Source organism: Cynocephalus volans, chromosome 1, assembly GCF_027409185.1.
Source record: "Cynocephalus volans isolate mCynVol1 chromosome 1, mCynVol1.pri, whole genome shotgun sequence".
NCBI classification, from domain to species: Eukaryota; Metazoa; Chordata; class Mammalia; order Dermoptera; family Cynocephalidae; genus Cynocephalus; species Cynocephalus volans.
In genome coordinates, this window is record NC_084460.1 from 255,722,635 (window position 1) to 255,783,582 (window position 60,948).

Consider the following 60,948-nt stretch of genomic DNA (forward strand, 5'->3'; position numbering starts at 1 on the left):
GACCTTAAAGACACTTAAGAATTTTTCCATTTCAGAGTCTTCTGCCCCTTAAAGACCACTCCTTTTCCAAAGGACACAGCAACATTAGATATTAAAGTCTTTTCTTTAATTCTTGTATTTTGTGGATAAATAGAGTTCATAGGCAGAGCTTTCTCTTTATGATAGAAATGCAAATATCCAAATATTACAGGTAAATATTAAGGGTTAACAAAAACAAAAGAATGATATTCCAAATTTCCATTAACGAGAAGCATTAGTAAACTATAATGGAAAGAACTCTGGACTGGTTTTATTTTGTTATTCTCTTTCTAGCCTCTTAAGTTAAAAGCTTAGTTAATTAACTTTCAGTTTTTTTGTGTGTTCTAATAGATGCCACTTAAAGATATAAATTTTCCTCTGAATATTGCTTTCTCTGCAGTTTTGGCAAGTTAGTGCTCCCATCACTTATTTTTTTTTTTCTCTCATCATTTATTTCCAATAGTGCTATGTTCTATTTTTATTATACACTTTAACCTCAGTTATTTAGGGGAATTTTTAAAAATTTTTCAAATAGATAATTTTCTTTGTTGTTCTTTAGGCAATTTCTTGTTTTTAATTTCTAATTTTTTGAACTGTGGTCAGTAAATATGACCTATTTGATTTATGCTTTTGGGAATTTGTTTAAACAGCCTTTATGGTCTAAATGACAGTCTGTTTTTGTGAATATTTCATGTGTGTTTGGGGAAAAAAAGTATGCTGTTAAATATATATCTAAATTATATCAATCTGGCTAATTGTTTTATTGAAACATACCATGCCTTTACTTTTTTGTCTACTCGATCAGTTGATTTACAATTGTCCATTTCACCTTTCATTGCTACCAGTCTTTTTTCATGTAGTTTGAAGCTATGTTGCTGAATCATAAAATGTTCATGACTCATATCTTCTTTATGGAATGTATCTTTTAACAAGTGCTTCTTTGTCTCTTTAAAAGACATTTTCCCTGAATTATACTGATTTAAGTATTGCTAAACCTATCTTCCTTTTATAGTATCTGTTATATTTTTTCCTCCCTTTATTTTTAAAACTTCTGTATCTTGCTCTTAACTTTGTCTTTTGAAAACATATGTTTATAGTCCAGTGAGTTTGCTCTCTTGATAATATTCATAGTCTTTTTTCCTATTGGGTTGTTTAGAGGGTTTTGGTCAATTCATAAGAGCTTTTTCTTGTATATTTCTTATATTAACCCCTTGTCATCTGCTTACAAATTTTTTCCAGATCTTTCATATGTCCATTTATTAATCTGTTTATGGTGTTTTTGCTACATAAAGTATTTTTGTTTGCATAAAGTTAAATATTGTCTATCTATTCTTTATGGCTTAAGGATTACCAGCCTTGGTTAATAAGGTCATTCATCCCCTAAATTATAAATGGTCTTCTAGATTTTCTTGAAATTTAGTTGTTTTGATTTTGAAATTAATTATTCTATCTGGAATTTATGTATAAAAAGTGAGCCTATTTTGTTTTCTTCTAATTGTTATTCAGTTTAGATAGTATAATTTCTTACTGAATAAAAATATATGGTTTTTCACTGAATTGATCACCTACTTTGTTATCTACAAAAGTATATAAAATCTATTTCTGAATTATTTTGTTTTAATGACAAGTTTGCCTCTTTCTAGGATAACAGCAACTGTGGTGTGTTTTGATTTCTGGTAAAGTCCTCCTTACTATTATTATTTTTTTAATATTTGGTTGACACTTCTACAGCTATTGTCTCATATTGGAGGCAATTGAGGAACAATTGTTGTATTGATAAGTTAAATTACTTTAAACAGAGAGCTGTGAACTCTCTAATCCAAGAATAGTTTTAAAAGCCAAGTTTGGCAACAGGTATTCTATTTCTTGTGATGTTTCTAAAGTATTGATACACTTCAGTTAAAGATATAAACATGGCTCACAACCAACCTACTAAATTAGGATATTCCTCTCTTATCTCCCTTCTGCTCACAACATGACTTGCAGGGAGATACCAGAGCAAGATGGAGGAATAGGACTCCCTGTGATCACCCCATAGAAGCAAGAATTTGAACAACTATGTACATTCAAATACCTTCACAAGAGCTAAGAAAACCAGGCGAGACATCAGAGTAACTAGTTACAGCATAATAAGAAGAGATGCATGGAAAAAGGTAGGAGGACAGTTTTACATTACCATATCACCCCTTCCCCAACCCAAGGCAGCACCACACACAGAGAGGTACCATCTGTTTGAGGGAAAGAGAGGAAAGTAAGCATAGGACTTTGCCTTGGAACCTAACACCAGGTCCACAATAGTAAAACCCAGCACCAGGCAGACCCCACAGCCCTTGACACTGACTGAGCCTCCAGACCTGCCCCAGCACCAGGCAGGAACCCATAGCAAGACAAACTCAATCTGCAATCCACATCACTGCTGGCCTTCTACACTGGCCTTGGACCCTGGAAAAAATCTGAGTGGCAGGCAGGCCTCAGCAGCTATAAGCTTCAAGCACACCTCAGCACTGTACCAGCCTCAGTGTCCACAAGAACCCAGCCTGGCACCATGCCAGCCATGATAGTCCTGGGCTTAGGGCACCTTTTGCACTGCAATGGCCACCGTGGTCCCAGAAATAAGGACCACACCAGATGATCTACCCAGAATCTTTGGACAGGCTTATTACTGAAGGGCATTCCCAGACAAACCCAGTCTACAAAGACTAGAATAAGTACATACTTCTTCAAATGCACAAACATCAAAGCCCAAGGATCAAGAAAAGTCAGGAAACATGACATCACCAGAGAGACAACATAAAGTGCCAGTGACTGACTCTGAAGCGATGATGATGTATGAACTGCCTGACAAAGAATTCAAAATAAATGTTTTAAGGAAACCCAGTGAACCTCAACAAAATACAGAGGAACAATTCAAAGAAATGAGAAAAACAATAAATGACCAGCAGAACAAGAAATTTAACAGAGATTGAAATAATAATACAAAAAAAAAATCAGAGTAAGGAACAGAGGGCTCAAGGTGACTGACTAGAGGCACCCAGCTCTTGCCTCTGACACAAAGAAAGCTCAAAACAACAAATGGATAATCAAACATTGAATAGATTGTCTATGACAAAATACCAGAATTCAGCAAGATAGTGAAGACGATCCCGTGGTGCTCAGAAACTCAGGATGGCCGTATAAAAACAGGTGAAGCACCCAACCAGAATGGCTTGGAGACAGGACAGATTCCTTACTGCAGGGAAAAGGTAAGAAAAATATTCCCAACAGTCTACACTCCCACCATGGACACCTGAAATCCTAGTTACAAGAGGGCCACAGAGCCCTTGCAGGTCATGAGCCCAGTATAGGGAGCTACTTGGAGCAAGTGCAACTGCATTATTCCAGAAAGGGAATTCATGATGAGTTCCCCATCCCCTTGGACCAAGACTGTTACAGCACTTCATTTTGGGATTAGAGCCAACACCAGAGTGCAATCTGCCCTGGGGCCCTGTAGTCCCCTAATCACAACATTATTCCAACACCCAAACCCATGCAGTGCCCTGCACCCCTGGAAAGAGGCAGTCCAGCACAGTGAAAATGCCACTCCAAAACAAAGGAAGCCAATGCTCACACTTTCCAGAGCCTGAGAGCCTACCAGTCAAGGCCTTCTGCCACAGCCAGCAGCCCTTCTCTCATCAGTGGAGCACCCATGCACCTGTCCTAGAGGCAGAGTGTCACCATAGCTCCAGCAAATGTGCTCAGAGCCACTCATTACAACTGAGGAGCTGCAGAGCACCCTAGCATCTTTCTTGAAGGCACAAGTTCCTACCCATGACCCCAGCAACCTCACCCAGAGTGGCCCATTCCAGCTGAGGAGCTTCAGAGTACCCCAGACTCACTCTTGGGGGAGTTGGATCCCACCCACCACCCCAGTACCTTGTTAAGAGTGGCCCACTCCAGCTAGGGAACTGTAGAGTACTCCAGCATCTCTCTGAGTGGTGCAGAGTCCCACCCACAGCCCCAGCAATGTTGACTAGAATCATTTACTTTAGCTGAGGAGCTGCAGAGTTCCCTAGAGCTTCTCCTGGGGGTGCATGGTCCCAACCATGCCCCAGAAACCTCATCCAATTCACCTACTCCAGCTGAGAAGCTGCAGAATGTCAAGAGCTTCTCTTGGGGGCACAAGTTCTGCTTGTGGCCCCAATGGCCCTACCCAGAGTCACCCACACCAGCCGAGGAGCTACAGAAAGCCTCAGCATCTATCCCAGGAGTCTGAGGTCCTGGTTGTGGCCCAAACAGTCCCACCTAGAATTATCCATTCAAGCTAAGTAGCTTCAGAGCACCTCAACAACTCTCCCAGGGACACAAGATCTCAGCCATGGCCCTAACAAGCCCACCCAGGATCACCCACTTCAGCTGAGGAGCTAAAGAGCACCCCAACACCTCTCCAGGAGGGGCCAAGGTCCAGACTGCAGCCATAGAGACCTCCCCCCAAGGTTGGTCCTCCACCTGAGAAACTACAGAGTGCCCAATGCTTTTCCCATGGTCTCATCCATTTCTCCAGCAACACTTCCCACTTTACCAGAGGAACACCCAATTGACACAGTACCTCTCCCAGAATCCCAAAGACTACAACCTCAGTGACCCCATCCAGAGTTTTCCACCTCAACTGAGGAGTCACTGAGACACCAGCATATCTCTCAGGGGCTCAAGATCCCACCTGCAGCCCCAGCAATCCCAGTGTCACCATTCCAGCAAGGACTGGCTGAGCACTCCAGTGCCTAGGCTATGGAGGCATTTGCAGACAACTTCGACATTGAATACAGTAAAGAAATCACATGGAGGCTACACTATTGTACCTATCCAGAACAAAACTTAAAACATCCTATTCTACTGACACTATGGAACACAACTATGTGAAAGAGTCTCTCCCTTTGAAAGCTACTGCAGAAAATTGGTAAATTGGAAAAAATTTGTTGCCTGGGTATCTATTCCACCAGATACCCAGACAACAACACAGATACAAGAAACACAAAAAACCAAGAAACATGATGCCCCCAAAGAAACACAATAATACTCCAGTACCAGATCCCAAAGAAAAGGAAATCTATGAAATGACTGAAAACAAATTCAACCTAATAATCTTAAGGAAATTCAACAAGATACAAGAGAATACAGATAGGCAATTCAATGAAATCAGAAAACAATAAATGATCTGAATAATAAATTCAAGAAAGAGGCAGATATCAAAAAAAAAAAAAAGAACCAAGCAGAAATCTTGGAACTGAAGACTTCATTAAATAAAATAAAAAATACAATGAAAAGCTTAAGCAACAGGCTAGATCAAGAAGAAAGAATTTATGAACTTGAAGACAGGTCTTTTGAAATAACCTAGTTGGGGGGGGACAAAAGAATAAAAATGAATTTTAAAAGCCTATAAGATTTACAGGACAACTTTAAGCATAAAAACATTTTCACTATGGGTATTCTAGAAAGGGAAGAGCAGAGAAAAGGCATCAAAATCCTATTTAACAAAATAATAGCTAAAAATTTCCCAAGTTTGGGGAGAGATATGGTTTTCCAGATCCAAGGGGCTCAAAGATCCCCAAACAGATTTAACCCAAAAAGGGCCTTTCCAAGGCACATTGTAGTGAAACTGTCAAAAGTCAAAAAACAGAGAATTCTAAAAAAAAAAAAAAATTAAGAGAAAAGCATCAAGTCATGTGTAAGGGAATACCCATAAGACTCACACCAGATTTCTCATCAGAAATTTACAGGCCAGGAGAGTATAGGATGATGTACTCAAAGCACTGAAGGAAAAAAATTGCAGCCAATAATACTATACCCTGCAAAGATATCCTTCAGAAATAAAGGTGAAATAGTGTCTTTCCCACATAAACAAAAACTGAGGAAATTCATCACCACTAGACCAGCCTACAAGAAATCCTTAAGGGAGTCCTACATTTGGAAGCAAAAGGACAAAAACTACCGTCATGAAACTATACAGAAGAATAAAACTCACTGTTATAGCAGATACGCAAAGGAGAAAAGGAAAGAAATTTTATCCTATCACTATAGAAAGCCACCAAGCATCAAACACAAATAATGAAAGAAGAAGAAAAGAATAAAGGATGTACAAAACAACCATAATACAATTTTTTAAAGTCAGAAGCAAGGCCATACCTTTCAATAACAACCTTGCATGTAAATGGATTAAATTCCCCATTTAAAAGATATAGACTGGCTGAATTGATTTTTTAAAAAAAGATCCATCTATACATCTACAAGAAACCCTTCACCTAGAAGGACACACATAGACTAATAGTTTGGGGATGGAAAAGATATTCCACACAAATGGAAATCAAGAATGAGTAAGAGTAGCTATACTTACTATAGTGGATTGAATTATGTTGCCCCAAAACTCATTAAAGCTTGAATTGTGTCCCCCAAGTATTATGTGTTAGAAACTTAGTCCCTACTATGACTGTTAAGAGGGTGAGAAATCCTATTGTGGTAATTGAAAGGTGGAGCCTTGAAAAGGTGATTGGATTGTAGGACCACGAAGTAGTGAATGGATTAAAAATGGTGGCTGGGGGCATGGTTGTGAGGACTTTAATAGAAAAGTAGAGTCTGTCTGTCTCTGTCTGCTTCCACCATCTTGCAATGTGAGACCTGGGTCACTGTCACCACCACCAGATGGACTTTAGACTTGCAAGCCTCAGAAACTGTAAGCAATAAATTTCGTTTTCTTTATAAATCACCCAGTTTCAAGTATTTTGTTATAAGCAACAGAAATGGACAAATACACTTACATAGGATAAACTAGACTTTAAATCAAAAACTATATAAAGAGACAAAGAAGGGCATTATGTACTGATAAAGGGATCAATTCAACAAGAAGATATAACAGTCATAAATATATACGCAATCAACATCAGAGCACCCAGATATATAAAGCAAATATTAATGGATCTAAAGGAGATGTAGAACCCAATACAATAATAGTTGGGGACTTCAATACCCCTCTTTTGGCATTTGACAGACGATCTAGACAAAAAAAAAATCAACAAAGAAACATTGGATTTAAACTGCACTATAGACCATATGGACATATCAGACATTTACAGAACATTTCATCAATGCAGAATACACACTATTGTCCTCAGCACATGGAACATTCTCCAGTACTGACCACATGTTAGACCACAAATCACATCTCGACAAATTTTTAAAAACTAGTATCATATCAAGTATCTATTCTGATCACAACAAAATAAAACAAGAAATCAATGACAAGAGACAATTTGGAAACTCAAATGTGTGGAAATTAAAAAACATGCTCCTGAATGATCAATGGGTGAAAGAAGGAAGAAGACAATTTAAAAATCCTTGAAACAAATGAAAAAAACAAAACATACCAAAACCTATGGGATACTGCAAAAGCAGTACTAAGAGGGAAAGTTTATAGCCATAAGTGCTTACAACAAAAATGTAGAAAGATTTCGAATAAACAGCCCAATGTCACACCTCAAGGAACTAGAAGAACAAGCACAATCCAATTCCAAAATCAGTAGATGAAAAGAAATAATAAAGAGCAGAACTGAATGAAATAGAGACCAAAAAAAAAAATTGATACAAAAGTTCAATGAAACAAAAAGTTGGTTTTTTGAAAAGATAAATGAAATTGACAAACCATCACCCCGACTAAGAAAAGAGACTAAACTCAAATAAGTAAAATCAGAAATGAAAAGGGAGACATTACAACTGATACCAGAGAAATACAAAGAATCATTAGAGACTATTACGAAAATTAAATTTGGCCTTTATTTCTTACCATACACAAAAATAAACTCAGAATGGATGAAAGACTTAAATGTAAGACCTCAAATTATGAACCTACTGGAAGAAAACTTAGGGGAAAGCTCCATGATATTGGTGTGGGCAATGATTTTTTGTTTGGATATGACCCCAAAAGCACAGGCAACAAAAGCAAAAATAGATAATAGGATTACATCAAACTAAAAAGCTTCTGCACAGCAAAGAAAATGATCAACAGAGTGAAGACACAACCTACAGAATGGGAGAAAATATTTGCAAACTATATATCTGGTAAGGAGTTAATATCCAAAATATATAAGAAACTCAATACCAAGAAAAAAATATAACTCAATTTAAAAACGGGCAAAAGACCTTAAGAGACATTTCTCAAAAAGAAGACATACAGGGCTGGACAGTTAGCTGAGTAGATTAGAGCATGGTTCTGATAGGATGCATAAGTTCAAGACATCTATTATACAGCATGGTGACTATAGTAAATAATGATATATTGTATTCTTGAGGAATGCCAGGAAAGTAGATGTTAAGTATTCTCACTATAAAAATGATAGCTATGTGAGGTGATGCTACATAAGTAACAATTAATATGTTAATTAGTTAAATTTAACCATTATGCAATATATGTGCTTCAAGGCATAGTGCTGTACATAACAGATACATAAAATTTTATCTATCAATTTTTTTAAGATAATAATTTTTTAAAAGAAGAAACATAACTTGCAGCTTTAGTATCTAAATCCTTGTAGCCTTCAGTTTATGTGTCCCAAATTCTTATTTTGGAGAATCTGATTGGTTCTTTGTTTCTGATACCTGTACCCTGGAGGGATTTCTCTGAGACAATGGTTTCCAAAGTGGGGTTGCTTCTAAGATGATGCCCAGGGGTACGAGATGTTTTAATTATAAGTTCAATTTACCTGCATTGTTTATCTCATCTACATCTCATCTGGCAGGTGCAAGGGCTGCCCTGCTTAAGAACCTCATGACAAACAGGGGACCATATTGCTCGTAACAACTCCACAGGCATTGCCTCCAGGGTTCACATGAGGGACACACCCAATTACAAGAGTTAACATATTCAGGGAAGCCCAAATTAAAGCGTACTCATAGAGTATTGATGGAATATTGTACCATAATTCCTATCCAGAGGCAATTTATCAATCAGGGGCCATTTTACCATAGGCAAAATTGCTTGTAATGTAAGTTACATTCTATCTTTATCTGATTTCCAGAGGAAGAGAGAAAGTTAACTAAAGGTTACGTTCTTATGGTAGAAAGGAAAGGGGCTTTATTAATCCTTTCTCCACTCACTCCCCACAATGAATTCATTGATGTACTAACTGACATTGACAGATTTGATTTGAAGTTGCTCTCAAGTAAAACATGGCAAGAGCATATTAGTGAAGTTGGGCAAACTCCTCTCCTTTGCATTGCACCCACCCTGCAATTCTCCTAAGAATGTTCAGGAAATATCCTGATTGTCCAGAAATGCCGCAATATGCCTGGGACTTTTAAGTCCTATAGGAAAAAATGTTTATTCCTATCCACACTTGGGTTTGGATATAAACACTCATCTCCACTAGATTCGAAAGAAGGAGGTATGGAGCGAGGAAGCTAGACTGCAAGGAGAGTCAGCTTTACTCCTGAGAGAAAAGATCCCCAGGACTGACAATGATTTTAGGGTCTGAGAATCAAGAGAACAGTAGCTCCCAGTTCTGTTTCGGACTGTTCCTAACCACATACCTACTCATCCTCCGGAAGCACTTGTGTAGTAAAATGAAAAGACTGCATTTCTACAGGATCATATAATGCTATAGGTTTTACTGAAACCACAGAAGACTGTTCCTTATTGGATGAAAGAACAGAAAAACATCAGTAGAGCAGCAGAGACTGGAGCAGAAGGTGACTTAACTGAAGGCACAGGCTCTAATGAGAGAGACAAGCTCAACTTCTATATATGCCTTGACAAAAAGTGACCTTACCAGGAATACACAAACTGATGAGACCAGAATGTTCTTTAACTGGGAAGAAAACTTCTGGAAAAGAGATTTCTATGTGAGAAGGTGGAACTTTCACTGATGGTATTTTCCCAAAACAGCCACAACGAAGTCTCCAATCCACAGGCTCCTCTACAAGGTAATGTTAGATAACCATTCCTCCCCACTGAGAAGTGAGTCTGTTTCCCCTGCACTTGAAACTGGGCAGGCTTGGGACTGCTTGGACGTCTCCAACTATAATAATGGATTCATCTATTTCTCCTCGCAGTTTTCCTTGCAGATTTTGCCTCGCATATTTTGATGATCTGTTTTTAGGCATATATACGTTAAGGATTATCATGTCTTCTTGAAGAATTGACCCTTTTAATATTCCTTATAATTTTCCTTGCTCTGAAGTCTGCTTTGCCTGAAATTAATATATTTACTCAAGCTTTCTTGTTGTTATTGTTAGCATGGTGTATCTTTCTCCCTTTATCTCTATACTTTTAAATCTACTGTGTCTTTATATTTAAAGTGGGTTCCTCGTAGACAACATATAGTTAGGTCTTGTTTTTTAATGTACTCTTTCTTAATTTAATTAATAATTTAAAAGTTTTTAAATTGTATTCAGATCATTCATATTTAAAGTGATTATTGATATAGTTGGATTAATACCTACCATTTTGTTATTGTTTTCTATTCATTCCTTGTTCTTTCTTGTCTTCCATTCATTTTCTGCCTAATGTTTTAATTGAGCATTTTATAATTCCATTTTCTTTCCTTTCTTAGCATATCAATTATACTTTTTTAAAAAAATATTTTTTGTGGTTACCCTTCATTTTCAATATACATTTACAATTAATCCAGGAATACTTTCAAATAATGCTGTACGAGTACTATCACAGGTAGTGCAAGTATTTTATAAGAGTATTCCCAATTTCTTCCTCACGTCCTTATAACATTGCTGTCATTTATTTCACTTATCCATAAGCTATAATCACCCAATACTCAATAACTGTTATTGTTATTACTTTGAAAAGACTGTTATCTGTTCATCAATTAAGAATAAGAAAAAAGACTTTATAGTACCGTCACTTATTCCTTCTGAGTTTCTAACCTTTATTATATTCCCTCTTTCTGAAGAATTTAACACTTCTTGCAAGACAGGTCTACTGAAGACAAATTCCCTAAAGTTACGTTTCTCTGAGAAAGTATTTCTTTTTCACTTTTGAAAGACAATCTCACTGAATACAGAACTTTTGGTGTTTTGTTTTGTTTTGTTTTTTTCTTTCAACACTTCAGATATTTCAGTCTACTCTCCCGTTGCTCACATGTTTTCTGAAGAGAAATCCAATGTAATTTTATCTTTTTCTTCTATTGGTAAGGTGTATTTTTTCCTCTGGCTTCTTTCAAGATTTTGCTTTGATTTTTTTGTAGTTTGAATATGATATGCCTTGGTGTACACTTTTTGGTATTAATCCTACCTGGTGTTCTCTGAACCTTCCAGATCTGTGATCTGGTATCTATCTTTAATTTTGGAAAAATTCTCAGTCGTTACGACTACAAATACTTGTTTCCTTTCTTTACCTTCTGGAATTCCCATTACACACACATTACACCTTTTGTAATTGCCTCACAGTTCCTGAATAGTCTGCTCCATCTTTTTCATTCTTTTTCCTCTTTGTATTTCAGTTTTGGAAGTTTCTATTGACATTTCTTCAAGCTCATTGATTCTTTTCTCACTCAGTAGCATGCAGTCTATTGGTGAGCTCAAAGGCATTCTTCATGTCTGGGTGTTTTTGTGGTTTTTTTTTTAATTTCTAGCGTTTTCTTTTCATTCTTTTGAGTTTCCATCTCTCTGCCTACATTACCTATATGTCCTTATGTTATCCACTTTTTTCATTAGGGCCCTTAGCATACCACTAATAATTATAAAATCTCTGCCATATGAATCTAGCTGATGCTTCCACTGTTTCTTGAAACTGTGTTTTTTGTCTCTTAATGTCCTATAATTTTTTATTGAAAGCCAGACATGATGTACTGGGTTAAAGAAACTGAGATTAAAAGGCTTTAATATGAAGCTTTATATTTACCTGGCCAGGAGTTTAGCTTTACTTACTGTTTACAGTAGCTTTAGGTGTCAGAAGCTAAAATTTTTTCTGGTGTCCCTATATTTTGTTTTCCCTGTTGTCTTTGCATTTCCCTAGATATTTCCTCGTAAATAAGGGCTGATCCAGGCAGTTATTTTAGCTGTATTCCTTTTTATATAGGAGCCCTATTGACATGGTAATTAAATGTAGAGGAGGAAGTGTTCTATAGAGCTACATTCGGCCTCAGTCTTTTAGTGAGCCTATTCTCCTGGACTGTGACCTTCACAAGTACTCCTCAGGATTTTCCCCTCAGGTGAGACAGGAAGTAGTAATGGCGCTAGAACTGGGTATTTAATTTCCCCTATGTAGAAGGCCACAGGTGGCTGAAGTTGGGTATTTCCTTTCCCCCAAGTCAGTTAGAGTCTGGTAAAACCCTAGTCAGTTAGGCTTTGGTACAATAGTTGCCCTTGAGACTTTCTAAAGAAAAATAGAGTGGTCTGGGAAAATATCAAAACTGCTAATTTTCCCCTCCCCGGGCTGGAAGCATGGAGGTATTTTTCTCCCACACTCACCATGAAGACCTGGTAGGACTTCTGAAGGTAAGACACATGAACGTGTGGGAGCACCCCTGAGACTTGGCCCCCTGATGTTTTTAACTCTCAAATTCTTCTACACTGAGCCTCTATTAATTTGTCAGTTTCAGTTTTTTCTTTCCGCAGTGCTAGCTGCAATAAGTGGTGGTTTCTGCTTCTGGTCTCCTCTTCCGTGATTCTCCATAGCCTCTTGTCTCTCCAATTTGGGGGGTAGTGGTTTACCCTGTAACATCAATTTTTTGATGGATCTGAAAATAATTGTTGATTTTCAGTTTGTTGAGCTTTTTTTCTCATTGTGAGGATGAGAGTGATGACTTCCAGGCTGCTTGCATGCTGTACCAGAATTGTGACTACTTTGATATGGCAAAGTGGATCCTGTATGACTTTTAATGCTAGCTCATAAAAGGCCATAAAGCTTCTGCTTGGTTCGATTGAGATGCTCTCTCTAAGGGATGTCAATCACCATGTGAAAATTCAGACTACCTCGAGACTGCCATGTGGGAGAAGCCATGTTTAGGTGCCCTAGTTGATAACTCCAACTGAGCTTGCAGCTGACAATCAGCATCAAGTGCCAGTTGTGAGCAAGCAATTTTGGATGTCCAGTCAAGTCAAGCCTTCAGATGACTGTTGCCCCAGGCAATGTTTGAGTTACAACTTCATAAGAGATACCAAGTGAGAACTGCCCAGCCAAGCCTTTCCTGAATTCCTGACTCTCAAAATTCTTAGCAAAATAAAGTCATGATTATTTTACACTACTAAGTTTGGGGGTAATTTGTTACACAGCAATAGTAACCAGATAAAAGTTTTTTGAAGTATTACTATACATGGGGTTCCCCTTCCAGGGGGGTCAGAGTGCTCACTGCTGTAGGATTGTCAATCATATTCACCCAGCAGAACTTAAAGGAAAGTCTTTTCATTTCAGATGACATCGACCAGGAGACAGAGGGTAAAGTCCCAGTTGCCTCCCCAATTGACTGAGGGCTGGGGTTTTTATAAGTAAATGTATCTGGTGAAATAGGATGCTTTGAGAGATGTATTGGAGGAGACAGGATGCTTTGTGAGAAGTATACAAGATGTACGATGTCTTCAAGTGTGATGGACATCTGCTTTCTGCTTTGAGAGACTGTATTGGGCAAGACAGGATGTCTGCTTTTAATACAATCTTAAGCATTAAGGGCTAGCTATAAAAGAATAACAAAGTTCTATAGTGTATACACGAGGGGTGGGGGGTTCTACGTTTACATTATGATTTATCTTCAGTGTTTCATACTTCTTTATCATGGAATTGACCAAGGATAAATTGGCTAAATGACTTAAATATTTATGGAAATTTTTCAAACAAACTCTAAGCCTGGCCAAAAGCAGCTTACGACAGTTCAAGCCCTAGTTCATCCCTGAATGAACATATACCAACATGAAGTGAACTACTGAAGATCTATAACCCCCCTAAAGGGCAGTCTCTCAAAGTCCATCTCAGATGTGGTAGTGGAAAATAATGGACAAGGTAGATATTCCCGGAATGCAGAACTGGGGACTAAAAGAATTAGGTCCTAACCTAATTCTTGTCAAGAAATTCAGATCAAGCATAAATCAAGCATACAACAATGAGAGAAGTGTACAAGTATGGGGGCTTTCTGGGAAATGCAGTACCAATACAAGGCCTATGATGTCTGTGTGTCAGATAAGCTTCAAGCTTGTTTAAAAGTTTTAAAGCTTTTTCTTTTAAGGGACTCCAGGGTTTTAACAACTTCCTTGTCACTGAGTGAGAAACACATTTTATCATACAATCTCTCTATTGGTCTTTCCTAAACTCTTTTCAGCAGTTGTTGGAATATTGGCTAAGTAAAAAAATCTCCAGTATATCTCTTCTAAAATCAATGCAGAGTAGTAACCACAACCAAAAATCTTGAGGCTGAGCCTAAAATTCCTCTTAGTCACAAACCTATATGTTCTTAGCTACCATCCTGCCCCTTGGTTTAATGACCTCTGTTCTAAGGCAATTGAAATAACATATTTCATACTTTCTAAGCCATCATCAACTGTATATATACCATTACTTTATATAGCACTAAAAAAGCATTAGTCCAGTTAAATTTTTTTTTTTATCCTCCTTATCTTGAACAAATCAAGAATTCCCTCACTTGGGGTTTATAGGAGCCTGCTCTTGAAACTGTACAAAACTTTTCAAAGCAACTACCTGTATAGACATCAGGGTGAAAAAGTAAGGTCCTTCTTTTAACCATACAGATACTCTGACTAAACAGTGTGTACATGTAAGCCAAATTTTTGGCTAAATCCGGTCTGCCCTGATTTTATTAATTTCTTTATTTGTTTGGTTGTTTTTTCCTGTTTTTTATTGGGTATGAATATTCATGAGATACAAAGCTGATTGTCACCCCTCATGCCCATGATGTGAGGGCCAGATTCATACTGTCAGCCTACCCATTACCACAAATTGCATTTGTACCCCAAGTCCCCCACCCAATTACCCCCCCAACTCCACTTTATAGCCCAAGGAAAGTTCTCTCCCTCTGCAAGTCCAACACACTACTGTGGTCTTTCTTTCCTTCCTTCTTTCTCTCTTGCTCCCACATATGAGTGAGCACATGCAGTATTTATTCCTCTGTGCTTTTCTTACTGCACTCAACATAAGGTTCTCCAGGCTCATCCACGTTGTTGCAAATGGGAGTACTTCATTCTTCTTTATGGCAGAGTAGTATACCATGGTGTATACATACCACAGTATCCTTATCCAATCATCCATCAATAGACATTTAGGTTGGTTCCATGTCTTGGCTACTGTAAACAGAGCTGCAGTGAACATGGGAGTGCAGGTATTCCTTCGACATCATGATTTCCATTCCTCTGGGTATATACCCAGAAGTGGGATTGCTGGATTGTATGGAAGATCTATCTGTAGTTGTTTGAGAAACCTCCATACTGTTTTCCATAGTGGTTGTACTAATTTATAGTCCCACCAACAGTGTAGGAGTGTTCCCTTCTCTCCACACCTTTGCCAGCATTTGTTATTCACCATCTTTTTTATTATAGCCAGTCTAACTGGGGTGAGGTGGTAACTCAATGTAGTTTAAATTTTCATTTCCATGATGACAAGTAATGTTGAGCATTTTTTCATGTACCTGTTGGCCATTTGTATGTCTTCCTTTGAAAAATGTCAATTCAGCTCCTTTGCCCATTTTTTAATTGGTTTATTTGTTTTTTTACTGTGTAATTGCTTGAGTTCCTTGTATATTATGGATATCAATCCCTTGTGAGATGCATAGTTAGCAAAAATTTTCTTCCACTCTGTAGGTTGTTGTTTCACTCTGTTGATTGTTTACTTTGCTGTGCAGAAGTTTTTAAGTTTGATATAGTCCCATTTGTTTATTTTTTCTTTTCCTGCTTGTCCTTTCGGGCTCATGTTCATGAAGTCTGTGCCGAGACCTAGCTGAAGAATTATTTCACCTGTATTTTCCCTTACTAATGTTACAGTTTCATGCCTTATACTTAGGTCTTTAATCCATTTTGAGTTGATTTTAGTATGGTGAGAGGTGCATATCTAGTTTCATTCTTCTGCATATGGATATCCAGTTTTCCCAGCACCACTATTGAAGAGGCAGTCTTTTCCCCAATGTAGATTTTTGTTGCCTTTGCCTAATATCAGATGGATGTAAGCCTAAGGGGTGATTTCAGGGTTCTCAATTCAACTCCATTGGTCTGAATAACTATTTTTATACCAGTACCATGCTGTTTTGGTTACAATAGCTCTGTAGTATAATTTGAAGCCCAGTAGTATTATGCCTCTGGCCTTATTTCTTTTGCTCAGGACTGCATTGTCTATTAGGGTCTTTTGTTGTTCCATATAAAGGGTAAGATCATTTTTCCCATTTCTGTGAAGAATGTCATTGGTATTTTGATGAGGATTGCATTGAATCTGTAGATCACTTTAGGTAGTACAGACATTTTCACAATGTTAATTCTTCCAATCCATGAGCATGGAATATGTTTCCATCTTTTTGTGTCTTCTTTAATTTCTCTCAGAATTGGTTCATAGTTCTCATTGTAGAGGTCTTTCACCTCCTTGGTGAAATTTATCCCTAGGTATTTTATTTTTTCTGTGACAATTGTAAATGGGCTTACTTTCTTTATTTCTCTTTCTGTTAGTTCATTATTTGAGTATATAAAGGCAACTGATTTGGGGTCATTTACTTTGTATCCTGCAATGTTACTGAGGTTATTAACCATCTCTAGGAGTTTTTTGATAGAGTCTTTAGGTTTTTCTATATATAGTATCATGTCATCTGCTAATAGGGAAAGTTTGCATCTTTTCCAATCTGGATTCCCTTTATTTCTTTTTCCTGCCTGATTGCTCTGGCTAGTACCTCCAGTAATGTGTTAAGTACAAGTGGTGAGAGTGGGCATCCTTGTCTTGTTCCTGTTCTTAAGGAAAGGCCCTCAGTTTTTCCCCATTCAGAATGATACTGATGGTGGGCTTGTCATAAATGGCTTTTATTGTGTTGAAATATTTTCCTTCTATACCTTATTTGTTGAGAGTGTTTATCATGAAGGGATGTTGAATTTTGTCAAATGTATTTTTCAGCATCTATTGAGATAATCACATGGTCTTTGTCCTTGAGTTTGTTGATATGATGTATTACATTTATAGACTTCCATATGTTGAACCATCCTTGCATCCCTGGGATGAATCCCACTTGATCATAGTGTATATTTTTTTTAATATATTGCTGTATTCTGATTGCCAATTTTTTGTGGAGGTTTTTAGCATCTAGGTTCATCAAGAATATTGGCCTGTAATTTTCTTTTTTTGTTGTGCCTTTATCTGTTTTTGGTATGAGAGTTATGTTGGCCTCATAGAATGAGTTGGGGAGAAAGCTTCTGTTTCAATTGTTTGGAATAGTTTGAGGAGAATTGGTATTAACTCCTCTTTAAAAGTTTGATAGAATTCCACTGTAAAGCCATCCGGACCTGGACTTTTCTTTGCTGGAAGATTGCCAATTACCACTTCAATTTCCTTGCTTATTACTAGTCTGTTCAGGTTTTCTGTCTCTTCTTGGTTCAATCTTGGTAGTTTGTATGCGTCTAGAAACTTAGCCATATCTTCCAGATTTTTATATTTCTTGTCATAGAGTTGTTTATAATAGTCTCTAACGATTCTTTGTATTTCTGGCCATAATGTCTCCCTTTTCATTTCTGCTTTTGTTATTGGGTCTTCTCTCTTCTTTTTGGTTTTATTAACCTAGCTAATGGTTTGTCAATTTTATTTATCTTCTTGAAAAACCAACTTTTTGTTTTGTTCATCTTTTTTATTGTTTTGGGGGTCTCTATTTCATTTAGTTCTGCTCGATCTTAATTATTTCTTTCCATCTACTGCCTTTAGATTTGCTGTTGTTTTTCAAGTTCTCTGAGTCTTAATGTTAGGTCATCTATTTGAAGTCTTTCCATTCTTTTGATGTAAGCATTTATTGCAATAAATCTGCCTCTTAGTACTGCTTTTGCAGTATCCCACAGGTTTTGGTATGATGTATCTTTATTTTCATTAGTTTCTAGAAATTTTTTATTTCCTGTTTAATTTCTTCTTGGACCCATTGGTCATTCAGGAGCCTATCATTTAGTTTCCATGTATTTGTATAGTTTCCAGACTTTTGCTTATTATTAATTTCCAATTTTAGTCCATTGTGGTCTGAATAGATACTTGGAATGATTTCAATTTTTTTAAATTTGCTGAGCTAGACTTATGACCTAATGTATGTTCTATCCTGGAGAATGTTCTATGAGCTGATGAGAAGAAAGTGTATTCTTTAGTTGTTGGGTAAAATGTTCTGTATACATCTGCCAGGTCCAGTTGGTCTAATGTGTAGTTTAAATCCTGTGTCTCTTTGTTGATTTGCTGCCTAGAAGATCTGTCCCATTCTGAGAGAGGGGTGTTCAGGTCACCCACTATTAATGTATTAGGGCCTATTTCTTTCTTTAGGTCTAAGAGTGTTTGTTTTATATATCTGGATGCTCCAGTATTGGGTACATATATATTTATGATTATGTCTTCTAGCTGGATTGATCCTTTTATCATTATATAGGGGACTTCTTTGTCTCTTTTTATGTTTTTTGGTTTAAAGTCTATTTTATCTGATATAAGAATAGCTACTCCTGCTCATTTTTTATTTCCGTTTGCATGGTATAACTTTTTCCATCCCTTCACTTTTAGTCTGTGTGGGTCTCTATACGTGAAATTGGTCTCTTGAAGACAGCATATACTTGGGTCTAGCTTTTTAATCCAATCAATCAATCTGTGCCTTTTGAATGGCACTCACATTTAGGGTAGTTACTGACAGATATTGTTTAATTCCTGTCATTTAATTGCTTTTTGGTTAGATGTTTTAAGTATCTTTTGATCCTTCCTTCCCCTTTTATTTCTCTTCTTCAATGTTAGTTGGATATTTGAGGTGGCATGATTTAGCTTCTTAGTCTTTGTCACTGGCATTTTTGTTTTAACAGCAGTTTTGCTCTTCCTTGTGTATCCATGGTAGTGACTTTCTTTATTCAGATTTCAGATGAAGGACTCCCTTGAGAATTTCTTGCAGGGCTGGTCGTGTGGTGGTAAACTCCCACAATTTTGTTTGTCTGGGAAATACACTATTTCTCTCTCATTTCTGAAGGAGAGCCTTGCTCGGTAAAGAATTCTTGGCTGGCAATTTTTTTCTTTTAGTGTTTTGAATATATCATTCCACTTTCTTTAGGCCTGTAGGGTTTCAGTTGAGAAGTCTGCTGTTAGTCTGATAGGGGTTCCCTTATAGGTGACTTGACACTTTTCTCTTTCTGCTTTTAGAAGTCATTCTTTGTCTTTGAGCTTTGTAAATTTGACTATAATGTGTCTTGGAGAGGATCTTTTTGGATTGAATCTGTTTGGGGACCTCTGAGCTTCCTGGATCTGAAGTTCTGCCTCTCTCCCTACCCCTGGGAAGTTTTTTGTTGTTAGTTCCTTGAATAAGTTTTCAATACCTTTTCCTTTCTCCTCCCCTTCTGGAAGACCCTCAAATTGGAAGTTAGAGCACTGGTGTTGTCTGCTGTCTCTCTTAGATTTTCCTCATTATTTTTAATTCTTTTAACTTTTTTTTTTTTTTGTCTGCTTGGTTTATTTCAAAAAGACCCTCTTTGAGATCTGAAATTCTTTTTCTGCTTGCTCTAGCCTGCTACTTAAGCTTTCTGTTGAGTTTTTCATTTCCATAAGTGAATCCTTTCATTTCTAGGAGTTCTGCTACATTCTTTTTTAAGGTATTAAACTGTTTGTAAATTTCTTCCTTCCTATTCTGGATATTTTTTCTTATTTCCTGTGTTCTATAATTGAAACTTTTATTTCTTCAAGCTTTCTTAAGATCATTTCTTGGAATTCTTTTTCAGACATTCCAAGGATTTCCTGTTCTATGGAGTCTGAAATTTGAGCATTACTTTATTCTTTTGGTGGTGTCATATCTTCTTGTTTGTTCGTAGTTCTAGTATTTTTTCACTGATGTTTGGTCATCTCATAGAGAACCTGTTTCTTGTGTACTCTGGGTTTGGCTATGAGGATAAAGACTTCCTCCTCTATTTGTAGGCTCTACTGGTGACTCTTCTTATATCAATGTATTCAAGTGAGTGGCAGGTTGCCTGTAGAGTGGCCTTGGCTGCTACTGTGGTGGTGAACTGTCCTTGTGGTGACAGAAGGTGTGGCAGTATCTATAATATACCACCTTGGCTCCCATTCTAGCTTTCTTTGGCTGTAGACTGAGCCCCTGGTGCTGTGCAGGTCTCAGCTCACCTCAATGCCTGCTGGGCTGTGTGCGCTTCCCTTCCCCTCCAAGGCCTTAGACTTGACCCAGGTACCATGCGGCTCTTGGCTCACCTCTGCGGCTGCTGGGCTGTGTGCATTTCCCTCTGGGCCTTAGACTAAATCTGGTGCCACAAGGGTCTGGTCTCCAGTCCTCCAATTAAATTAGGATTTAATACTTTCTTTTAGAATTTTTGTTTGAATTCTTAGTTCACTTATCTAATGCTGCATGACAAATTGCCACAAAACTTAGTGTTGTAAAATAAAAACCATTATGTTCTTCATAATTTTATATCTTGGTAACATATGCAAGGCTTAATGGAGATGCTCAGGGTGATGTGGGCCAGGCTTGACTAGGGTTGAAAGATTCAAGATGACATACTTCACATGTCCAGGACCTAGGTCTTAGCTGTCAGCAGTGCGCCTTGGTTTTCCTTCACAAGGTCTCTCTCCTTACATGGTGCTTCATTACTCAGTAGACGTGGTGTCTGACTTTCAAAAGAACAAAGGTGAAATTTGACAGGCCTCTTAAAGCCCAGGCTCCAAAAGTAATACAACATTCTACTGGTCAAGGCTAGTCACAGGGCCAGCCCAGATTCAAGGTGAGTGGGAAAAGAGCCCACCTCTAGAAGGAAAAAGCTTCAACGTCACGTTACAAAAGCAGGAGGGGAGGATTTGTTGTAGCCATCTTCATAAACAATCTACCACAATGTTTCTGAAAAAGCTCTTTTACAGATAATTTTATGAAATATCATTCCTGGGTATACATAAGAGAAAATAAACAAAATAAATTGGTTAAGATATTCTTAAAACTTCTGCACATTCAGAGTCAAACTCTTCTGCGTCACTTTTTAACCCAGAGACATCAATATCTATATTTTTCCATACAACAGCCAGGTAGGTGGTCTAGAGACTTGATCGTGTTAACTTTTTGCTTTGTTTTTTCCATAAAATTAATTGAAAGTCTTCATAGGAGGTACATGGTCTTCCCAGTTAGCTCACTTGGTAGAGCATGGTGTGGGTAACACCAAGGTCAAGAGTCTGGATCTCCACACCTGTCAGCCGCCAAAAAAAAAAAAAAAAAAAATTTACAAGCATAGAAGGCACATACTCATCATGTTAGCAGCCATTAACAATGCATTAATTCATTAGGGGTTGCAAAATGGTGATATTATAACTCAATCAGTCCTTCTTATTATCTAGAATGCTTACATGAAGAAAAAATTTCCTCCATCAACCACTTGGTTGCCCGAGATACAATCCATACAGGAAAGGCAGAATAAATACTTAGTTCCTATTTTTTTTTAATAATTTTTTTGAAATAATGACTTTATTTTCTAGAACTTTGTGAAGATGACCAATGAGTTTGTTTTCTCTTTATCATCATGAACTCATGAATTCAAATGTAACATATACATGTTTCAATCATTGCAATTCTTTTTGATGCTCAAAATACACCAGCTCAGTGGAGCCCTCTTCAAGTTGGTTCCTCAGTCCTTTTGACTCAGTACCAGTAGTCTTCAATAGCTTTTTTATTTTCTGGCATAAGATGTTTTGTATACCTGTGTACCAGCCTGAAATCAGCCATTTACATAAGGACCTTTGTTTACTTTTAATGGAAAATGGAATTTAGAAGCTACATTTGGGTGCTAAGAGTGCTCTTTGCTACCAGGTTAGTGACAAAGTACATTTTTTAAAGACAAAATGTATTATAACTTCATAATGATACTTCAAATTCAGAACTATCCACAAGTGTTCTTAATGTACAGCCAAGGTACAGAAATACTGTACTAGGCCATCTTTCTTCAAACAGAGCAGTTTTTTAAACTTTGGCCTTTAACATTAGAATCACCTGGGAAGCTTTTAAAACCGTGTTGTCCAAAAAAGAAAGCTCTCGAATACAAAACTTAACTTTACACCTTAAGGAACTAGAAAAAAAAGAAAAAGAGCAAAGATTAACGAAATAGAAAATAGAAAAACAATAAAGTCAATGAAACTAAAGTTGGTTCTTTGAAAAGATCAACAAAATTAACAAGCATTTCGACAAACTTATTAAGAAAAAGAGAGCAGATGCATATAACTAAAATCAGAAATAAAGATGGGGGCACTATGACTGGCCTTACAGAAATAAAAAGGATTACAAGAGAATACTATGAACAATTGTAAGCAATTAAATTAGATAACCTAGGTGAAATAAACAGATTCCTAGAAACATACAAATTACTAAAAGTGATTAAAGAAAAAATAGAATATTTCAACAGACCTATAAGAAGTAAAGAGATTGAATCAGGAATCAAAACCTCACAACAAAGAAAAGTCCAGATGGCTTCCCTGGTGACTCTTAAGAAAATATTTAAATATTTTAACACCAATCCTTCTCAATCTCAAAAAAAAAAAAAAATGGAAGAGGAGGGAAAAATTCCTAACTCATTCTATGAAGATAGCATTACCATGATACCAAAGCCAGACAAAGACACAACCAGAAAAAACTATAGGCCAACATTCCTCATGAATATAGTTGCAAAAGTCATCAACAAAATACTAGCAAACCAAATCCAAGTGCATATTAAAAAGATTATATACCATATTGTAACATGGGAGCCTCAAATCTGAGAGGGCACTCACATAATGTTTACCTGTTCCAAAGAAATCACTCAAAGATCCAGCAGGTAGAGACCTAGGTTTATTAGACTTAGGAGAGATGCTGATAGCAGGTAATTGATGAAAGGTCCACGATGCCACAGAGTGCACACAACAGTTATATAGCCAACAGATCAATCACTTTCATGTGCAGGCCCTCAACCAGCTAATGCAAATCATTTTCACATGTTGTCCTACCTCTTCCAGCATTCTATTTAAAGAGGATGTGCCTCTCCTTGGACAACCGCCTTGGCCAGGGGCAGCCCGCCCCCCCCCCCCCAGGGAACTCTGGTATGCTAGGGAGGAGGGAATAGGGTGATGTCCAGCATCTACTGTACATATACAAAAACCAATAATACACTACATTAATAGAATGATGGAAAAATCCCACATGATCATCTCAATTGACACAGAAAAGTCATTTGACAAAATCCAACATCCTTTCATGATTCAAACACTCAGTAAACTAGGAATAGAAGGTAACTTCCTTAACAAGACAAACGGTATTTAGAGAAACCCACAGTTTACATCATACTCAATGATGAAAGATCAAAAACTTTTCTCCCAAGATCAAGAACAAGACAAAAATGCTTGCTTTCACCACCACAATTCAGTTCAGACCATCCCTAGTTTAATCATGGTTCAACTTAAGATTTTTCAACTTTAAGATGATGTGAAAGCAACACACCATTCAGTAGAAACTGTACATTGAATTTTGAATTTTGATTTTCCCCGGGCTAGCCATATGCAGTATGATCCTTTCCTGCAGTGCTGGACAGTGGCAGTGAACCACAGCTCCCAGTCAGCCACATGATCACAAGGGTGAAAAACTTATACTCTGTAGCAGACTGTGTTACCAGTATTTTGGGGATATCGTGTTTTGTGTTTTCACATCCCATCACGTCTACAAACTTCCCATCTATGTCTCCTGCCTCTGGTGAGAAGAAGAGGAAGGCAATTACTCTTGAGATGAAACTCAAGATAATTGCCCAGCATCAAGGCAGCAAGCCAGTAATGGCCCTTATATGTGAGCTGGGACTTCTGCAATCCACAATCTCGACCATCTTACCCTTTAAATGCATTTTCAATTTATGCTATTTCAACTTAATGGGTTTATTGGGATGTGATGCCATCGTAAGTTGAGGAGCATCTGTATTGTAGTGTTTAGCCAGAGCAATCAGCCAAGAAAAAGAAATAAAAGGCACCCAAAAGAAAAAGAAGTAAAACCATTTCTATTCACAGATGACATGATCTTATATATAAGAAATCCTAAAGAGCACACACACACACACACACACACAAACTACTAGAGCTAAAAAATGAATTCAGAAAAAGTTGTAGTACACAAGACCAACATGCAAAAATCAGTTGTATTTCTATACACTAGCAAAGGGGTGGTAGAATAGGAAGTGACAGAATTTTCTTTTGGGGTGATGAAAATGTTCTGGAACTAGATAGAGATGGTGGTTGCACAACATTGTGAGTGTACTAAATGTCACTAATAGCAAATTTTATGCTTTTGCTATAATTTTAAAAAGAACCTGATGCCCAGGTGGCATTGGAAACTACTTACATGAGAATCTCCATGGGTAGGACCATGTTTCATTATTTTCTTTTATTTATTTATTTTTTGTTTTGGTTCTTTTTGGCTGCTGTTTGATACAGGGAACCAAACCCTTGACCTTGGTTTCATTATTTTCTAAAGCATGCTAGATGGTTCCTATATGTAGCCATGATTAACTACTTATCTGTAGTATGGAGAATTTAGTAAAATGTTGCCATAAATAACTAGAATATCCCTTGGGGATACATGTATTATAAAGTACTCATAAGGCTAGGTACGTAAAAGAATAGTATTTTGCATAAGTTAATTTTTAGTCGATAGGGCTTGGGAGTCTAATTGTTATTAGTCTGACTAGTTGTCATTAAGATGTGATTCTTTTTCATCTTTATAAGTCATTCCCTATTGCACAGTCTTCACATTGAGATATGAGGGTCTGAGGGTTCAATTAGAATTTTTAAATTTTGAGATGTCATTTTGATAATCTGGGGGAAAAAACATTTCCAGCATAACAAAAGTTCTTTTTTAAAAATTTATTATGATGATTTTTTTTTTTTTTTTTTTTTTTTTTTTACGTTCTGTTATTGCAGAGAAGTTGGGGTGGAGGGGGAGAAAGGGGGAGGAGGATAGACTGGGAGGATGAGAAAGAGGGGGTGTGGTCGAGGCCCTCGGCACCCCCCTCATTCTGGCAGAGAAGCCCAGGAGGCTTCCAACAGCAGCTCAGTCCTGGCTGGGCTGGATACGGAAGTCAGGGAAACCTGACTGAGGCTCTTGGCCCCCCACTGCCCTAGCTTGGGAGCCTAGGATGCTTCCAGCAGTGGCCTGGTTGTCATGGCTGGGCTGGATGCAGATGTTGGGTGAGCATGGCTGAGGCCCTCAGACTCCAACCACTCTAACTCAGGATCCTGGGGTGCTTCCAACAGTGGCTTGGTGGTCATTGCTGGGCTGGATGTGGACATTGGGGGGGTGCATGGCTGAGGCCCTTGGCCCCCTCACCCTGGCTCGAGAGCCATGCTCAATTCTTGCAACAGCTCTTTGGTCATCACTGGGCTGGCTGCAGATGTCAAGGGGGGCATGGCTGAAACCCTTGGTCCTCTTCCCACCCCAACTTGGGAGCCTGGGTGGCTTCTGGTCCTTCTAGGTTTTGTAAGTGTTCTTTGGTATTGTTAGACCTTTACTGGTTAATATCAAATTTTTATCTCTGATCTGTGGTTTTTTCATTTCTTCTTTCAGTTCTGTGTCGGATTATTCGCTGTTCACACTACTTAAACTCTGCACTGGAACTATTTTGTTGTCTTTTGGTTACTTCTAAAATTGGGGAACTTCCTGTGGGAACCAGCACTTGAGCCCTGTGGTTGAGCTAAATTGCTGCTTTGTTGCTGATTCCCTGGGGAAGGCTTTTTGTGCAGCTCAGGTTTTAATTTTTGACTTTTAAGCACTTCTGGGTCTTGTGAAGTCTGGTACACCTGGGTTGTTTGGAAATTCTGGTCTGGGCCTGAGTTTTTTCAGCAAACTGAACCCCCTACAGTTCTATATTCCTAACCAGTCTCCACTCAGTGGTCGTGTGCTGATTTGAGGGCAGATCAGCTGTCTTTGCTGTGCCCCAATGTTCCCCAGTGGGCCCGTCTCCCCCACCCCCTGTACTCCAAACACTTCCCATGGGATTAGCCATCTGCTGATCCCTTGTGATGACTCACCAGCCTCTGAGTGGCTCCTTTTTCAGTTGTCTGTGGCCCCTTGCTCCCATGTGTGTCCATAGGAATCCTGTTAGTGGTCCAGGTGGCCTGGGGGCCACCAATGCCCTCTTTTCCCCTGCAGCTTCCAAGCAATTTCATATGAAAGGCACAGCTGCAACTTTTGCCAGCTCTTTCTCCATGTGCTCACCAGGGCCAGCCTTGAAGTGGCTGGGACTCGAAACAGTCAGAGTAGTCCTTTCTTTCTCTCATTTCAGCTTCTCCCATCTTCATGAACTCCATAGGTCTCTCCTCCTCTTGCCTTGGTTCCAGCAGCCCCAGATTGGAAGCTGCTGCTTTTTAATAGTTGTAAATTGGTTGATTGTGGGAGAGGGTGATGCTGGGTTCCACCTATTCTGCCATCTTGACCAGAAGTGTATTTCAACAAAAGTGGGGTTTTTTTGCAGTGATACTTCCCAATTGGACTGCAGACCTTGCGCCAAATCCCACAAGCCAGACTGTTTCAGTACAGCCCCAACGTGAGAATGGTTTTTACCTTTTTAAAGGGCGTAAAACAAAGAATAATGTGCAAAGAGACTACATGTGAACCAGAAAGCCTAAAATATTTACTGTGTGGCTTTTTTACAAAAATTGTTTGTCAACCCCAGCATAGTTGCTTAAGTTTGGGTTTCTCAAGGAGGTTCAAACATTCCCTTCCCAGACAGTGTTTCATTTCTTCTTAAGTATACCACTAATATTCATATTCTTCATTTGGGGGGGGGGGCAGCTGACTGGTACAGGGATTGAACCCGACGTGTTCTTCATTTTTATCTTTATTTTTCTTCTTTACTCACAGGATTACAATGCAGTTTCTATAAGAACTGGACCTTGTCTAGTTCATTGTTGAATCCTCAGCACCTAGAACAGCACAAGGCATGCAAAAGATGTTTGTTGAATGAATACATAGTCTTAAAGTATCTGTATTAGTCCATTTCTGTTGCTTATATCTGAAACTGGGTGATATATAAAGAAAATGAAGTTTATTCTTACAGGTTCTGAGTCTGGGAAGTCCAAAGTCTATCTAGTGGTGGTCTTGGTGGTGGTGACAGTGACCAGGGGTCTAACATCTCACACTGTGAGATGTTAGAAGCAGAGAGAGCAGAGAGAGACTAACCTGTTCATTCACTTTCCTTTTAAAGCCCTTCAAACCATGCCCATGACCACCATTTTTAATCCATTCACTACTGCATGGTCCTACAATCTAATCACCTTTTCAAGGTCCACCTTTCAAATACCATAATAGGATTTCCCATCCTCTTGACAGTCACAGTGGGGGCCAAGTTTCTAATACATAAAACTTGGGGTACACAATTCAAGCTTCAGTGAGTTTGGGGTGGACATAATTCAATCCACTACAGTATTATAATTTCTCCTGTGAGCTAACACATAAATTCTTATGGTGAAGTCCTCTGTTATCATTGGAAACTAATTCTCTATTTTATTCCATGGAAGTTATAAATTTGTCTTCCAAGTTTTATTTCTGAACATCACTGTAGATCTTTTTACAAAAGTCTTAAAGAGAAGAAAAATGTTAATTTGATAAGAAATAAATCTGTTAAAGAACAATCATGTTTTAGATGGTACTATTGAACAGAAAAAATAGATATAACACATGCTGCACGGAGATGTATTATAGACATTTATTGGAAATTCAATACATAACACTGAATAAGTCTCAACATGATATAGTGTTCTACTGATGCAACATGTGAAAGGCTATTTCTAGTTTATTTTTTCCAAAAGTAGCAGATATATTTAGTTCAAAACCCTAAGACATTTAACTATAATAGCACTAAAGTGTTATTTAAGGCAGATATATACTTTTACAGCATCAATTTTTTTGTTCATTATATCTTATTCAACAGTATATAAACTGGTTGCTGGTACCACACTGCTGACAAACTAAAAAAAATATTACAGCTGGATTTTGGGATGCCCTATTCTTTCACCTGAAAAAAAATTTGTTTAAAATTCAAAAAACACAGTGGCCATAGGTCTGGAAACATAGGCCAAAAAAAAAAAAAAAACCATAATAAATGCTACTGATATTATATGATATAATATGTTCAATAATATCATGGGGTAAATTTAACACATTGTCCCTCATTATAATAGTCAGAATCAACCTCAGATAATCTTTTCAGGAAATGTATCTTATGTGGAGGAAAGACTTTTGTCTTAATCTTTTGGATGGTACTATGAAGCACCCCAGTTCCTTGGATGTTCGTGGGTTTGCCCCTTTGGGTTGGCTATTATCTTTGCAATGACTGTTTCCTTCTTCTAGTTTTAAAAAAGATGGCCATTCACAATAAGGTTTATCTGACACACTACCTGTATCCCTGAATTTTTGGATCAGCTTTCCAACTGTGCTATGGGAGACGGCAGCTCTTCTAGAATGACATGTGTTGAAGTGCTGTGCTAACCGTCAATATCCAGCCCTAGCATCCACTCAGCAGAATCAGCTCAACGTATTTATCTTTTCGTCAAGGCCATCTTTAACTGGTAAAAAAAAAAATATCTATGTTTCCAGTCTTTATGGACACCCTCCATTTACCTTTCCTATCTTTTAAACCAAGAATCGGCACACTTCTTCAGAAACGTCTGGATAGTAAATATTTCAAGCTTTGCATGACATACAATCTTTGTCACACCTACTCAACTCTGACTCTGTAGTGCAAAAGCATCCATAAACAATATGTTAACAAGTGGACATGACTGTGTTCCAATAAAACCTTATTTATAAGAGCAATGGTGGGCTACATTTGTCCTACAGGCCATAGTTTGCTGAACCTTGTCCTATATAATTATTTTATATGTTCTTCTCTGTCCTCAAACCTCCAAGAGCTTCTTCCCCATCTTTATCTCAAACTGCTCATCTCATTCTCTATTTCACTGAAAAAAATAGAAAGCAAGAAAAAGAAAAATTCCAAGAGCTCCCATAACCATATCTACCCATCTACCTGCATCTTTATCTTATCTCTGGTTACTGTGAATGAATTGTCTGTGCTCCTAGCAAAGGCCAGTACCTTAACTTGTACACTAGATTTCACCCTCTCTCATCTATTTAAGGAATTGATCTTGCAATTCTTCCCTTATTTTCTTGCATTGTCAGTTTTTCTCTTTCTCTTGAGTCCTTTCCATCAGCCCATTATCTGCTGTAATCTCTGCCTTAGAAACAAACAAGCCCTTGTCTGCTGACCTCACTTCCCCTTTAAATATATACCATTTTTCCCCTTTCTCTGTATAACAAAACTCTAAAGCGTCCCTACTGTCTCTAATTTTTCCCCTCTATACTCTCTTGAATATCAAGGTCCCTAAAGACTTCCATATTGCTGAATACAATGACCAATTCTTTTTCTTTCTTTGGTTTCACTGATTCTCTTTATTGTTTTTCTATTTTCTATTTTGTCAGTCTTTTCTATCTCCTAATCCAAGAGTCAGTACACTTCTTCTGAAAAGGGCCAGGTAGTAAATATTTTAAGCTTTGCATGATATATAATACCATTGCACTAAGCAATATGGAAGTCTTTAGGGACCTTGATAAGAGTAGTTTGGGTGGAATGATGGGAATGGTAATCTTTGCTCTTCTTTTTCTAGTCCCTTAAGGTGGAGATCAGATTGGTGGTTGCCAGTGGATGGGGCTTAGGGGAGGGATTGAATACAAATAGAAGAGGCAATGCTACAGAATTATTTGGGGTATTGGAATTCTTCTGTATCCTTTTTGTGATGGTGACTACAAGAATTTATGCATCACAGACATGAACATAAAAAGATAGCCCAATCATCTCACTTCTTGGCACAAACCCTCATTGGCCTCCCTTTCATAATAAAAGCCAGAGCTGTCAAAGTGCTCTAGAAGGCAGTATGAACTGGATTCCCATTACTTCTGTGACCCCACCTTCTACTACTCCCTCTTGATTATTCTGCTCCAGCCACACTGGCCTCTAGACTTTATCTCAAACATGGAAAGGATTGCTCTTTCCTCAGGCTTTTCACCCAATATCGCCATGTTTATTTGCACTCTTAACTTCTTCAAGTCTTTATTTCAAATACTACCTTCTCATTGAGGCTTTCCCCAAAAACCCACTCTAAATTGCAATCCTATCCTTGTACTTATTCTCCTTCCTGCTTTGAGTTTCCCCTTAGCATTTAAAACAATCTAAAATACAGCATATTTTTGCTTATTTTTTGGTTCCTCCCATAGTAAGATAAATTCCATTAACACAAGGATTTTTTTACTGTTTTGTTCACTCCAATATTCCCAGAGCCTGGAATAATGTCTGGCATATTCTAGGTACTTAATAAATAGGAGGATACTTCAAAAATTTCATGGAAAGATTCGTAATTTTTAATTCTATTTTCCCACAAACGTCTTGAAGTACTCTCATATTTCTTGAACGAAAGATGCAAAGTAAGTGTTTGTGGAAAATCCTTTACTTTCCTTCTATAGGCTATGTTCTTTCTTGCTTCTCCCTTCTCCCTTCTTACTGAAAGGAACTATGACCAGGACAGAAACATGTCTGAGCACGAGAACTAAAACCAATATGGTAAGGATGACAAAATGGAAAGAACATAGAAAAAGCATAGGTCCTGGTGGCATCAATAAAGCACTGTCCCAGTCCAGGTCTTCCTAACTTACCCTTCTTGGCATATGATAAAAATAAATCACTACTGATTGAGCAGCTATAGGAAAATTTGATTCCTAAATGATCACATAATAAGAAATAAAAGTACAAATGATTTACCTTTCTGGATACTTTAATAAATTAAAACCCTGTGTAAAAATAATCCTCTCATACGTTTATCAATCCAGCTAGTTTTTGACCATATCAGGATTTCTGATACTTTTTAAAACAATCTGAACAAAAATTACCATACAGTAAGACAATTAAAGTCCAAAATGATTTGATTGAAAGTCTATTTATTTGGTTGCTTGGCTCAGGTCATAAGTGTACATCAGATTTCAAAGTATCCAAGAAAGTCTTTAGAAGATTTATTGTATAGGGCTGGCCAGTTAGCTTAGTTGGTTAGAGCACAGGGTTGATAACACCAACGTCCAGGGTTCCGTACCTGTACAAGCCAGCCGCCAAAAATAAGTAAATAAAATAAAAGATTGATTGGGTAGACATCAAGAGACTGAGCAAAAAGAGATTAAATCTGCAGAATCAAAACTGACACTTTCTGTTCTTTACATTATGACAAAGCACATCACAATCATGAAAAAGAAATCTCTTTGCTGCTTCAGATGACAAAATAATCAGTCTCTCCCCATCTAGGTCCGGCTCCCAAAATAATAAAGCTTTGAGCATTTCCCATAAGTTGGCCTCCTCAGCAAAAAGCAGATTTATCCCTGATTTTTGCCATGGTGACATCGTGAATATTGTAGTATTTTTCCACGATGAATAAGCGTATGTATACTTGTGACCTTGGTAATTTTGTGGTAAATTTCAACACGTCGAGGAGTGAAACGTACAATGCAGATCTGTTCCTGTTAAAGTTAAGGTAGCGGTGGCTCTTTATCCTTAGGAGTGGCTCAGTGGAGGCAGAGGTAAATTATTAATTAAAGGAACGACTTATTAAATATGGGCATGCCACAATATACAGGGACCACGAAGATGCTACGCATAACTTTACTAAAAGGGATTAGAGATAAAGGCATGAAATAAACATCCTCGGAGTTCAGGCCTTCGTAACTCACAGGCACGGGGAAGCTAAAACCGAGGCACAAAACCCTTAGCAAACCAAAGAGCAGCGACCCCGGAACTTAGCGGGGATGGGACGGAATGTCAGATCGGTCCAAGCTGCGGTACTGAACGTGGGGGAGAAGGATGCGACAGCATCCCGGAGTAGGAGCTTCCAAAGGAAAAAGCAAGGACCCCGGAGCTGTGGAGATTCCGTAGGAACGTTTGCGATGCTCACAGGAATAGGACAAAGTGACCGCTAACCGGAGAAGCAAATAGCTGTTCAAGAAGCAGGAAGGAATCTTTCAAGCCAAGAGCCAAACTGTGTGACCAAGAAATGATTTGTCGCGGGATGCTTGCTTCATCTCGCAGCACCCGAATTACAGCGGCAAGAACGGAGCGGAGGCCTTCGGTGGGGCGGCTGCAGGTCACGTGGCACGTTGTGCTCCACCTTTCCCTTTCTGGCGGAAAAACCTATACAATCAGATTGACCACGCCGGAGAGAAATCTGTCTGCACTAAATAATAGTGTTGCGATATCTAATATAAAGTCATTGTCTCTATGTCTTTTTTCTGCTTTTCCCTTTCATACGTGTGTCCTAGTTTGATGCTGTCCAAACAAACGATGGCAGCACAGGCGCTGGGTCCTACCATAGAGTCGCGTGCCTAGAAGAGCCCACGTGTGAGTTCCGTGGGCCGGCAAATGCTGTGTCACCCGGATCTGCAAAGGAAGTTCGGGGCGGGGCCCGCGGTCGGGAGTTGCTGCGTCTGCGCGAAGATGGTGGAGGAGGAGAGTGTCCGCGTGGTTCGTTGCGGCGGCAGCGAGTTGAATTTTAGGAGAGCTGTGTTCTCCGCAGATTCTAAGTATGGAGGCAGCGCTCATTGTCGGCGGGGCTGAGGGGAATGAGTCTCGGGAGGGCGGGAAGAAAGACCTGTCAGGCGCATCCGGACTCGCCAGCCGGCGGATCTGGGGACTGCGGAGGGGACGGGCGTGCGGGGGACGCCAGGGCACGGGGGGAGGGAGCTGATGCCTGTGTGCTCTGAGAGGAGTGAGAAACCCTTTCGTCCTATTGCGCCGCAGCCTGGACAGCAGGGAGATTGAGGGGCTCAGGGGCCAGACCACGTGTCTAAAATCGGCTAGGTTCTGGGGCAGCTGGAAAATGGTCCAAGCATAGGTGTGTACGCCACTGCCTTGTGATACCACGAGGAGTATCCCCACTCCTTTGTACAGAATCGCGTTTTGGAATTACTGAACTCTTAAAGATTCCACTTTCTCCACACTTCCCCGACCCCCATCCTTGAAAAAAGGCATTCGGGCAACCTTTTTGAACCTTTGCATGAAAACGGATGTTAGAATCTGTGCGAGTTAAAAAACATGCTAAGATCTCGACTCTTTCTTCAGGACTTCGGCGTAGAACATCTTATGAAAGTATATCTCCCACAATATCCTGCATATGGGTGTATGGCAGATAGTTGTGGAATGCATGCATGACTAAAGGAATTTTCATTCATATGGCCTCTGCCATATAAGATAAGGAATGTGGATCTATACGTAAATAAGTATTCAGTGTGCGCAGGATGCTTTGGGAGCACAGAGAAGACGTCCAGCCTGAGCTTTCTGTGGTTTGTACCTTCCACAGTGTATGGATATGTTAGATAGACAAAGCAAATATTTTTATTTGAAAGATATTAGATTTTACATTTCTGAGCTTTATTCTGTAGTAATATCTGTTATGAAAATAGTCAGCTATTACCCCAACTTAACCACTGTTAGTAATTTAGTAGCCTCTGCTGTATGAAAAAAAGCTATAAATCCAGAAGGAAAAGCAAAACAAGCACATTTCAACAAGAAAAAAAAAACTGTTATAAAGACATGAAAACACGCTGCTGTTAGCAGAACTACTGAAGAGTAATAGTTGTTATTGATAGTAAGGAAATACAGAGTACAGTGTGGGCATTCCTATAGTGAGGAGGCTACTTGATTCTGTATAGCTTCTGCCTGTGGAACAGGTGGAGATAAGACATTGGCCTCATCAATCTCTTGTGAGTTGATGAACTAATTGTTCTTGTGTGACCCCATAGACACATAAATTTGAATATACAGTTCTTAAACTATTGTTTTGAAAGAAACCTCTATTGCATGTTACTTTTTTATCATGAACAATATGAAAAGACTATACTACCAGTAGAGTATGTGATTTTTTTTTTTTAGGTATATTTTCTGTGTGTCTGGAGACTTTGTTAAGGTGTATAGCACAGCTACAGAGGAATGTGTACACATATTGCATGGACACACAAATCTGGTGACTGGAATCCAGCTTAACCCCAACAACCATCTACAGGTATCAAACAGTTGATAATCAAATATTTAAAATATTAAAATGTTAAACATTAGCTATGTTGTTGACATAATAATTTGAGTTGAATAACTGGGGAACTTTCCAGGTTATGATCAGGGAAATATCTATTTCAATTTTCTATTAAGGGTATTTTTTACTTATTTTTAGTTATTAAAATAGAGTCCCATTGTCCTAGAACTGCATTGCTTATAGTATATTCTGTGAACATTTTATTCCACTATATTACCTGAAAAAGATGTTCTTGGCTGTATGTGTTTCTGAAATTCAGGGTTAGGCACAGTAAATGGGTTTCTTGATTGTAGATCTTCTTGGTTCCCCTGTATGCATTGTGATATCTAAAAAGGGTGTATAGTATTTGGTGTTTCTCAGGCTTATTTGACCTTTGAACCCTTTGGTGTCTGGAACGCATTTTTGGAAAACATTGGCTGAGTAGTACTGGTTTGGTAGATCTGTTTCTTTAGATATGAAACTCCTGAGGGTTAATGCATATGTTACCTAATCTTAACACCAGTGTCTAGATGCTTGTTTAGTTAGTGGATCAGCCAGTTAATTCAAGACAAATTTGGGGATCTAGTTTAGTCCAGACCTCCCCACTTGCTTTTCAGAATTAAAGAGTAATTAGATGGTTTTTTAATTCTGTTTTTAAGTTTCAGCAAAGCTACTAAACAGTTATCTCAACAGTATTTTGCTCTTGCTCTAGTTTGGATCAAATTCCGTTTTTCTGTTTTAGATTCAACCAGCATTGGAAGTTATTGCTTGATTTAAGAGTGGATTTGCGTTCTCATTCATTGCATTATCACAAAGGAAGTAGGGCATAAAGTAACACTAATCTTTTCTTTCCAAAATTAAATGAACTACTCTTGACAGTCAAAGTTAAGTAACTTTTCTGTATGGTCCACACATACATTTTATCCTTGCTGTCTTCTGAGGGTTTGGCAAAAGTTTATTGTTATGTGTAGCATTTGAATGTTTTTCATAGCAAACATATTTTGTTGAAATTGAAACTTTTGAGGTCTATAATACTAAGTTTTATAGCAAAACAAAACCGTAAACACATTGCATAAAAGATCTATTTCAGGTGACTGAAATAAAATCAGAGGAGGGAAGTATTATCAGCAGTTTTGGTTGAGGTAGTGTAGGGGCCAGAGATTCTATGGACTTAGTCACAGTATTTGTATATTAACCATTAGCTTGACAGTGATTATACATTTGATGTATATTTTACTATCCATGTTTATAGTTTTTATGCTATATGTAGTGTGATGTATATTTTTTATTTTTACTTGGGTAGATAATGTTATCTTACATTTTTTATTTCTGTTTTCTGAGTCTATGTTACTATTTACAAATACTAAAATTGCCACTTTCTTTCAAAAAACTTAGAATTCCTTATAAATTTTATTATAAGCAAAGTATTTTCACATAAAAACAACAAAATCCAATGTAACTTTACTGAAACTAAGTCCACTGGGGCAAAATAAAACTACATGTTACTAAGGCCTTCTGGTGCTACCAAAGTATGGTCCACAGACCACTGTCATAAACGGTTAGTGAAATAAGTATAGAAATTGAGTGTCCCAACACTTTATAGCACTTTAATATTGCAACAGTGTGCAAGGGTGTAATAATTTCTGTTGTATTTCATGAAAGTATTGCTCCTGACAGATTGGAAGGGCTTTGGTTTTTTTTAAAACATAACAATCTCTGATCATATGAGAAGCACACCATTAATACTCATGTAATGTTAAGGCAGTTCTTCTAATAAAAATGAACTGGGTTCTGGCAGAAATATCAACAAGTTCTTGAGTGCTTTTCATAAATCAGCAGCTTACCATCTCCTTCTTCAAGATAGAAGGTTGACTTTTCCCCCTCAGTTTTAGTTAAAATTTGAAATTGCTATATCTGCTTCTTCCAGAGGGCTATGATAAGAGTGTCTTTTTTGCAGAAGCAATGTTAAGTAAATGACTCTATGTCTTTAAGGCTAATAATGAACAGAAAGTTCCTTCTGTATCAGCACTTAATTATTCATTTGATATCTTAATAGATGTCTATTTTTTAATGAATTTTGTATTATTTTTACCCTTTTAGCTGTATTCTTGTTCTTTTGATGGCACAATTAAACTGTGGGACTACATTGATGGCATTTTGATAAAGGTATGTGGATGCTTTTCAGTTTTTCTTATGTGAAAAGAAATAACAACATAATTTAACAATAAACATTTCGTTGCCTTCTATAAGGTCTAATCTTTAGATAGCCTTCTTAAGCAAGTCTTGAAATTCATACAGCATTTAAAAAAAAACATAAATTTGACTATATGGAAATTTTAAACTTCTACCACAAAAAGATAAGTAAAAAAACTGGGAGAAAATACTTATAAAAGATATTATTTCTAACATACAAAACAAATTTCAAAACCCAATAAGGGAAAACTAATAGGTTAGTAGGAAAAAATTAGCATAGGGTAGGAATATATAAATTGAGAGAAATGGAAATAACCAATAAACATGAATAAATGCTTAACCTCATTACTAATTAAATTTAAGTTAACAGATGTCACAGATTTTTCCATATAATTTAGTCAAATTGCATGTTGAAAAAAATCTAGTGATAGGTGAAGTGTAGAGAAACAAGCATAATCAGTGAGAGTAAATAAATACCTTTTGCTCCAGCACTCTCACCTATAAGAATCTCTCATTGAAATAATAGCATGTAGTCCTTACAACATTGTATGTGGCAGAAAAAGAATTAAATATAACCTCGATTTCAATTCACATTATGATACATTCATCCAGTAGAACAAAACCATTTAAAAGAATCAAGTAGGTCTATATGTGCCAAGCATGAAAAGTTGTTCAACAAATATGTGTGGACTATCTCTATCATCTAGGTTTTCTCCTTAAGTTGGGAGTGTAGCAGTGAGTAAAATAGGAAAAATTCCTGCCCTTATGGAACTTATGTTCTACTGGGAGAGAACAGACAGTATACAATTTGGTGCTTTTTATCTTTCAGACTTTCATAATTGGACATAAACTTCATGCCCTCTTTACTGTTGCCCATGCTGAGGATTCTGTTTTTGTTATAATAAATAAAGAAAAACCAGGTATGGTATAATTAACTTAATTTGTTTTTATATGGCATTGAGTGGTTCTTTACATTTTACAGTTTCTCAAAATTTAACGTTTTAGTTTTAATCTGAAGCTAAACAGTTTTTGGAGTTGGCATTTAAATTGCTTTCATTGCTATTGCATTCATTTGGGGAGGTTTGTATGAGTTCTGAAATATGCAATAAGGAAATGATTTATTATTTATATACAGTTGTAAAAATTGAAGCGTTCAAATCTTAAAGGTGTTTTACAAAGGTGGGCTAGAATTTGTCTTCCTATTGAATTTAAATCTGTCATGCTTAAGCGTCACTATCATTTTACCCATCCTTGAAAACCCTTATTTGTTGATCTTGAATCAGTCTAGGAAATGGTATAGAAAATAGGTTGATATTAAGAACCAATAGTGTGACTAAATTGTTATTAATTATATTTTCCCTTTCATTGGAACATTATTTTGTCAAAACTGCCACATTGTGTTGGCATATTTCTTTAGCCTTAAGTTTTGTAGTGTTATTTTGGCATTGTTCTGAAAGGGGGTGCAGAGAACAAAATAGTCCAAATAGTGAGCTGACTAGATCGATTATATGATACAGTAGGATGAAAGGAGTTCTAGAGAAAAATAAGGCAGGAGAGGGGAATAGGCAGTGTTGGAGGAATACATACTAAATAAGTGGTCATGGAAGATCCCCAGAGAGAGAACAGCAAGCCATGCAGCTCTATTGGAGAAATATATTCATGAGCATTACTGACATATTCAAGGTACAGCTGGGAGGCTGGATTGGAGTGAGCTAAGGAGGAATAGATTGTTTGTAGCCTTATAGCCTTGTAGGCTATTAGAAGGACTTTGGCTTTTACTCTAAGTGGAAAAAAAAAAAAAACCTTAGGGAGAAAAACATTTTAAGGTGATGTAATGAGAAGAGGACATCAGTATTACAAAAAAAATAAAGATTTATCCTGGGAATGTTGTTACAAGCCCATAGCGCTTCTGAAAGTTCTGTCAGATGCCTTGTCACTTTTGACTGCTCGATTTGCCAGCACGCATATTCTATCTGTATTTGAAAGCTCAGCTTAGTACTTTGGAATGAAGGATACACCAGTAAGATACAAGCTGTTTTCTAATTGTATTTCTGCTTGTTGAGGCATGTATGTATTTGAGATGTGGAATTAGATTTCCATTTGAAACTTGTGTATTCAAACAAAGAATCCAACTTTAAGGTACATTTTGTTCGAGATAACCTAGAATTATTATGTTGGCATCACATGAATTCTGTACTAATTAACAGTTTTTATACGAATAAACACAGATGTTCACTTACTCTAGAGAAGCTTTATATTAATGTAGCTCCCTTTGGTTAGATGTATTTCAGCTGGTTTCAGTGAAACTGCCAAAATCATCAAGCCAGGAAATAGAAGCTAAGGAGCTATCCTTTGTTTTGGATTATATAAACCAGTCACCTAAGTGCATTGCATTTGGAAATGAGGTAAATTTTGTTCTGTTGGTTTTCTATTTTGTACATAAAGTCTCTTTCCTGCAGTCTTTCCTCTGAGCACTTTATGTTCTAGTGAATGTATGTTGCCTTGAGTTACTATATCTTTTTTAGTAACTATGAAGTCTCTTTCATTGCTTTAGCATGTATTTATAGTATAGATTTTTTAAGATCATCCTAATTTTGTATTTTCTGTCCCATTGCCCTCGTGTACCCTATAATTGTCCACCAAATATCAATATTTTTACATTTGTATTGTATTTCTTAGCTTGTCACATGTAAAAGCCATTCAGATCCTTTCATCTTAGACTGTGTCTTTAGAAAATATGGCCTCCCTATCCAAAATTTAATATGTCCGTTATAAAAAATTGGAAAATATAGTGAGGAAATAAAATCTATAATCTCACCAAGGATGATATTTAAGGATTCCCTTTCTAGACATTCCTAAACATATAAAATAACTTTTCCCAACCAGAATTAGAATCAGAAGGCTTTTTATCAAATCTTTATTTTTTTTCACTTAACATTGCAGCATAAGTGTATACTATAATGTTTTTCAGAGAGAATAACTGTGTGATTTTTATACCATGATTTATTTAGCCATCCCTTATTAATTATTATTATTTTAAAATCAAGCACCATTATAAGCCCCTGGACATATTGTAGTGGTATACTTCTTTAGCCTTAACGTTTTGTAGCATTATTTTGGCATTGTTCTGAAAACAGTTAATTTCTCAGAGTACAGAAAACTTTTAACATTATTAATATCATTTTACATTATTATTAATCTTCAATTAAATACAAATTAAAACCACAGCAAGATGCCACTTCACATCCACTAGAACAGCTAGTGTTGGCAAAATGTGGAACAAAGTTAAATAAGCATCCTTACCCAACAGCTTCACTCCTAGGCAGAAAAATGAAAAAGTAATTACAAAATGATATGTACAGGAATGATTATTATTCATAGTAGCTCCAAAATGTAAATAACCCGAATGTTCATCAACAAGAGAATAAACAAATTGTGAAATGTATTCAGTGAAATGCTGCTCCACAAGAAAAAAGAACTAAGGATGCATATAAGAGCACGCATGACCTCAAAAAGGTGATGTGAGCTAGAGTCCAAACACAGGAGTGTATAGTGTCTTATTCCCTTTACGTGGAATTTTACAACAAGCAGAGAAATAAGCTATGGTAATAGAAATGGATAGTTGATGCAAGGGTGGGGATATTGAGGAATGATTTTAAAGAGGAAGAGGGGAACGTTTCTGAGGTGAAGGAAATATTCTAGATTTTGATTGTGTTGGTGGTTGATGTGGGTATACACATATGTCAAACATTATATTTTATGGTATGTAAATTACACCTTAATGGAAAAAATTTTACATCGTTATACTTTGCTAGAGTCTAGTTTTGGGATTTAAGACCTAAGATCACTTTTTAATTTTCTATCATTGTTTTAAAATAGGAGTATCCTTTCTATAGCCAAAGTATATATCAGTTTATATCAATAACCTTATTCTGTGGAACAAAATTATTGTTAGTGTTAACTATTGTGATGAGAATTTTTCTTCTTAAAGCATATTGACTGTTTTTGTGAATGTTACCTTTTCTTTGAAATACCAGGGAGAATATGTTGCTGCAGTCCGGGACTTTTACTTATCTGTTTATTTTTTCAAAAAGAAAACAACATCAAGGTAAGAATAGCTTTTTGTTAGCTTTCTATTATTTACTCAAGGGTTTGTTATAATTTTATTTCATCCACATACCTATGACCAAAAGTTGTTTCTAGTTTTATTTTATGATGGATTGTGAGACAATGAGGTACAGAGGTATAGTTTTTAGCCCACAGTGGATAGTTTGGGGAACCGTTAGTCATAAAAACCTAAGGAGCTTTCTCCAGCCAAAATCCTATACACCTAGGTTCTGGTCTGCATATTTGGTGTCATAATTGAATGTAGTTTGAAAAGCCTTCACCAGGCTGATTCTCATTGCCATTTTATGGCAATAGGAATGAATGTAGGCTTTGGGATACCTGAGTTTAAAATGAGTCAAGTTTTTTCCATTTGAACCCTGATGCACTTCAAATTAACGTATATTTAAAATGGAACTAATATTGACCTAATAAAGTTGTAAGGTTGAATAACATATCCATATTTAGAGAGACTTGCTAAGCGTTGAGTGGTCACTTTTCAAGTGACATTGTCCCCTCTTCCCTTCTACCTTCAGTGGAATACTGTTCCATAATAAAAAGGAACTAATAATACACATGAGGATTAACATTTGTTTTCTTTGCAGAATACAAACCTGACTTCTTCAGAGCCAGAAGATTGACAAATATTCAGCCTAAGAATAGGAAATATCCTAGATATTATAACATCTTTGGATTTGTCTCTTGAGACACATTAGCCAGTTGTCTTGGATATAATTTCTTTGGCTTGTCCATACCTCGTGTTTAAACTTAGGCTCAGTGAGAAATTTGAACAAGCTTTGGTTGAGGCAAAAAAAAAAAAAACCACTAAAAGTATTGTCTTTTCTTTACTTTATGGTAGAATATTATTCACATGAGGTTTATATTGTAAATTAATATATGTTTATAAAACAATGATTGTTGATCAAAATTTTCTTTAAAAAAAAATCCTACATTTTTGTTCATTGAATTCTGACAGCTCTCCAATTTTGGTTAAGGTTGGGAATTCCCTTTTACTTAACTATATTACTACTTAGCAAGAGACTTTAATAATCAAGAGAAAAATTTTTTTCCTAGGTTTACTTTATCATCATCAAGAAACAAGAAACATGCTAAGAACAATTTTACCTGTGTAGCATGTCATCCAAAGGAGGACTGCATAGCATCTGGTCACATGGATGGCAAAATTCGTCTTTGGTCAGTTACCTCATGAAGCTGTGCTGATCACTTATAGACTACTTTATATTAGTCCTGTAGAATAGGGTTATCTCTAGCTTCAGGAAAAAGGACAGTTCTGGAGATTAAGCTTTTCTAACAATCCTCCTTTCCCCCCGCCCCTTTTCTTTTCTTTTTATACTCTTCATTTCATACTTACTGTTTTAGGGTTTCTATCCTTGGGCTTGTAGGGGGAGTGAACAACTTCATGTTGCCTGTATCATTTGAAGTGAACTTTTTGTCACCCTTTAACTAAAAAGGAAAGAGTGACATTAGAGAAGATCTAGTAGGGCTTATTGTTGATGGAAGTGATGGGTTAGAAACTTTTTATTAAGACCAATAAGCTTGATATTGTGATTGGTTATGTTTGGTATATATTGTGTTTATTATATTTGGCATGGCATTATTTTCCTAACTTACCCCTATGGTCAAATGAAGATTTTTTTTTTCTTTAATAGGAGGAATTTTGACAATAATAATAAATATACGTACACGTGTTTACATTGGCACCATGATATGGTTATGGATTTGGCTTTTTCAGTAACAGGTAAGTGCACATTTAATAATTAAATTGAAACTTTGAAGTACATGAATCAGTTGTTTTATTTTTATTTTATTTTTTTTTAATTCTGAGCATCATTTTATTCGTCCCTTCATACAATGACATTGAATATATTTGACAATGAGAAGACATTTGGAATGATTAGAAAAGAGTAAAACCATACATTGTTCACATTAATTTTTTTCGTCGAGTTCCTCTAATTTTCCTTTCTTCCTCATTTCATGGAGACATTTTTTCTTTTTCTTTTTCTTCTCCTTGTTATTTATTTATTTATTTATTTATTTTTACTTTCTAAGATGGTGTGGATCATTTGGGGAGAAAGGGAAAGGAGTAAAGGTAGGAGGAAAAGTGGGGTGGGGCGTGGCCCATGGCATCCCCTTATTCCAGCAGGAGACCCCAAGGTTGGGCTTCCAGCGGCTGCTCAGTAGTCATTGCTGGGATGAGTGTGGACGTCAGGGGGGCATGGCTAAGGCCCTTGGCTTCCCACAGCAGTGGCTTGGTGGTCATATCTGGGCTGGTTGCAGACCTCAGCTGTGGGGACATGACTGAAGCCCTCAGCCCCCCACTGCCCCAGTTTAGTAGCCTGGGGTGTTTCCAGTGGTAGGTCAGTAGTTGTCACTGGGCTGGTTGCAGGTGTTGGGGGGGGGGCACAGCTGAGGCCCTCGGCCCTCCCCTCACCCTGGCTTGGGAGCCCAGGAGGCTTCTAGTCCGTCTAGATTTTATAGGCGTTCTTTGGTGGTAGTAGACCTTTACTGGTTAGTATCAGAACTTTGATCTATTGGTTTTTTGCTTTTTCTTTCAGTTCTGTGTTGGATTAGTAGCTACCCCCACCACTTAAACTCTGCACTGGAACTAATTTGTTGTCTTTTGGTTACTTGTAAAATGGGGGAACTTCCTGTGAACCAGCACTTGAGCCTATGGTCGAGCTAAATTGCTGCTTTGCTGATTCCCTATGGAAGGCTTTTTGTGCAGCTCAGGTTTTAATTGTTGACTTGTAAGCACTTCTGGGTCTTGTGAGGTCTGGTACACCTGAGTTGTGTGGAAACTGTGGCCTGGGCCTGAGTCTTTTCAGCAAACTGCACCCCCTACAGTTCTATATTCCTGACCAGTCTCCCACTGAGTGGTTCTGCACTAATTGGAGGCCAGATCAGCTGTTCATGCGGTGCCCCAGTGTTCCCCCAATGGGACCGTCTCCCCCACCCCCTGCACTCCAAACACTTCCCATGGGACGGGCCATGCTCCAGTCCCTTGTGATGACTCACCAGTCTCTGAGTGGCTCCTTTTTTCTGTTGTCTGTGGCTTCTCACTCCTGTGTGGGTCCATGGGAACCCTGTTAGTTGTCTAGCTGGCCTGGGGCAACCAAGGCCCTCTGCTCCCCTGCAGTCTCCAAGCAACTTTATAGGAAGGGCACAGCTGCAGCTTTTGTAGCTCTTGCTCTGTGTGCTCCCCAGGGCCAGCCCTTGAAGTGGCCAGAGCTTGAAACGGCCAGAGCAGTCCTTTCTTTCTCTCACAGTGGCTTCTCCTGCCTTCATGAATTCTATAGATCTTTCTTCCTCTTCCCTTGAGCTCTAGCAGCCCCAGCTTGTCAGTCGTTGCTTTCTAATAGTTGTAAATTGGTTGATTGTGGGAGAGGGTGAAGCTGGGTACCATCTATTCTGCCATCTTGACTGGAAGCAAGTCCGGAATCAGTTGTTTTAATTCACTGTATTTATAGTTTGAAAGATTTAGAATTGCATGGACCAAATGAATTTTATATATCACTCCTGTGTTTTGGTCTTTCCTCAACACAATTCCATATACTTTAGGTTCCAAACCTAAAACTTTGGACCTTCAAAGTTCCAAAGTGTACATTTGTGATAAAGTCTCTTATTGACATAAATAACCTATTTAAATTACATTCCATTTTTTAATTTAATTTTTTGTTTTTTACAACCAGCCAGTACAGGGATCCAAACCCTTGACCTTGGTGTTGTAACACCGCACTCAAACCAGCAGAGCTAACCAATCTGTATTCCTTTTTTTTTTTAATGTGTCTACATAGTTCAGTGCTTGTGGTTCATAACTGTAACTACAGTTTATCAGGTGCAAATAAGTATGCTAGTGCTTTACATTCGTTGTCTGACTTAATCCTTGACCCTAAGAAATAGGTATTATTATTCTCATTTTACAGATGAAAGAAACAAAGTTTGGAGTTGATAACTAACTTGCCCAAGGACATGGCTAGTAAGAGGGATTTGGACCTAGGTCTGATTTTAAAGCTCATGTTTTTAACTGTAAGATTGCCTCATTCAACAGTCACTATTTTAAATTAATTCAGACGTTTGTTCCATTTAAGCTGCATGAGAGTGGCTGTAGTGAGTAAAAATACATCCTTGAAAATAAAATGGTCTTCAACAGAAACATGGAGACGTATATTTTGTCTTTGGTTATTTTTAGCATCCTCACACCCATATGGTGAAAGTTATGTCAGTATATTGTGACTGCTCTTGTAAAAAGCTTACTAGACAGATATCAGAGAAGATTTTGTGCCTGAAAAACAAGAAGGCAGGAAAAGTGATTTTTTCTTTTCATATGTCTTCCTAGAAACTGACCAGACAATTCTTAGATGGTACCATGTGCTCTAAATCTTTAGAGGGTTACTTGTGTTTAACACCCTGGAGCCCCAGGAAATAAGAGGCATCTCCAGCCTACTTATGCTTTGGGTTTGGATTCATAAAAAATTGGAAAATGGTTATTGCGTGGGATGCTTTTTGTAAAACAATATGAAACAGTTTCCTAAGAAGTCTCTGTTCATTGGTCATGGAGATTCTCTTACAGGTGTTTTTTGTTTGTTTGTTTTTTAACTGTTAAATTTAAATTTAAATGGCTACATGTGGCTGGTAGGTGACATATTGGACAATGCCACTATAGATAAATTTAAAGAGAATTAATATCTTTATGGTATTGACTATTTTAATCTGTAATCATAATAAATATCTACTTTTAAAGTCTAACTTACCTCAGTGACGTAGGATATAAGGGGTCCTCATATATCTTTCACTAGATTTATTCCTGGGTATTTGATGGTTTTTTGATGCTGTTAGTATTTTTTTCATTTCATATTCAATCTAATTGGCTTGCTAGTATTTAAAAATAAAATTGAGTTTTGCATATGTCTCTTATGTTCAGCTACCTAGCTAAATTCACTTATTCTGAAAGTTTATCTCTACACTCTTGGCTGTGCCTTGATGCAGTCATGCTGTCTGTGAACACTGAAGTCATTATTTCCTTTTTTCCAATTCTTGTCTTCCTTGTTTCATTTCAGTGCACTAGGATATCCAGCTAATGTTGAATAAAAATAATAACAGTGTTCTTAATCACAGGAGAAAAGTTTTCAGTATTTTACTATTTAGTATGATGTTTGCTGTAGATTTTTTCTAGGTACCCTTGATGATATTTAAAAGGTCCCATCAATTCCTGGGTTGCTGAGTTTTTATCATGAATGGGTATAGATTTCTATCATTTACTTTTTCTGCATCTTCACACAATCACAGTTTTTCCCTTTATTCTGTAAATGGAGTTAATTACATTGATTTATTTTTCAAATGTTAAAATACTATCTCATTCCTGCAATAAACTCTGCAATGACATGTTATATCCTTTTAATATATCATTGGGTATAGTTTGCTAGTATTTTGTTTGGGAATTTCATCTGCATGAAATGGGGTTGTAATTTTCTTTTCTTTTAATGTCCTAATTTTGGTATAGTATTATAGTGGTCTTGTGAAACAAATTGGAAAGTGTTCTTTCTTTTTTGGTTACATGAGAGAGTATAAAATTGGTTTATTTCTTCCTTAAATGTTTGGAAAACTTTATTAATGAAGCCATCTGGGCCTACAGGATGTTTTTGTCCAGCTTTTCTAGTATGTTGGCAGAGGAGTTGGTCAGCAGCTAGTCAGATATCACTGGAAAGGAAAATTTCTGAACCAGTGATCTTTAAATTATTTGTCTCAAGAGTATGTTAAAGGACAAAGATACTTAATTATAAATTTGTAAAAAGAGTTTATTTCTCTAATATGGTAGGAAAAATTAAAGTGTTAATTATATTTTTTTCTCCCTATTTTTTTTTCCCCAAAACACTGTCTTTTTAATTTCTTTGGATGGATGTGAAGGCACCAGCCTGCTGAGTGGCGGTCATGAATCTGTACTTGTAGAGTGGCGTGATGCAACCGAGAAAAATAAGGAGTTTCTCCCCCGTTTAGGAGCTACTATTGAACATATCTCAGTCTCACCTGCAGGAGATTTGTTCTGTACATCTCACTCTGATAATAGTAAGTCTGCATTTTTTACTGTGAAGAAATGTAATTTGTATAATACCGTAAATCAGCTAACATCTGTAGGGAATGGAAAACGAAGAGACCTAAAACTAATTAAGAGTAGTATAAGATTTAATGAGCCCTTTTTTCTCCCATTCCTCCTCTTTTCTCCACCCCTCTCTACCCCTAGATGCCACCAGAACCCAACATTTTCAGAATTATTTTTATGAGAATGGAGGACTAGGTGTATATGATTATAGTTGTGCCACTTATATTTTCAAAACCTTTTAATGTGGGATGATGTGGGGAAATAATTATAGGGTTCTGAAGTGGCCATTGGTGCTTTCATAAATATAATGGCATTTTCAAAAGAATACTTTTTTGGAAAAAAACATTTTCTTTTTAAAAAAGTATTCTTTTTTGAAATAGCCCATTGTTTCCTTTCCCTTCAGAAAAGAGCATATTGTGCGCAGTGTATTAGTGGCATGACTTATTTCAAAGTTAAACTATCTTTTAGATATACTTAACATATATATACATACATATGTATATATAGTTTCTGAGTTGACGCTTAAAATGTATTCATAGGCACAACTGATAAACCTTAGAAGCTCCAACAGAAAAGTCCCCATTCCCAGCCCTAGTTTTTTACCTAAATCACAAAGTATATCCCTGATTTTTCAGTAATACTTCAAGTTAATTGAACTTACTGGGTTGTTTTGTATTCTTGCACATTTCAGGGTGATATAAATTCAGGTGACTTCTTCACTTTGAAGTTCTCTCCTGTTTATGTTTAAATATTTATTTTTTACCCACAGAGATAATAGTTATTCACCGAAACCTTGAAGCATCTGCAGTAATTCAAGGCCTAGTGAAAGGTATCAGAGAACCCTGTGGATTTGGAATTATGTACATTTTAGGAGTGAATATTTCTCTGATTTCAACTATTGTTTATCACTTCTTTTGCAGATAGGAGTATCTTTACTGGTTTGATGATTGATCCAAGAACTAAAGCTTTGGTTTTGAATGGAAAACCTGGCCACCTGCAGTTTTATTCTCTCCAGAGTGATAAGCAGCTATACAATGTAAGATATAGATCCATTAACTAGCCTTAAAACTAATGAAAGTTCTTTACATTACTGCTGGGGTCAAGTAATTTATTGGTAGTTTCTAAAGCAAGATCCTGTGCCTATGTTTAATTGAACATAGTATTATCTATGGTTACTTAATTCATTTAGAGCATAATTCTAATGAAGCCATAGTTGCAGATTACACGTAAGCCAGTTGGCAGACTCACACTTGCTCTCTCTATTTTTTGTTTCAAAACACACCCCAATTAGCTGTCCCACACATCTGTGCACTTGAGTGACAAGGATAAGGATTGAGAATATGTGGAGTGACAGTATGAATCTGTATCTTTGTGGTGAAACAGTATTCACATGTTGAAAATTAAAATATTAGTGTATAATAAAGAGGAATACTTCCTATAATCCTGATAAATACAATCCAGACTTCTCACTTTTTCCTGTGCCCCACAGGATTATAGATTTCTATCATAGCAACTGTAACATTTTATCTCTTTCTCTCCATGGCCTTTAAATCCTTCAAAGAAAAGAAGCTTATCAGTACCCTTACATCTAGTTCAATGCCTGGAAATAGTAGACACTTTAATAGTAAGTACTGTATTTGCTTAGTAAATAGGCAAGGAAATGGAATTTTAAAAACCAAATAAAATGCCGTCCCACTTACAGCATTGCTTATCTTTCTTTCCTTCTTAAAGACTCTAGGTTTTCTTCTGCTCTTTGTAGTGACATAGAATCTGTCTTGAGATTTTATATAAAGCTATTTGTTCTTAGAAACAAGAGAAAAACACCACTGTAAGTTAAAGGTTTTGCTGTACAATGTAATGGGTCTGATTTATTGCTCATATTTAAGGTCATTAAGAATAATCACCAGATTGATACTGTATAATGTGTTTTCTTTTTTAATGTCTAATTTTGATGTTCATAGTAACGATTAATTTATTTTTCCCTTTATCTACAAATCTATTATTATAGATTCTAGAAGTGTTGGATGTAATTATCATTTCTTGAATGCTTTAACATTTATGTATTTACATTAATAAGTACTTTGGTTTGTTTTTTTAACCCATCAGTTAGATATTATACAGCAAGAATATATTAATGATCATGGTCTGATACAAATTGAACTAACAAAGGTTGCATTTGACTGCTATGGTAACTGGCTTGCAACAGTGGAACAACGGCAAGAAAAGGAAACTGAGCTTGAATTACAGATGAAACTGTGGACATTTAATAAGAAGACACAAAGGTATACTACCTTTACAGCCACTTCTTAACTTCAGAGTATAAGATATTTTACTTCCTATTTTATGGTTTTGTTGGTCTTTAAAATGTTTTATTTTGATAAGTTTTAGATTTAGAAATATGGGGGAGGTGTTATTCTGAAAAGTGTTTAATTAAGCTATTTGCTCATTAGTGTCTTCTAAGTCATAATGTCATCTCATTGGATAAATGAAGAAACTTGGAAAAGTGACACCACGAGGACATAATCCTTAATTCCAGGCAGATCGGGGATTAGAATGCAAGTGTTCCCTTGCTCTTACATTAATGTCATACAGCCTTCTTTGGAGAACTGGGAGTGTAGGCAGAGTTTTAATGTAGTGTAGCATGTATGTTGTAATTAGATAAGGAGCCCAAGCGTTTCTTGTACCATGGCTATAATAACCATTTATCAAGTCCTTGCTGTGTGCAAGAACTAGGCTTAGTGGTTTTATACCCATTGTCTTATTAATCTTCAAAAGAATATTTTAAGATAAGCCTGTGATCCACATTTTACAGGTACGGAACCAGGCCCAGAGAGATTAAGTGATTGTTCTTAGTCACCACTCTTGTAACCTGTGCTTTTTAAAAATCACAACACTGTGCTGCCCTGCTGTTCTTTTAAGGACACAGTTCTAGCGTAGATCCGCTTTCATTCACAGTACTGCCCTTTTAAGATAGAAACAAGCTTTAGAGGTATTTGGGGGCCTGAAAATGCCATTATAGTTATGAAAGCACCAGTGCCCACTTCAGAACCCTTCTGTTATTTCCCTACATCATCCCATATTAAAAGGTTTTGAAAATATAAGTGGCACAGCTATAGTCAAGTACTCTAGTCCTCCATTCTCACAAAATCAATTCTGACAATGTTGGATTCTAGTAGCATCTAGGGGTAAAGAGGGGTGGAGAAAAGAGAAGGATTGGAAGAAGAAAATGCTCATTAAATCTTATACTGCTCTTAATTAGGTTTAGGTCTCTTCATTTTCCATTCCCTACAGATGCTAGTTGTCACACAAGAACACAGGTGGTTTATTAGAACTCTTTGTATCCTGTGACCATTAGAGGTAGAGCATTCAGTTGTTTGTTATTCTGGGTGATAATCTATCAGTTGCCCAGTTTTAAAGATGCTCTTGTAAAATGTGCAATAGTAAGAAATTCTACTCATTTTTCACCAACTGTGTAAAAAAGAAAAAAAAATAGAAGAAATTCTTCTACTCATATGACAGTATACCATATTGTCCTAATGTAAGAATTAATTTGTGGTTTCCTTCCTACTAGGTTTGTTCTTAACACAAAGATTAGCATGCCACATGAAGACCACATCACAGCTCTCTGTTTCTGTAATGCAGAAAAATCTGAAAACCCCACCTTGGTTACAGCTAGTAAGGATGGTCACTTCAAAGTGTGGATATTAACAGACGATTCTGATATATACAGTAAGTTAATTAAAGAGTGCATAATTATAAGAATCGATATATTTACTTTATGACTTTCATCCATTCTGGGAGGACATTTTCTACCTTTTTGAAATCCATAGGGATATTGCTTAATTCTAACATTTAAGAGATTACATTTTTGCATGCTTTTTCCCCCAGATTTATACTTCTTAAATGGTGTGCTTGATTAATCGTGTGCTGTTTATTCTGGTTTGTGAGGGTACAGTAAAAAGGACTTTTGCCATTAGTCCTTTTATTCCTCCACTAGAAGGAGGTCAGGATCTCCAGGAAGGGGCATAAATTTCAAATCAGTCAATACTTTGTAGCACTTCTAATTTAAAGAAGTTATGGTGAGCAGATTTTTTTCTTTTGTCTTTGTTTCTTAATCCTCACTGTTTATAGTGTTCTTCTATATAGTATTCCCCCTTCTCTGTGAGGGATACATTCTAGGACCCACAGTGGGAGCCTGAAACTGCAGATATTACAGAATCTTATATGTACTATGTTTTTTCCTGTACATATATACCTATGATAAGGTTTAAATTAGGCACAGTAAGTGATTAAAAACAATAACTAATAATAAAATAGAACAGTTATTAAAATATACTGTAATAAAAGTTATGTGAATGTGGTGTCTCTCTCTTTCAAAACATCTTATGATACTGTACTCACCTATTTTTGGCCTATAGTTGACCGCTGGTAACTGAAACTGCAGAAAGTAAAACCATGGATAAGGGGAGATCATTGTCATGTTATCTAGTATTTATACCATTTCTGAACGTTATGACTTATGTTTTCACAGAAAAAGCTGTTGGCTGGACCTGTGACTTTGTGGGTAGTTATCACAAGTATCAAGCAACTAACTGTTGTTTCTCTGAAGATGGCTCTTTACTAGTAGTTAGTTTTGAGGAAATAGTCACGATATGGGATTCAGAAACATGGGAACTTAAATGTACATTTTGCCAACGAGCTGGGAAAATAAGGTAGGTAAATCATTGGTAGAGTATGTAGTAGGTTTTTTTATTTAAGAAGTCTTTAAATTTTAATGATAATTTCTGCCTTCTCCAAAGGTAGCCCATAGGTCAGTGGGGCAAGAAGTTAACCAAAATGCTGAAAACCTAAAAATTCCGAGTGCATGAACTATGTGCCAACATTTAATTCTTGGGCTACAGATTTTCTCTTTGTAATAAATACTTTCATGGATGTGCTGTGTAGTTACAGAAGCTGTACATAAGCCTCAGTGAATCCAAACCACGCTTCTGTATATTCTGTGAAAGTCTAAGTTATGCTCAAACCTCATTGTTCCTGAGAAGGGCAATATCTTCCATTTTACTTTAGGTAACTGAGCATGAGGACAGAATGGCAGGTGGCTAATGAAGTTATTTCTAATTCCCAACATGTCTGATTCTGAATTTACTTTGTAAAATTTCATTCAGAATTTAAATTGCAAGTTTTCCTCTTCTAGTTACCTAAAATAGGATTTTTGTTAATTGACTTTATACATTTTATATATATTTTTGTTATGCGTTATTTGGTATGCTGCACAACATATTAGAGAACTGGTCATCAAACTTGTTTTCCTAAAGAAATAGAACAGCTAAATAAACCTTACCTTTTGGACCCCTTAGCCCCATTTTTCTTCAGGTTAACTATAAACAAAAATGTATGTCTATTTAAAAATCTGCATTGCATAAAACTAATATAGTTCCTGAAAGCCTGCAGCCCTTTGTAACTAAAAGTGCTAGAACTCACTGTTACTAACTTCCTTATGGTTTTAATCTAGGCACCTTTGCTTTGGGAGATTGACGTGTTCAAAGTATCTTCTTGGTGCTACTGAAAATGGCATTCTTTGCTGTTGGAATCTGCTGAGTTGTGCATGTAAGATATTTTTTACTCTAAAGTGACTTGGCGAAGCACAAGAAATTGCCATTAAACTTTGGCACTTTAGGACTTAGGGATCATATCTTCATGTCTCTACCCAAAGAATATATAATTTTTCACAGAACACATTATGTAACCATAATTTGGAATACGAGGCCTATGTTTGTCATAGACTTAGATTACTTATAAACTGCCAAATTTTCAGTAAATTGGCTTCCATTATTCTCACCTTCAGTGTTTAGGACCTTCTGTTGTGTTCATATTCTCCATCCTTGTTAACGATTTGAGAAATGTTTCTGCTCATTTTAATGCATATTAACCTATAGTATCCCAAAAAAATTTGATTGTAGTCTACCACAATCCTCCTAACAAATGTGAAGTTAGTGGCATTTTACTCATTCTAGTTTATGTTTGGAAGCCAGGTAGTTGCTTAGTAATGAGTGTGTGTGACGACTTTTTATATTCTCTGCAATGACTCTGGTTAACATTTTGCCCGTATTTACCAGCAGCAGAAAAGCATGATACTTAAGTTTCAGTGAAATAATAACCTTTTCATAATGTGTGCAAGGAGTACTGATGTTTCACGTTTTTTGCTCCTGCCCCCACTTTAGTGCAGCCTTCTACAGATAATTTCAGTGTGTCTCCATGTGTTAGAAGCATAAAATTCCTCTTAAGAGTAGAGAGAATTGGTTATCCCTGTAAAGATTAAGAGTACCTACTTTAAATAACAAGCTTAAAAAACTTTTGGTAAATCTCTCCATAGAAGTGAATCACTTTTTTTTCCCCCCAGTGGAGTGGAGTGCAAAATTAAATGTTAAAGTTATGGAACCTGATCCTAACTCAGAGAATATCGCTGCAGTCTCTCAGTCTTCAGTACATTCAGATTGTAAGTACAAGCCATACTTTCATAGTAAGAGGAAATTTGTATAATTTGAGTCAAACTTGCCTGCAGATCAGATGTTCATTTGGAGCCATTTTGCCTGAGGCACTGCCCTTCCTTTCTTGCTTCAGCACCTTGTTATTTGTACATTCATGGATAGTTCTGGGAGAGCTCCAATACATCCCTTATTCTTCCACAGCCATTTCCCACTTAGTCTTCAAAATTCAGTAGAGATTTCACCTCTTTGGAACATTTCTGACTCCCCTGAGAAGCTTTAATTGGTCATCCTCTATGCTCTTGAAGCATTTTCTACATATCACTTTTCTAGTACTTAAGACAAAATACTGCAGTAATATTTTGGTGTCCGTCTTCTGCAGTAGGCCCTGGTTTCTGGAGTAGGAATTCTTCTTTCTCTTTTTCATCATCATAGCCCTCATTCCTGACCTTGGCACATAGTAGCAACTGTTGATTTTTATTGAATCAGAGCCTAAAACAATCATGACCTGGACCATTTATTCAATGTGTTAAGTTCCAGGATTAATGTGGTCTGCCAGTCTGAGACTAGAACTAACCTTTCCAGGCAAAATGTTATCGTCTCTTTTTCTTTTTTCCCCTAGTGTTTGTATTTAAACCTAGTGAGCCAAGGCCATTGTATATTCAAAAGAATATCTCCAGAGAAGAAATCCAGTGGGGAGTGTTTGTTCCACGAGATATCCCTGAATCATTCACCTCAGAAGCTTACCAGTGGCTGAACAGATCCCAGTTTTACTTCCTAACAAAATCGCAGGTAAACTCCCCTCTAAAAAGGCAGTTACTTTGTACATGCAATTTTAGAGAGTAATAGTCAGCCAGTAACTATTGGTGTGAGTTTCTAGGTGGACTCATTTCATTAAAGGAATATTTCCCGAAAGAAATTGTGTAGTATGCTCAATACAGCATATGACTAGTGTGAATGTATTAGTACCACTTTAATTACCCCACACTTTTGAGATTCTGTAAGTATTGCTTAATTCTGTGTTAGTAAAAAAAATGAAGACAACTAAAATGCTTTAAATTTTATATATTAGCATGGGTTTTTTTTTTAATTTTAATATCTGATTTGCCATAAAGAAAAAGGTAGCTTGAGTTTGATCTTTAAGTTGAATTTTATTACTTATTCTTGTATCTCTCAGAATATCTTGTAACTCTCACAGTAGTTATCAATTAAGTTTTAAATCTTGTTCCTTTTCTATGTATATCAAAATGAAAAATTGATCTTCCCCTTTTTTTAACACCTTGTAATATCTTGTTTAGATTTCCATTCTACAATTTATTTTTTGCATCATTAATTGACCTCTCTTTTCAGAGTTTATTGACATTCAGTACAAAATCTCCAGAAGAAAAACTCACACCAACAAGCAAACAGGTATGTTTAGCCATTTATAGACAAGCTGCATTGCATCCCTAAAATGATAGTTATCTTTTAGGACTTAACTGTGAGAAAAATGTTTTACCTGGCCCAAAAATGGAATTAAAAACTTATACATACACATATAAACCGATGTGCCTCTTTTGAAGTTATAGTGCTCTTTTAATTTATAATATATGCTTGTGATTTAGAAAGCCAAGTAGTTCTATAAGGCTTCTCAGGAAAAACATCTCCAACACCACTGACATTACCCACAAAGACAGTCACTCTCAAATTTTTTAGTTGGAATTTTTATTTAACTCCATATCTCTAAGAAACATGTTTATATTGCTCATTCCAAATTTTTCAGGTTTAGGTATTATATATTAACTATAATCTTTAGAAGCTGAAATTTTAGCTCTTTTTCACATCACCACTCCCCACGTACACAACACATATTCCCCCTACCTGTCCTCCAAGTTTCCCAATATAGATGAATCTTAAATTGGTCAAGTCAGTATTAATTGTCATAACCATGTAAACACAATTCATAGCCAAGCCATATAGTAATACACAGATTGTTTTTCCTTTTGTAGCCAACTTTTTGTTATCCCTAGCATTAACAATTGCCTTTTTTTTTTTTTTCTTCATTTGCTTACGCTTTTTATTTACTTCACACCAAACTCAACCCCAGACTCTATGCAGATTGTATAAGTCTTCTCTCAGTATTTTCATACATGTTAGATATTCTTTCAGGTCATGAAGAAATTTTTCCAAGAGCCTCTGACTTGCTTGAGTCTGGACTGATTACTCTGCAAACCTACCATAAATCCCAGCCATCTTAGGATCTACATTGACCATCATTCTGGAGATTTGTTTTACCTCTCCTGTATTAGATCCCATGTTTTTTCTTTCTTTGGTCACTTGCTTGCTTTGGTGAAGCACATTCTTTTAGCACATAAGAGGTACATTTAAGACTTTGCATGTTTGGAAGTGTTTTTATTCTTTCCCACTTAAATGGTACAGAGTTGTAGGTTGAAAGTCATTTTCTCTTAGAACTTTGAAAGATATTGCCCTGTTATTTCATAGCTTCTGGCATTACTAGAAGTCCAATGCCATTCTTATTCTTGATCCTTCATCTGTAACTTGGCTTGTTTAGTTTCCTCTGAAAACTCATTGAATTCATTCAACAATTTTTTTTGTTGATCATCTACTGTATGGCTGGGACTATTCTAAATGCTTGGGATACATTAGGAGCAGAATAGCCGAGTTTCTAAACTTGTGGTGTTTACAGTCTGCAGGAAGATATGACAGTAAGCAACAAGCATTAAATAAATGAAATATGTAGTATTTTAGAAGGTGATAAGAATTATGTCTGTGTGGAGAAAAATGGGGTCTGGGGTGCTGCTTGCAATTTTAAATAGGGAATTCAGGTAGGCCATATTGAAAAGACCTAAACTTTCATCTGAGTGAATGTGGAGCCCCTTGGAGAGTTTTGAGTAGAGAATTGACTAAAGGGGAATTAATTACTTTTCCCCCTTCATTTTCTCTGTTCTTTTCTTGCAACTCCCATTATTTAGTGCTGGACCTTCTAGAATGGTGCTCTAATTTTCTTATTTTTTGCCTGTTTTCTTTATTTTAGTTTTTTTCTGGGAAATTTCCTCATCTTTATCATAAAGTCTTTTTTTCTCCCTCTCTTACATGGTCTGTTTTCATCAGATTTTTGTTTGTTTTCTATCTGTTTTGGTGACTATCTTTCATTTTAGAGGTTTTTATTAAGAGTCTGATGATTCTTGGCTGTCTGGCTTTTATTTAAAAGTAGGCAAAAAAGCTGCTTGGAAGTTCTCTGCCCTTGTGGAACTTGAATTCTGCCTTGCACTATCTGGCTAACCTATTTTATTGAGAAAATGTCATTATTTTTTGGTCGTCTGTTAGGCTGGTCAAATTGCCCAGATAAAATTCATCTCAGTTCTTGTCTAAAGGCTGTGGACCTGGCTGCCAGCATTCTGAGAACCTCCCTATAGGAAGTACAGCTGCCTTCACCTGTGGAGATCATGGTGACACCACCACCACCCGCTCTCAGTCTAAAGACATTCAGCCCTCTGCTGGGACTGAGGAGGTGAAGGAGGAAACTGAGTGCTTTCTAAAATAAACTTTTAACCAACCAGTCTGGTTTTTTAAGCCCCACTCTCACCCCCACTTACAGGGGTGTGATTATTACCAATTCCTGCACATCTGTGGGATTCTGGCGTATGAACTGGGGCTACTTGACTTTCCCCACAGTCAGCTTAGAATTCTCTTTTCTTAGTTCTACTAAGTAAGTTGTCCTTCAGCATGTTTTCCAGCTTCTCACATATTACTATTAATGGCCTTTTCCCACCATTGTGATTTTATGCCCTTTTGAAAACCCCTATTGTCATTTTTGCAGGATTTGGGAAAGAAACAGTGGTAAATGCATGTTTTCTCCTGTCGTCCACTGTTAGCTTTTCTCATAGTAAATGGATGCTAGGCCTTGGTTGCTTTACCTGTAAAATGAGAGAATCATACTAGATAATTTCTAAAGTTCCTTCTGTCGCAGACATTTTATGATTCCATAGGGCTTACTTGAGCCAAAGGCAGTTCCTCCTTTTTATTGAAATAATTTCCCTTTGTCTTAAATCCTTATAGCTGCTAGCAGAAGAAAGTCTTCCAACAACCCCATTTTATTTCATATTGGGAAAGCACAGGCAACAGCAGGATGAAAAATTAAATGAAACTTCAGAGAATGAATTGGTACAGCTACCCTTAACAGAAAACATACCTGCAATCAGTGAGGTAAGTAAGCCATGTGAAACAGATTAAATACATTAAAGCACCTTAAGTTAGAGTTTTTTGTGCAATCAATCTATAGCAAATAACTTTTGAATAATCATTTGTATGCTGTCACTTTATTAATCAAACTAAATAACAAAACTTTATGATTTGGGATTATTTTGGCCTTGACCTGGAATGAACGGTAGGTGTGGTTGTTTGCCTAAAGGTAGGAAGGTAGAAATACATTTTTCTTTGGTTTGGTGTTTCTATAGGGGAAGCCTTTTGTATTTGACTCTTAAGCCTTTTGTATTTGACTCTTGACATTTTACAATAAAAGGTATTTAGTACGGACGGTGAAGGAACAGATTGTGCCAAAGGATAATCTTTTTATTCTTTTTATACTGTTTTTTGTTCTTTTGGTGGCTGGCCAGTGTGGAGGTCCAAACACTTGACCTTGGTGTTAAAACACCATGTTCTAAGGATAATCTTTTTAAATGAAACCCTGTATTTCTCTTTTTGCTCTAGCTTCTTCACACTCCAGCCCATGTGCTGCCATCTGCTTCTTTCCTGTGCTCCATGTTTGTAAATTCGTTGCTGCTATCTAAGGAGACTAAGAGGTAAGGCAGTAGTTAAAATATGTTTAGATATTCTGTTTTAGGAAACTGGATGGTTTGTGTTATCCTTTATTAGAATATTCTTCTGTATTTCTCTTTTATTTCAGCTTTAAAATGTAGTAAAAGGATATAGAATTAAGTAAAATATAATGAATATACCTTTCAGAAAAGTGATCTTTTGTGTGCGTGCATATGTGTGTTAAGAATTTGGTATATAATTTTAAATTATACTTTTTATAAATTCATCTGCTTTTTTATAATAATCCGTTTTGTTAAAGTGTACTAAATAAGATTTCTCATTTACTTTATCCATTTGGTTATATTTCTACATAGGTATTTAAATTAGAAAGTTGTTGTTTAGAAATATTTTTTTAAAGTAAGTGTTTACATTTTATTCTGTTATTGCTAAAGTGCTGAAGAAATTCCTGATGATATAGATATGGAAGAAGAAAAAGAAAGTGTCAATTCAGATGAAGAAAATGATTTTACTGAAAAGGTTCAAGATATAAATAACACAGATTTGCAAGAAGGTGTTATACGTCAGTTGTCAAAATCCGAAGAAAAAGAACTGAGAAAATTTAGGAAAGTAGACTACAGCTGGATAGCTACTCTTTAGGTCTTAGATTGGGGAGGGTTCTTGCACTTTGTGTTTTTTATTGTGTGTTTATACTCCAAAACATTTATATTAATGTTATTTCTGTTCTTAAAATAAATTATTAAATATTAACAGGCTTTACTTTTTTTAAAAACTGGTAACATGAAACTGTTTGCATCGTGTTTTACAGTTGCTTGAAACATTCATATATCACATCATCTCATTTTTTATTTTGAGTCATACATCAGCCTGGTTAAATAAATAGGTATTTTCTTCCCAGGTGATACAGCAGAACTGGCTGGCCCTTGAACTTGTACAACATATCCCCTTATCTGCAGTGTGGAGAGATGAAAACTTTTGAAAATTAAAAGGCTTCATTGTTATTATTTAAAATTTGACACCATAGTTCATTTGGTAGCCAAATATGACCTAAACTGGCCATGGCTCCCTGGGCTGGCAAAAAGAACTGTTTCTTTCAAGTGACACATTTTGCTTTACAAACTGGGTGGAGGCAGTGGCCTCTGGTCTTTGCTTGTCTTTCCCAGCATGGAAACTCTGCCCTATGATCAAGCTGGGGCAAGGGTGACCAAGGCTCCAGTATTCTCAGGCTACTGCACTTGCGGTTGGGACTCCACTCTATGAGTGTGGGCTTGGTAGAAGAAAGGAAACCCCAAACTCTCGCCTAGAATTTAGCCTCTCCAAAAATGGAGCTGAGGGCAATGACAAATGCTAGCAGGCTGCCCCTGGGAGCTGAGGGTAGAGGGACCCCTGTCTTCTTGGCCACACATGCTCAGAACACAGCTTGGGAAGGAGGGAGCAGCTTGTGGCCTGAGTGCCACAGACTAACTGTTGTTGCCGCTGCCAAGGTTTGTTAGATTTTCTTGGATAAATGTTTCTTCATGTCCTGTATGCCCTTAGGACAATTTCTGGAGACCTTAAATGGTTGGGTTTTTTAAAGTAAATTTTACCAATTTTGGCTGTTCTGTGGAGCAGGTTCATGGATCTCATACTGCCATTCCAGAAGCAGAACTCTCTTAAGTCTTGATCTATATATTTTTTTCATCTTTCCTTTTTTTTTTTTTTTTTTCTTTCTGTGCACAATTTGTTAAATCAAGTTTGCCCTGTAAGTTTCCGCTTATTTTGCAGGTTGCTTTCATGGCTTTTAACATGATCCTCTGTCCTCTATATATTGGTATTTGTTTCTAGAGTAGAGTATCACTATCCAATAGAAATATAATGCAAATCCTATGTATAATTTTAAATTTTCTAGTGGTTACAATAAAAAAGTAAAAATAATCAAATGAAATTAGTGTTAATGATATATTTTATTAAGCCCCATGAATTTAAAACATCATTTCAACATGTAACCTGTCTTTAAAATATTTATTGTGGTTATTTTACACTTTTTCCTATACTAAGTCTTCAAAATTTAGTGTGTAATTTACACTTACAGAACATCTCCATTTGAACTATCCACATTCCTAGTGCTCAGCAGGCACGTGTGGCTAGTGGCTACCATTTTAGACAGCACAAATCTAGAGGCTTGATCAGATTAACTTGGACATTTTAACTAAAATAAGAAAGATTGTGTCAACATTGATTTTGGTCTTGTCAGCATCCCCTTCTTCCCCCAGAGGGTGGGACACATTGACATAGTTACAAATAAATTTTATTATCTTTCCATATTCAGACACTGACACGGTACCTACCACCAAGTTCAAGAAATACTCATCTTTTGCCGTTACACATGAAAGATTTTATACTTTCAAATCGAATTTCTTAATTTGGGGACATGTCTTTTCTAAATAGTGATTACTAAATAACCTGAAAAATAACTTTGTAAGTGTGGATTAAATTATTTTTCTAAAGAGTTGGTCATTCTTACACTAAAACATGACAACCTTATCAGGGGGGATTATTCTAATTCCTCCTTTGATAGTAAAAAATACTGTTGTTTATCTTCTATCCTCTCACATTGTTCATCTTTATCTGTCAAGGCATGAACCTGTTACACTGGCATGTCCAAGATGAAAGTCACAGCCTGTAATTCAGGAAGTATATACAGTAATCTTAACCTCACAGGGGGATAGACCATATGTTAACCACCGTGCATTTCACACACATCACACTTTGCCTACAATTCCATGTGTCTGGTATTACCCCAAATTGACAATGAGGAAACTGGCTCCAGGGAGATTAAGGTTTTTTCTACCTAGATAACTAGGCTTTCACAAGTGGGGCTAAAACAGGAGAACCCCTGCCTGTCAAATCACAAATCCTGTGCCCTTCTAGAATAACATTGTCTCCCAGACACTTAAAACAGCTAGTTAGCATTACAAAGGCATCTATAATTACGGAGCAACTGTGATAAGAAACATACAAAA

General features: G+C 36.8%; 1 protein-coding gene across 1 annotated transcript; it reads left to right on the forward strand.

The window, feature by feature from the left end:
- The first annotated feature begins 32,700 nt into the window (after positions 1-32,700).
- WDR75 (WD repeat domain 75) lies at positions 32,701-58,696 on the forward strand. The gene is made up of 21 exons (XM_063102010.1): positions 32,701-32,786; positions 34,135-34,264; positions 36,371-36,436; positions 37,293-37,383; positions 38,744-38,868; positions 40,501-40,571; positions 41,642-41,761; positions 42,238-42,326; positions 46,493-46,651; positions 47,455-47,514; positions 47,606-47,721; positions 48,792-48,967; positions 50,257-50,414; positions 51,217-51,397; positions 52,198-52,292; positions 53,086-53,181; positions 53,793-53,962; positions 54,521-54,580; positions 57,230-57,376; positions 57,881-57,972; positions 58,381-58,696. The coding sequence occupies exons 1-21, from the start codon at positions 32,701-32,703 to the stop codon at positions 58,583-58,585; spliced, it is 2,493 nt and encodes an 830-aa protein (XP_062958080.1). The 3' UTR covers positions 58,586-58,696.
- Positions 58,697-60,948: the final 2,252 nt, after the last annotated feature.

Bases quoted from the DNA above. Each gene is read 5' to 3' on its own strand.
- WDR75 (XM_063102010.1), top strand. From the start codon at position 32,701: ATGGTGGAGGAGGAGAGTGTCCGCGTGGTTCGTTGCGGCGGCAGCGAG. The intron at 42,327-46,492 runs GTAAGTGCACAT...ATGGATGTGAAG, and splicing joins TTTGGCTTTTTCAGTAACAG to GCACCAGCCTGCTGAGTGGC. The intron at 51,398-52,197 runs GTAGGTAAATCA...GTTTTAATCTAG, and splicing joins CAACGAGCTGGGAAAATAAG to GCACCTTTGCTTTGGGAGAT.